The sequence below is a fragment of the Lycium barbarum genome, chromosome 12 (genome assembly GCF_019175385.1).
Source record: "Lycium barbarum isolate Lr01 chromosome 12, ASM1917538v2, whole genome shotgun sequence".
Lineage (NCBI taxonomy): Eukaryota > Viridiplantae > Streptophyta > Magnoliopsida > Solanales > Solanaceae > Lycium > Lycium barbarum.
This window is the reverse complement of record NC_083348.1, coordinates 87,331,422-87,403,510: the sequence shown is the minus strand read 5'-3', so window position 1 is coordinate 87,403,510 and position 72,089 is coordinate 87,331,422. Positions and strand designations below refer to the sequence as shown.

Here is a 72,089-nt window from a genome sequence, read left to right as displayed (position 1 = left end):
TTGTTTTGCAACATTAGCAGCATTACAAGTCCACTTCTTAAAATTTAAATGCTACATCTTTAACTTCAATTAATTAACCTAAGTTTGGCCGGATAATCGTAAGTTAACGGATTCTAAAGGATGCCTAACCCCTTCCCTTTAGGATAATATAGAGCCCTTACCTAGAATCACACTGGTTAAGCAGACTATTAATTGAGGTTTAGTTTTAACTTTGCCTTAATTAATCTCTAGGTGTCCTAATTCACCGTTAAATTAATTAGGTGGCGATTCCTTAAAACAAAATAAATAGGAATCACCAATACGTCATACTCCTAAATCTACCCGGTTAAAATGGGGTGTGACAGCTTGGAGACTCCGCTGGGGACTTTAGGTTCTTAACCATAACAACTTAGGTTAATAGTTAATTTGTTGGATATTTTGTTTGTTTTTCTTTTTTTTACCTTCATTATTGCTTTTTCTTATATGCTTTTGGTTGTTTTTATTTTATTCCTTATGTAAATTTTCTATGTAATATGTATGTTATTGCTTTCCTTAAATTGGCATTCCGCTCATATTTCTTCCACTCCTGGAAAACTCACACATATTCACACACTTAAAGCGGCTTCGCAGTTTGCGCCCGTGCACTACTAAATCACCCCTTTAGTTGGATTGGTCTTGTGGATTTAGTCGATCGGCGGTGCAGTCGACGGCCACGGACTTTCCACTTCCAAGTTGTCCGCTTGGGGGAGCCTTGTGTCATAGGAGAACCATTCTTAGTCTACCCAGGTAGAGCGAAAACCAAAACCTTGTAAGGACATGCATCATTTTAAACCTAGGAAGCTTAATACCCTTGGTGTATTAAGTTCATTAGTCAACCTTACCAAATGTCCAAATGAGTCTATGACTCTAAGTGACACTACTCACTATCTATGTGCATTATTTGAAGGACAAATATGTGGAATATGTGGACCTAATACTCTATAGATAAATATTTCAAGGAAACTGACATTTTGTTGCAGGTTGCCGTGGAGCATTAATTAATGCCGGAGGTTGAAGACAACCAAAGGAAATTAGTGAAGTTGAAGTATTAGATATCTTAGGTTGATTTTGAGATGTATTATTGGCATGTAATAATTTTTATTCTTGCAAATTACTTTTAGGAGGAGTTGTGGAATAATACATAAAAGACATGTTTGTCCTTCAAATATTCGTTAGGCCTACCTCTGGCATAAAGAGGTCCCTTACATTATAAAACGCGATGTATTATGTGCAATAATGTGTTTATATGCAATAATATGTCCTTACCGTATACTGACTCATTTTCTTTTTTTCTTTTTCTTGTTTTATCTTTTTTCTTTTTAAAATTTATTTTCAAAATAAAAGGTTGACTTGTGCTAAAGGGGAACTGGCGGAGCATCCATATTTCACACGGTCTAGAGCCAAGAAATCAGACTCTGACTCATCACTAATCGCCTGGTTAACTAAAAGACTCGTTCTAAAATGGAGCAAAGTTCGATCAATGCAACCACTTCATCTGAGCCATCTCTTAGTTTACCGATCACGAGTGATCCCACATCCTCCAAAGAATCAGAAACACATTTGGAGATCATTGCTCGTCTGGAGCGACGAGTTGCCGAACTAAGTCATATGGTACTTCACAACCGGTCATTTTCTCAAACACCGCCACATATGACTCCGTCCCAAGGAGTTCGTCAGACTTTGCCTGTGCCACCTCCATTCCCAAATTTGGACGAATTTAACCAAGCAAATTATTTTACCACTTCTCAGCCAGTTCGCTCCGAACACCTCACTCAAAATGCTCCCTTTTTATTTACAACCACCTCTTCAAAAGCTCAATTCATACCGCCGGCACATGATACACATCAAGGTCCGCCAGTGTATACTTATACCACAGCTCCACCCATGACACAAATCCAGGGACAATGTTGCACAGATGTTGATCATTATGTCGAAGTTGAAAATGAGGCACGGTCAATTAATGATGAAATGATAAATAGAAAGCTCAAAAGTTTGGAGGATGCCATGAGAAGTTTGCGTGGACTTGGTAGTAACCAAAGCGTAAGATATGAAGAATTATGTGCATTCCCCGAGGTAGAATTGCCACCAGGTTACAAGATTCCAAAATTTGAGAAGTTTGATGGGTCAGGAAATCCTTTCTTTCATTTGAAAGTCTATTGTGAAAAGTTGATTGGCGTAGGAAAGAATGAAGGGATAAGAGTCAAACTATTCAATCAAAGTTTGAGTGGGAAAGCCTTGGAGTGGTATTCCAAGCAAGATACAACCAAATGGCGTACTTGGGATGATTTGGCAAATGCTTTTGTGGATCACTACAAGTTTCATGTTGAGATCGCTCCTGACAGAATCTCAATTACAAAGTTGCAGAAAAAGTCGATCGAATCATTTCGAGAATATGCTATACGGTGGAGGGAAGAAGCATCTAGAGTACACCCACCCATGGAGGAGACAGAAATGGTTACTTTCTTCATTCAAGCACTAGAACCGGAATACTATGAACGTTTGGTGACAATGAGTGGAAAAACTTTTGCAGAAGTGATCAAAGCTGGGGACATGATCGAAGATGGCATTAAGACAGGGAGAATAACGAGTCTTGCGGCTTTGCAGTCTACTAGTAGGGCTATACAAACAGGTACTCTCGGAAACGGAAAGAAAAAAGAAAAGGAAGCAGCCTCGGTAATGGCTTTGGGAAACACCTCGTACCGCCATCAACAACCACCACGATACCAGCCTAACGCTCCTCACTCACAATATTTCCAATATTCTCCATATCCATACGACCAAACTTTGTCATCTTACCAACCTCAATCACCACAAATATCCTACCCCGTTTACAACACACAACCAGCATATCGAGCTCCACGACCACCAACATATCCAGCTCCTCCATCACAACCTCATCATCCAAACAATGCATCCGCACCTCGCCCAAATAAACCGTTTCGCAATTTCACACCATTGGGAGAACCACTGAGCGTTGTTTTCGAAAGACTGCAAGCTTCAGGCTTAGTATATCCTGTGGAAGGTAGAATTCCAGATCCATTACCCAGAAGCTTTGATCCCACTAAAACATGTGCATATCATTCGGGGGTAAAAGGCCATTCCACTGATCGTTGTTACGCATTGAAGCATAAGGTTGAGGATCTTATTGAAGCAAAACAGATCACGGTCAAACCACCAACACCAAATGTGGTTAACAATCCACTCCCGACCCATGATGGGGCCACGATAAATATGATTGGAATAGATGAAAATGTTGACGACCCAGCCGAATTTATAGTGCCTGTGGATCGTGTGGAGGAACATGATTTTGTAGCCGTTGCTTCTCCGGCTGTAGTGATAAGGGGTTGTGTGCCTGTCGAGATATTAGGAGCTTCATCAATACCTGTGGAAGTAGTTCGAGCACCAAATCAGTCGCCAGTGCTCGATACAAAAGCCGTACCATGGAATTATCAACAAACTGTGATGGAGTGTCGAGGAAAGGACACGATCACTGACAAGGTTAAGACGTCAGGAATGACAAGGTCTGGGAGGTGCTATTCTCCAGAAGAACTAGTTAGATTGGGGCAACTTAAGGAAACCAACGTACCTCCCAAAAGGGTCGTGACTGAATTCGAAGCAGAAGAATTTCTGAGGAAAATTAAAGCTAGTGAGTACTCAGTTGTGGATCAGTTGAAAAAGACCAATGCTCAAATTCCTATTCTCTTTTTGCTTTTGAGTTCAGACATGCACAGAAATGCACTGTTGAGGATTTTGAATGAAGCATATGTTCCAAGCGAAACAACTAGTGAGGCGTTAGCTGGGATGATTGAGCGCGTGCTTGACAGTCATCGAATCAGCTTCGATAATGAAGAATTGCCGCCGGAAGGATGCATGCATAACAAAGCACTCCATATAACTGTCAAGTGTCGTAACATGTTTGTGGCTAAGGTATTAGTTGATGGGGGTTCTGGACTCAACATCTGTCCATTAACAAGTCTGAAGAAGATCGGATATAATGTTAGCGAGCTCAAGACCAGTGATATGAATATTCGAGCATTTGATGGGGCTCCAAGGCGTCCTATTGGGGAAATAGAGTTGAAAGTGTTGATTGGCCCTGTTGAATTCATTATGGACTTTCAAGTACTTGATATTTCCACGTCATACAATATGCTGTTAGGTAGGCCGTGGATTCATCTGGCTGGGGCTGTACCATCTACTTTGCACCAAACTGTCAAATTCGAGTGGGATCAACAACAAATATGTATACATGGAGAAGGAGACACGTCTTTCTATATAGAGCAATCCACTCCATTCATCGAGGTAGAAGGAGGTTTCGACGGAGCAGCTTACCACGCTTGGGAGGTTGTGAATGTCACTAAGGAGAGTGAAGTATGTCAAACTCAAGAATTCAAAAGATCATGCGCCGCAATTATGGTTGCAAAAGAAATGGTGAGAAATGGGTACCTACCTGGCTTTGGGCTAGGGAAAACACTAAATGGGCGGGTTGAGTCAGTCGTTCTCCCTACGCAACAGTTTACATTCGGTTTGGGATATGAGCCAACTGAGGAAGAAGTGAAGAAAGCACGAAAGAATAAAAGGAAGGAGATTGCATTGCCAAAACCTATTCCTACCATTGATCAAAATTTCTCAAAACCTTCAGATCTGTTTGTTAAAGTTGCCTATGATGATATCGTGGAGGGAGTCAAGAACCTGTTCGTGGAAGATGAAGATGATCATGCTGCGATAATCAAAGACTTTGCTGAAATATTGACTTTATAGGCTGCTGAGCCAGGACCTGAGTTGCAAAATTGAACTTCTATCTTAGCCCCGGTTCGTCGGGAGTTTCAGTATTTTCAGTTTAAATTTCCTTTTGTAGTAGGCCGGTGGCATCAACTAGAACATTTAATTCCTTTTGTCATGTTGCCTCTATGTTTTGTCACGACCTTTTTAATTAAGATTCTGTCATTTTGTTTGTAACGAACTACGTTTGGCCTGACTTCCTGTTGGATACGTAGGCAGCCCATATCGGGTTCGGCCACTCTTTTTAAATCATTTCAGTATCTTTGTTTGTGGTTGGAACTACGTTTGGCCTGACTTCCTGTTGGATACGTAGGCAGCCCACATCGGGTTCGGCCACTTTTTCAAAATATTTCAGTGTTTTGTTGTATGAGTGGAACTACGTATGGCCTGATTTCCTTTTGGATACGTAGGCAACCCACATAGGGTTCGGCCCCTTTATTAAAAAACAAAACAAACTCAAAAATCTTTATGTTCATCACGAACTACGTCTGGCCTGATTCCTTTGGGGATACGTAGGCAACCCGAGGCGGGTTCGGCCCTTCTATTTTAAAATTTTTCAATTTGTCCAAACATTTTGGTTCCTATAAAATACATAAGGATTTTTATACAAAACTTGGTCTTCCCCACTACTTAAATTCATGTGTCTTAGTATCTTGAAACTGGGACAAATTTTTGAAATCGGTCAAATCACTTTCAAAAATTTTCATTACAATTTTCTCACTTTTCGATCGTTTAGAACCAAGCGTTTCCAGGACTTGAAACTGGGACAAATTTCGAAGTCGGTCAAATCACTTTCGAAAACTTTCATTATAAGTTCTTATTTTTCAATTGTCCAGAATCAAGCATCTCTAAGACTGAAACTGGGACAAATTTTTAGAAGTAGCATAAAAGTGGTCTTAAACAAAAGTCCATCCATATCTCTAAAATGTGAGTAAATTCAAAAATCGAGTCTTCTTAATCATGTTACATATTAGAGCCACTAAGTATTTCCTTTCAAAGTCATCCAAATCTCATTACTTTTATTTTCAAAATACATTTTTTTTTTATAACTGAAGCTCCCCGGCAAAGCAAGATATGTGGTGAGACATCAAAGAACGTGGACGTGACCGAGACAAAAGTCAATTCAAGGGCCAAGTTCCCCGACATGCACAAGTCAACCAATTTTCTTTTAAACTCACAATTTTTCTTTGTTGAGACAGGTCCAATTAACATGAACACGGTGCATGTATTAAATTATGGGTGTGATTAAAAAGTTAACTTTCTTCAAAATGCAAATACTCTTCAGCGTGGATGCAAAGGTAGCTTATGCCGAACGGTGGACGTCGTTCCACTCATCACGAAATTTCGATTGCAACAGTGGACACAAGTTCATCTTCTCAACCGAGGGCTGTAAGTATAATTCTTTTAGACCCAGCTATTGATTCTTATCACTAACGGTTGTTTTAGCTCGTGACATTCATCGATGGATCAAATACTTATAATCATGGACACTGACCTTGATCACCTGTTATTGGTTAGAATTCCTCAATTTCGTCATCACTTCATACATGTTCAAATCATTATCAAATTCTTTTAGAATGAAGTATGTTAATAAGATAACAAGATCGAAATATTGCATCGTATATCAAATTGTGGGGGTTAATTATAGATTTAACTCCCGTCACAATGGGACATCGAGTAAGATGTGGATATCTTTTTACAATATTATCTCTAAAGTGGACGTGGATTTACATTTATATTGTGGATACGAGTATGGGAGTGGGAGTAGAATTATATTACAAAAATATACATATAATTGTAGAAAGTGGATACAGATTTATGTTTCGAAAGTAAAAGTGAATTTATTTTTGCGCCGTATAATGCAGACGTGAAAGTAGATGTAAATTTACTGTTGTACCGTATAATACGGACGTCAAAGTCGACGTGGATTTATATTTTGTACCGTGAAATGCGGACGTAGATTTATATTTTTGAACTGTGAAAGTGGACTGGGATTTATTTTTCTGCACCCTGAAAGTGGATGTGGATTTACATTTTTGCACCATGGGAAGTGGACATGATATAGGCACCCACCTTAAAATGCGGGTATTTCAAAATTCAAATTAGGCACCCACCTTAGAATGCGGGTATGTCAATTTCAATCCAGGCACCCACCTTAGAATGCGGGTATTTCAATGTTCAATTCAGGCACCCACCTTAGAATGCGGGTATTTCAATGTTCAATTCAGGCACCCACCTTAGAATGCGGGTATTTCAATGTTCAAATTAGGCACCCACCTTAGAATGCGGGTATGCCAATGTTCAATTTAGGCACCCACCTTAGAATGCGGGTATTTCAATGTTCAATTCAGGCACCCACCTTAGAATGCGGGTATTTCAATGTTCAAATTAGGCACCCACCTTAGAATGCGGGTATGCCAATTTTCAATTTAGGCGCCCACCTTAGAATGCGGGTATTTCAATGTTCAGTTCAGGCACCCACCTCCGAATGCGGGTATCTTATATTTCAAGTTCAGGCACCCATCTCCGAATGCGGGTATCTTATATTTCAGTTCAGGCACCCACCTCCGAATGCGGGTATCTTATATTTCAAGTTCAGGCACCCACCTCCGAATGCGGGTATCTTATATTTCAGTTCAGGCGCCCACCTCCGAATGCGGGTATCTTATATTTTAAGTTCAGGCACCCACCTCCGAATGCGGGTATCTTATATTTCAAGTTCAGGCGCCCACCTCCGAATGCGGGTATCTTATATTTCAGTTCAGGCGCCCACCTCCGAATACGGGTATCTTATATTTCAGTTCAGGCACCCACCTCCGAATGCGGGTATCTTATATTTCAAGTTCAGGCACCCACCTCCGAATGCGGGTATCTTATATTTCAGTTCAGGCGCCCACCTCCGAATGCGGGCATCTTATATTTTAAGTTCAGGCACCCACCTCCGAATGCGGGTATCTTATATTTCAGTTCAGGCGCCCACCTCCGAATGCGGGTATCTTATATTTCAAGTTCAGGCACCCACCTCCGAATGCGGGTATCTTATATTTCAGTTCAGGCGCCACCTCCGAATGCGGGTATCTTATATTTCAAGTTCAGGCACCCACCTCCGAATGCAGGTATCTTATATTTCAGTTCAAGCATCCACCTCCGAATGTGGATATCTTACATTTCATTCAGGCACCCACCTCCGAATGTGGATTCAACTTTCGAAACAGAGGCTGCAAGTGTAACTTCTCCAACCCTGTCTTATTTACATATATTTCTTTATTGCTAACAATTGTTTTTAGCTGGTGGCTTTTGACAACATCAAAGTTGGCATCACACATCAAATCGTGGAACTATTTCTTCGGCAGCGAACTGGGGCAATTTGTCGGGAAGGATAATCCGACTTCCCGACACGGGTCAAAGATCTACCTCGAACACTCGTCTCTAATCACAAGTATTCTACCTGCATTCCAGCAATTCAATTTTCAGAATTCTCAAATTCTATCATAATACCCAGTGTCATCATAATTCAACACTAGGACAATATTTTGCAAGATTCGCGCCAATCGTTAGTCATAAGGTGTCGTAATTGTCCCAGAACTACACTCGACCTGATTCTCGTACAGCCCGAGATATGTAGGCAACTCAGAGACCGGAGTTTGGTCATAATCCTCTCAAATTTCCTTTAGCCGGGACAAAATAGGCTACTGAGTCAACGTCTTTGCCCGACAACTCTTTCATCATTACCGGGCAAAGAGGGACAAGTTGTTGACACCCAATTTTGTCCCGCCTCTCCTCCGAAATACCTATTTTGCGCTTCTAATATTTTTTGGAAAAAAATAAAAATATATATATATATATTATGTTTACTATAATTATTAGCCTCTTATCAATACCGACACTTTATTATTCTATTATAATAATAATAATAATTATTATTATTATTGTTATTATTATTTATTAATATTATTATAATTCACAATTCTTATCATTTCGGCATTTTTACCAGCTTACGCATTTATCTTTGCATAATTAAATAATAGTATTTATTTAGTGCGGATTTTCAAAGAAAAATAATATATATTATTACACGGCTATTATAACACCATATGATCTTATTATCCGAGTCTAACAATCACACATTTTTGGTATTAAGTAATATTTTGTCACCCTCGGTATATTCATTAATTAAAATGGGTCTTTTATTCAAATTTAAAGCCAAACTATTTCTTGCACTCGGTCCGCATTTTGACTTACCAGACTCCAAATTAAAGCCCGATTGACTCCTGACAATTTTGGACTAGTCCATATCCCTTATCTCAATTTTTAGAATAATCCGTGTTTTAATTTATTAGCCTATTCTTTTAATACCCAGTCTAAAATTGACCCGATCCACAAGTGGACCGGGTCCGATCCATTTTGTCATTCGAATAAGGGAACCCTTTTAGGGTTCCCCTTCATTTTCCCCATTTTCCGCCGCAGCTCAAACCTCCCCCTTTCCCTTTCTCGTTCGCCGCCTCTCGTCCCATCGCCACCGCCTTCACCCGCCACCCTTCATCGTCACCTACCATCGCACCCTCACCCCCACTGCTTCATCTGACACGCCCTATCACACCACGTGATCCCCATACCTCTGACACCTCCACTACCCCACGCCTCTCCCATACCGCTGCCATTTCCACTCACCTTGTCCCCCACCACATCACACCCCCACGCTCCTCTGTCACCCTCACGCCTCTGTCACCCCGCTCATCTCTTTCCTTCTTCAATACAAAAACCATAAGAACCCTATAAATAGTGGGGGAGTGGGATCGAAAAGGGGAGGATTTTTGGATTCAGGAAGCCCCCTAAGGATTGAAACCTTAAAATCGAGAAAACCCCCAAAAGAACGAAATCCTTGATTCTGAAAGTTTCCTAAATAACTGATTTTCGGTTCAAGGAATCCTTGGCAAAGTATATTTTTTTTAACTATCACAATATTACCTAATATCGATTCGAAAAAAAAAAAAAAAAAACGCTTTTGGTTTATTTTTTTGTTGGCTGTTTCGAATCCGAAAGGATATCGACTTAGAACTTGGTGGTGTTTCGAGGCAATTCGAAGACTCGGGGCCTCACTTCGCTGCACCCGAAGAAGGTAAATCCCATTCCTTTCCTTTTAATTTTGTATGTTTATGTGTTTGTATGGTTTAGTTAGATGTTCGGCTTAGCTGTAGTAGTAGATGAGTCATTATTACATTTTAGCTTAATTTATATATATTGTCGGATGTTGTTGTTCATTAGGTTCAAGATGTTCGGCTTATTTGAACATAGTTGGTTTGCATACTGAAAATTCAATCTGGTAAATCGTATGGGTTTATTTGGAGTCTCATTCCTAGTTAATCTGGTTAATGACCAGTCTGAGCGCATATAATCTTTCCGTTGTTTATAGTTGTGCATGTTAGCTTAATCAAGTTAAACCTAATCAAAATAAGACCTGGTCAATCTAATATAAATTGGCTAAATAGTCTTTAAAGGAATACAAATATTTAAAACCAATTCTGTCCCTTTTTCTTTTGGATTCTATATTTGAAAGAAAGAAGTTTCAATTTGGTTGAGGTTGCTGTTTCCCTACTATGATTTTGACACTCCCCTGCCTTGAATGAAATTTACTTGCCTGGTTCTTTTTCACGTATGATGCTATCTCCCTGTTATTTGTATGAAATCAATTAGGTGCTCTCTTCCCTTAGTATGTAAGTCACCTTCCCTTAGTTAAATTTAATAACTGCTCGAGTGTTTCAGACTACTTATGTGATCTGTTTGGCTAGTCATATCTTGTTTCCTGTCTGTAGCTGTATAGGTTGCATCATACATGTTTAAGTTTAGATTAATCCTGTTTATAGTCCTGCACTTGTTCAGCCCCATATTAGATATCAATTTGGGTAGTCATATGCTAGTTAGGTCTATATTGCTTCTATATTCTTCATTTGGTTAGTTCTACATATTAGTTAGTAGTTTGCTAATTATGTGCATATGTTTTCCTTTTGATTGTTCTGTAGTGGTTCATTTTGTTTTGTTTGGGGGTTAGCCATATGCTATTTAGCTTATGGCAGATCAAGTATGGTGTGCCTGCTCCACAATGATTGGTTATAGATTAGTTCAGTTGCTTAATTGTGTCATATTTGTCTAGCTCTGGCTAGCGGGGCATTAGATTATCCCCCCCTGTGGTTTTACTTGGACTGCATAAGACACCTCAGCCTGTTTGAGGGTCTTGTATGAATGATTCTGCATGATCTCCGCAAATGCCATACCTGTTGATCTCCTCTATTGTATTATGCTATGTCTTGAAGCTGGTTTACCTTATGTTTATGTGTCCTTATATTTTTCCATGTACACTTGATTTAATACTGTAAGGAATTGTGCTATTTCCAGCAGTCTTCATTTAGTTTTGAGCTGGAAACTGTTCTGAGTTTGTTTAGACTGAATGATAAGTCTTGATCCCTCAACAAACATTCCTTATTTGTTTTCTTATGCTAATTTGAAGATATATATGGAAGAAAGCTTAATCTTAAATGATCCTAATTTGCCAAGGATGTACTAGTGAACTTGTTTGAAATATGTGCTGGCCTGTAATATATTGGTATTGGCCGTAGCTGCTTAGTTTATATAGGTGTTTGTTTGAGCAGACCATATTGTTTGTTTGTTGTTGCTGTTGTGTTTTGGGTTTGTTCATTTTATTTTCCAACTGATCCAGCCTACCTAATTGTAAAGTATGGATCCTCATGTTTTAACTTTGTGTGAGAAAAGTTGGTGCTATACACTGCTGTTAATCATTTTTTTTGATGATTTGATCATGTTTTATGTGTTGTCTATGGTCTGATCTTCCCCAGTTGAATATAATTGTGTTGTAGAGTATGTGGGATCAAGCATACTCACTCAGGCTTATGTTTCAGATTTAATTCATCAATGTTTTAATATGTGCTGTGTGTGCATTACAATGTGTAATATGTGCTATGTGTGCTCACTCAGGTTGCATCTTTGAAACTAAAATGGCATGCTTAATAAGATGTAAAGCTATCTATGCCGTGAGGCTTAATTCATTTGGTTCATTGATTGGTTCCACAATAAGGATGCCAAAATGTGTTTAAGTATTGGGGTCTGTGCCAATATCATGCCCCGAACTATTATTAGGACTTTGTGTTATGGTTATGTCATCCTTATCTGTTATCCTATCTACTGAGTTCCTCATTAAGCTATGTTAGTCTTTTACATTGGCTATGCATCCTTCGCCCAGATGGTTTCATGTCACCTGTTTGTTATTTGCATGTTTGATTTCTCTATGCTACGTAGCTTAACGCCTTTGGCCATTGCATCATGACTGCCTCTTGTATGGGATCTTGTTTCAACAGCATAACATAACACTAGTGGCCGCTGGCTGTTTTTCTTCAGTTATTACCAATTCATGTCTTGTGGGAAGTCTACATCAGGTGCTTGTTTAAATCATATATATGTGCCTGAGCTGCAATTGCTTCTCCACAAATTACAATGTCTTGCCTGTAAGGATGTGTACACAAAGGGGCTTTGGTTCTGTATATGTAATAATTGATTTGCATTTGACATGGATACCCTATCTTGCATGCCCCATTTTGACTAGCCTGTTACTGTTTCTTTAGAATTTGCCATTTCATGACTTGTTCTGTTGCTGGGAAATCCTTGTTGGCATCACTTTGAATTCATAAGATTATCCCGGTGGTCTAACTAGCACCTGCAGTCATGTAAAAGTGTTAGGATCTGGGTATTAACGTTAATATATGGCTATATACCTTTATTTGGCTGGGTACCTTTTTTTATTATCCGAGCATGGCCCCTATAGAAATTTAGGAATAATTATAGTATAAAGGGAAAGGGCTTGACCAATTAGATTAAAAAAATAAGCCCTGGGACCTACCTAAAAGTTGAAACACATATAGGATGCATGTTAGGCTATCAAAAAGGGGAAGGTATACCTGAGATATACTTAAAATATACATAGAATATACACAATCTTACCAATTTGTTTTTGATTTTATATTCTACATGTTTAACTTTATCCATTGATTAGATACTAATCCTTTCCTTTTCATTTTATGCATGACCATCACATACGAGTCCGAGGGATTCGTTCCTCTTCCACATTCGGTGTCGGGCTAAGAGCCCAACGAAATCTCCTCCGTGTCCAGCCCATTCGCAGCAAAGAAAAATAGAAAAACATAAAATTTTCTGGGCCAAAGCCCACACAGCAGCAGTCCGAAAATGGGCTGAGCCCATTTAAAATATCTACTCCTCTATTTATTTTGTGCATTTAATTTGTATTATGTAACTAACTCTTTGTTTGTTTTGTTTTTATTAGTTTAGATAAATCATAATTAATCAGTAGGTTTAGTTCTAGTAATGGGTAGTTAGTTTAAGGAAGATTAACAATTAATCCCATAAGATTATTCTCTTCTTTTCTGGTTTCATTTCTTTGATTTGCAAAATGGCATGATTTTATATTTCGAGTTAAGAGAATCGTATTTTATTCTTACTATTCTAGAAATTTCAAAACATCATTAATATGCAAACATAAATTCAAACACATTTTTTATAACTCTTCAAGTTTTTGAGTCAAAATCACGCATATTCTTCATTAAGCATAGTTGATAAAGATAATAAAAAATGGATAAAGGAAATATATTAGCTATTTTGTATTTTTTTCACACTTCTAAAAACTCAAAGTCAATTAATACCTCATTGCTTAGTCTTTTAAATATTTATTAAAACATTGCATAAATCTGCATCTTCTTCTACTTATATGTAAGTTATCATACTTTGTAAACTTCATTTTTATTATGCTACTTCCTTTAAAACTATTAGCAACTATTATAAATTTTATTCAAATAGTATTTTAAAATTTTCTTTTATACAAAGTATTAGTCTTATTTTAATAACCTTCTTATTTAAAGCCTTAGCAATATGTATAAGTCTTATTTTAAGCAGTTCATATTTTTGTTTTGCAACATTAGCAGCATTACAAGTCCACTTCTTAAAATTTAAATGCTACATCTTTAACTTCAATTAATTAACCTAAGTTTGGCCGGATAATCGTAAGTTAACGGATTCTAAAGGATGCCTAACCCCTTCCCTTTAGGATAATATAGAGCCCTTACCTAGAATCACACTGGTTAAGCAGACTATTAATTGAGGTTTAGTTTTAACTTTGCCTTAATTAATCTCTAGGTGTTCTAATTCACCGTTAAATTAATTAGGTGGCGACTCCTTAAAACAAAATAAATAGGAATCACCAATACGTCATACTCCTAAATCTACCCGGTTAAAATGGGGCGTGACATTCATCAATTGGATATTTTCGTTATGTAGACTTTTCAAATATTTTGACTAGGGTGTTTGATTAGTTGGGGAACTTTGGTTGTTTATTGGTCGGAATGTTCAAAGACTGACCATTTTTCCTTCTTCGTCTCTGAGATGAACAGATAACCACATTGATATCAATTTATGGACTTGTCTATACTTTCTCAAAACAGGTATTTGGGAATGAAGATATTGTTGGTTGATTTAGTTCTCTTGCTTTCTTGTTTCCATTTAGTTAGCTGCAAGAATACTCATTCAGACACCTTGTTGCCTGGCCAATCCCTTTCCTTTTCTACAGGAGATACTTTAGTATCCAAACTAGGGAAGTTTGAATTGGGTTTCTTCAGTCCTGGTGCTTCTGATAAGCTCTTTATCGGTATATGGTATTCAAACATAAAGGATAAAGCCGTGGTCTGGATAGCAAATAGGGACAACCCCATTCGCCCTCCGTTCAATAATTCTCATCTAGAGCTGTCCAATGGAAATCTACAACTCTTTGATGCACTTAAACAAAGAGTTTGGGACACTAATTTATCCACAGCTTCAGCAGATATCAATAGGGCAGTACTTCTTGATTCTGGAAATCTCGTTTTGACAAACAGCGTTGAAATACAGTGGCAGAGCTTTGATTACCCTACAGACACGTGGCTTCCGGGTGCAAGGATTGGATATGATAAGACTAAAAACACAGTCCAGAAACTTACTTCTTGGAGGAATCTGAATGATACGGCTACAGGAAACTACTCTTTGCAATTAGACTCGAATCAAGATCGTGACTTAGTCATACGACGTAACCTCCGGGAAAGATGGTGGTCTGTGCGTTTGAAGGAAGAAGGGTCTATTCTAGGTCAACAACACTATTACAACTTCAGTTATAATCCAACTGAGCATGGTAAATATGTTACTTTCACTGTCTCTGGTGAATCTGTTATTTTTCGACTTTAACGGGAGTATGAAAGGATGGCGCTGGTCTAATTAGGGTTGGTTAATAATGTTTTCTGGACCTAGTGATGCTTGTGACGGAGTAAATCGTTGTGGTGCTTTTGGAATTTGTGACATAAATGTCGGTCCTCCATGTGGATGCTTACAAGGTTACGAACCAAAGTTTAAATTAGATTGGGATAATAATGACTATTCTGGTGGGTGTGTGAGAAAAACTCCACTGCAATGTGGAAGCAATAATGAAGGTTTTGCCCATATACAAAATGTAGAACTTCCTGCGTCGTCTGAATCAATGCAAGTGGGAAATGATCAGATTTGTGAATGTATATGTTTATCTAATTGCTCATGCAATGCGTATGCTTACAGCAGTGGTGGAGAGTGCTTATTATGGAATGACGATCTGTTAGAACTGAAAAGTTTACCTAATAATTCACGTCAAGTAGAGTTCAACATTAAACTTTTTGACGCTCCAACAGAGGTTAGGTGCTTCTAAAATACATCTTGTTCTAATGCGCTTTCTTAAAACTGAGACTATGTTCCTTTTCTCCTCTTCCCATATATCTTATTGCTTAGGGAATAAAAAGTCACCACTTGTAGCGCTAGTAGCATCCATCACTTCAGCAAGTTTTGTCTGTGCTACATGCTGTTACTTTTTATGGAGAAGAACGCTCAAGAAAAAAGGTACTTTTTTTTCCCAACAGCTATATCAGCGCTTTATGAATGTTAAAACTGTCCTACATTGGTTGGCGGAATAGGCTGTTTTCTCTTTATATGGTCTAGAGAAATTCTCACCTCATGATCTAGCTTTCAAGGTTGTCAATGCCTGTTAATGAACCTAGTCCTTCTGGATTCATTAATAAACTACTGGAGCCCGGGCAGTCTTCACGTGACATTCTAATTCTTACTAGTAGCAGATTGTCTGACATAAGTTTCAATTCTAACTAACAGGGCCAAAGTAGGTCATCAAATGATGATTCGTTTTAATTGGCACTGGAAAGGAAACTAACTATCTTCTCACTGTCAATACAATCATGGTCCATGGATAAGATAATAAGCTAAAATCACCGATGTTAAGCTTCATCTATAGACTTCCTGTTTATATTGCCTTTTCAGGGATTACGAGAAAGATAAAGTTCAGGGAAATGTTACTTTCTGAGTCAGCAACTAACTTGTCAAAACCTGGAACTTCCAGTGGAAAGGGAAAAGAAACGAGAAGTGACATCGAGCTGAAGTTCTTTGAATTATATGACTTGAAAGCTGCGACAGACAATTTTTCCACTGGCAATAAACTAGGAGAAGGTGGTTTTGGGCCTGTTTTTAAGGTATTGTTTAGTACATAAGAAAATATATTGACAACCTGAATAACTGCAACACTAAAATCTGCTCAAGCATAAAAAAAATGCAAATAAGTCCCTCTTGAAACGACCAGATAGCATACTGGTTTAAAATAATAACTTTGCCATACTTGTGTTTCGAAGGTGTGATAAAGCAACTTCTAGGGTCAATTGCCAGATTGGAAGCAAATAGCTCTGAAAAGGCTATCAACTCAATCACAGCAAGGTATTGGTGAATTCAAAACTGAGGCCCTTCTCATTGCTAAACTTCAACACAGAAATCTTGTTAGGTTCCTTGGATGCTGTGTAGAAGACGAGGAGAAAATGTTAATCTATGAATATATGCCAAACAAAAGTCTAGACTATTTTATATTCGGTATGATAACTTTTTATCTGATTTTGTGTTAACCCTTTCCTCCTAAATACTACTTACTTGATAAATTTGATATGAACAACTTAGACGAGAGCAGGAAGTCGTTGCTTGACTGGAAAAAGCGGCATGAAATCATTATTGGAATAGCTAGAGGGATACTCTATCTTCATCAAGACTCAAGATTAAGAATAATACATCGTGATCTGAAAGCCAGCAACATTCTTTTAGATGAAGATATGAACCCCAAGATATCTGATTTTGGTACTGCTAGAATATTTAGTGGAAACCAAAGTGAAGCTAAGACTCTTCGAGTTGTCGGAACATAGTAAGCAAGCAAATACTAAAAGAATTTTTCCATCACATCCTTACCATTTACCAATACTTTGTGTACTCATTATAGCCCCTTCTCTATGCAGTGCCTATATGTCACCTGAATATGCTCTAGCAGGTCTCTTCTCAGTAAAATCTGATGTCTTTAGCTTTGGAGTCATGTTATTGGAGGTCATTAGTGGAAAAAAGAACAGAGCCTCTTATAATAGTGATTCCCCTCCAAATTTGATACGACGGGTAAGTTATAAAATGCAAACATTCGAATATATCTTTGATTAGAATCAAACTTTTTCATTTCAATGAACTGTTTTTTTCAGGCCAGGGAGCTGTGGACTGATGGCAAGGCCTTTGAGCTGTGAGATCCATCAATAGTTGATTCTTGTCCCACTGAGGAAGCACTACGCTTTATTCAAGTAGGACTATTGTGTTTGCAAGTCAATGCGGCGGAGAGACCAACCATGTCGTCGATTCTGTTCATGCTAAGTAATGAAGCAACAATGCCCTCCCCGAAGCAGTCATTGATTACCCCTAACTCAGACTCGGGTACCACAGAAACAACAACATCTTCAATCAACGAGGTGACAATTACAGCACCTGATGTTCGTTAATTGTCTCATGAGTTTATGTATTTCTGTTATCCGGTGATCAAATATATCTAGTTGTCACTACTTCCTAAAGTATAGGTCGATTCTATGATTGAATGCATTAAATTATAATAGAATTCAGTAGACTAGTTGATCTTACTTTGACAACTACTCATCACAGAAAGATTGAGACAACAGTGTTCTTATCTCATGATCATAATATTATTCTTAATTATACGTATTTGATAGTACATATCTATCTAGTGATCTTATCATGAAACAGTAAAAATCTATAAGCAAATGCTTCAAAAGCATACTTGCATGTTTGTAATTTTGCATCCATAATTTTTCGGAAAACAACATAACAGACTAATAATAGTTAAATACCTCATTAAGTGACAAAACTCCACAACCAAATTACTATCCTCTAAATCAATAAAAATTTGAAAATTTGTTTGTTGTAGCTAGCAGGTTTAGTCTTTGTTGCTTTTAGAGTATTGATCAGCTGAGAGTAGACTCCGCTAAAGAAAACATGAACTGTGGCAAATATTAAACGCTTCAACGTCAATGAGCTTGCATTAACTGCTCAAACCAACACTATAATTTCTAAATGCGTAGTTGCGTGAACTTGTGTCTCCACATTTCTAGAAGTTATTTTCAGAAATGTTACGGGCAGGGAAGGAACACCGCTAGCAGAATGTTTCCACATCATTTTTTGGTAATTAAAACATTTTCATTAATCACCCAGTGAAGAAATTACAGCACATAGCACAGCTATACTCAGCTGGCTATTCACAATGCAAAAACATCTCTATGTCCTACATAAAGCTATTAACTTAGCTCCTGAATATGGCATCAAACAGTCAAAGTAAAGAGCTACCAAAACTAAATGTAAGCTTTTGTAACAGGTATCTCAGATCAATAGTGACTGTGATATTGAATATGCAAACAACTTCCCTGGCAGGGCTTGTATTGTCTCTTGCTACACCTTCAAAGACTCTGTAGTTTTTCTCACTCCATACTGCATACATAAATTCAGCATAAGTCAACTTAAGTAGTCCAAGAGGATATTTTAGCTACTATTTTCTCAATAAGGGGTTGCCACTGTATCATGTTTAACTTCTTTTTTTTTTTTTTTTTTGATAATGGTAACAGTTAACTATATATCCACAGGTATACTACATCAAAAAGAATGTAGTCCCCCTTTCAAAATGTTACACCTTACAGCTTGATCTCCTATCTATATTCTTCCTTACAAGTAATCTAAAACATCAAAAATATCTTTAGTTTGACCTAAAACTTCCTGTTTACACCAAAAATAGTATAGAGCTAAACAATTCATTTTAAACTTCTGTAGGTCACTTTGTTTGCCCTCAAAACATCTCTGATTTCTTTCTTTCCATATTGTCCACCAAATACATGCTGGGACAATTTTCTATCTCTCTTCCTGTCTTGCAGCATTGCCATCTCTGTTCCAGCAGCTGAGAACTCCTTTAATGCTCCCTGGTTTCAGCCACCTGATCTTCCTCAGACTGATGAATATCTTCCATAACTGATCTGCCCATTTGCAGTGTAAAAAAATATGGTTGATTGTCTCTGCTTGTTCCCCACATAAATAGCATCTAGAGCACAATTGGAACCCCCTCTTGTTTAAATTCTCATGAGTCAACACTACTTCCTTTGCCAATAGCCAGGAAAAACAATTTACCTTGTAAGATATTTTAGTTTTCCATATCATCTTCCATGGCCATCCTACCTCCTGGTTGTTTGATGTGTTCAGGTCTCTGTAAGCAGAATTTACAGTGAACAAACCTTTGTTGTCTATCTTCCAAACCATAGTATCTCTTTCTCCTGTTAAATTATTGAATTGATCAACTGTGGAGTAGAAGGCCGCTATTCTTTCCATTTCCCAGTCATTTAAATGTCTTCTGAGGTGTAAATTCCAACCTTGTCCTGTCCATAATTCAGCAACTGTAGCTTGTTGTTGAAGGCATAATGTGTATAGACCTGGATAGAGTAGCTTTAGAGGTTCATGACCAATCCACTTGTCATCCCAGAAGGAAACTTTCAGGCCATTGCCAACTTTGAAACTGGATCTGTTTATGACTAAAGGCCATAGATTTCTGATTGTTCTCCATACACTACAACCATATGGTATTGTCACCACATATGTCATCCAGCTATTCTCCATACCATACTTTGCAGAGATGACCTCCTTCCATAGTATCATGGTTAACTTCTTTGTATCTAAAGAGATCCGTAATTATTATAAAAGAAGCTCTCCATAAGAATAGCCAAGTATCTGCAAGATTTCAGTTCTGGAATTGACTTCTACTCCAAAATAAGCAGAACTTTTTGACAGATTACTTGGTAACCCAGATGCAGTAGAAAAAAGGAGGAAGCAATCATGCAACTTCTTAACAGAATCAACCTCACCCCTAGCAAGCAAGAGCAAATCATCTGAAAAGCTTAAAACCTAGTATTGCTGTGTTGTATGTCATCTCCTTAATTTTTTTCAAGTATTTGGTTATAAGATATATAATATGTGGTTGTTCTTAAACTTCAGGTAACACAGAATAGTATTATGTAAAATAAAAATCCAGATTGTGCAAACTACTATTGCACATATTTTGTCCTTGAATTTTTACAAATTTTGATGTATTTTTTCTATACTGATTGCATACATTTTATATTTTAATTATAAAGGAATAATGGCTCAGTTGGTTAAGCATGGGGCTTCCATAATGGAGGTCTTAAGTTCGAAATCCCCTGCCTACGATAACAGGAGATTTGCCTTCTAAGTCGAGCTCGTCGCACGGGGCTTGCCTAGTGCGGGTTATCTCTCCTGTGTGGTTTGTTAGCTATTGCACAGGAGCGGGGTTAAACTATGCGCACCCAAAGGGTAGTGGTTGTGGGTGCTCTTGTCATAAAAAAAGAATAATAATAAACTCGTACAGCTTACACCCTATGCGGCTAACGCTGTTCCATTGTAAAGTAAAATGCTCACCCTACGTTAGTTTTGATCATGCAAAACCTTGGCCATAAACCATGTCTGGTTTTATTAGTATCATCCATAAATGAGTAATGCTACACCATATTTCATTAACAGGCTTTATTAAAAAAAAAGCGCACATTTTTTCCGTTAAAGAGCCGAACTGCTTTATATGAAGGAAGATTAGTACAAAGGGCACCATTTCATTTACAGATAAAGTAGAAATCCTCTGCATTTATGGTTCTTCCCTACCAATCCTTTTCTACCCACCTAACGTTATGTCTGTAACATGGGGAATCAGAAGTCAAAGTTTTGGGTCCCAGTGCTATTAGAGCCCAACCCCACTAGTCTCAATCAAGAATGTACTAGCATGCTAAATGTTGTGTAATCACCAATGAATCTCAACTAATTGTAAATATGAAACTCAAAAAGAATAGCATAGTACAGACAAAGGAATACTGTATTTCTATTAAAATAGGTATTGAACACTTAGCATAAGCTCTAGCGACCATGAACTGTGCTAATAGACATTTCGTTAACAGATGTTCCTATACTTGCTGATGAAGAGTTTTTAACTGAACAGTGACTCTCTGATCTGAATACAAAGCCTGGTTCCTTAGGGAAAGGAAGATTTGTTTCGTTGCACAGCATGAAGACCAATTCTGACATAGTCGGTCTGTCGTTTGCAAATGATTGTACACACAAAAGGCCAATGTGGATGCATCTCAAAACTTCACAAGCTTCATATGAGTCAACTAACAATGGATCAACAACTTCTAAAGCTTTTTCATCCTTCCAAGAATCCCAAACCTGAAACAGAAACAACCCAATGCACCAAAATCAACATTTCCTGCTCTGTAAGAGAAACTATAACACCAAAAATATAAATTCTGAATTACTCAATCTTCTTTCTATTTGGCACTTTATGAACCAAAAAGTGAATTGTTTTGAAATTATCATTTACAGTACTTCCATCTCTGGCACAGTTTGATGTCTAAGGCAACTGTAACTGTAAGGTAATAAAGGTGATTTCTTGATTTTAACAGCATATATTTGTCTGTACTTACATATCCAACTAAATGTTGAGATTGCTCCTGATCATAACGACTGTTGTTCTTTTTGCCAGTGATAATCTCCAAACACAAAACCCCGAAACTGAAAACATCAGACTTTGCTGAAAAGTGCCCTACCATCGCATATTCAGGCGACATATAACCACTACAATAGATAAGAAATATCAAGATTTATAATTTAAAGATCACATGCACGTGTCTGACAGAATTCATATATATTTAACACAAAACTTGATACACTTACTATGTTCCAACAACTCGATTTGTGTTTGCTTCAATTTGGTCACCTCCAAAAATTCTGGCCATTCCAAAGTCTGATATTTTTGGTTGCATGGAGGCATCGAGTAAAACATTGCTTGCTTTTAGATCCCTATGAATAATTCTTAATCTAGAGTCTTGGTGAAGGTATAACATTCCTCGCGCAATCCCAAGGATGATTTCAAACCTTTTTCCCCAGTCCAACAAAGACCCCTTTGTTTTATCTGGACCACAGTTTGAAAGTTCGTGCATAAGCAATATAATCTATAAGGAACACACTTAGGTCTATTAAGGAAATCCTAATGTTTCTTACCAAAAATAAAACTGTCCAAGGATTTGTTTGGCAAGTATTCATAAACCAACATCTTCTCTCCTTGTTGAACGCAACAACCTAAAAGCCTCACAAGATTTCTGTGCTGAAGTTTTGCAATTAGTGTGACTTCATTCTTGAACTCTTCAGTTCCTTGCCCGGAAGTTTTTGAAAGTCTTTTGACAGCTATTACTTGTCCATCTTTCAGGTTACCCTGATAGTGAAACCAGATTATCATCTGATAAACTAATACTTTTTTTTTAATGAAATTTCGTAAACTTAGCTTGGTACAACAATTATTAGACCTAATTGCAGCCTCCTATAAAGACCGCGTTGATCGCAAGGAATTCAATTGAGTCTGGGAGTTGTTACCTTGTATACGCTACCAAATCCTCCTGTACCAAGTTTGTTAGCATCGGAAAAATTCTCAGTGGCATCAATTATTGCGCTTAGATCAAAGATTGAGATGTCTGCTGCTTCACTTTCATCCATGCCCTCAAAGGATGCTAAACTTTTACTTCTCTTCTTATCTGTACATCAGCAAACACCGGTCAGTTAGGATCAAATGAAATTTGTAGTTGTGTGGTTTTTGCAGCACAATATAGCAAGTTAGTAGAGAGATCTAAGTTCTCTCTAGGTGCTTCACCATTATACTGAAAATATTCGACGAAAGCATGATAAGGAATAGTTATATCCTTACCATTTCTCCTTTTTTTGATCACCAAACAACATGCCGATGAGAATGCAAGAATTATTGCTGCAGCAGACCCTACTAGAATCCCCATCTCTCTTTTCCTATGACGGCTATTTGAATTCCTGGAAAATTGAGCTGAGCAGAACAAAAATGAGCACCGAGTGAACACCAGGGTTAGATACTGTGTACAACTACTAACCAAAATGATCAACTTGCATATTTCTTCTTCGTGATTACCTAAATCCTTACACAAATATATAAGTTAAAGTCCTTACCTAAATCAGATGCAGAAACTCTGATATAGAAATCTTGGCCCCCATCAGTAAATTGCTTTATGTCTCTCAAGTCACCATACCAAGTGATGCATCCACTTCCTCCTGCACTAATATTGGCACTTGCATAGCCTGTGCAGGAGCAGTTATTCAGGCAGAACTGTTCGCATTCCTTGAGTCCCATGCTCTTGTTCATCTGAGCTGTGCCCATATCCGGGATTTTGACATGACTCAACTTGTAAAACCCTTCACCACTATTGCACACCTTTTCATCTTTCTTCCTCATGCATCCATGGGAGCCATCTCTCAAGTACCATTGTCGGCTTAGCTTCGGCTCGTACCCTGGAAGACAACTGCATTCAAATTCACCTAAATTGAACAGATTGCAGTTGCTAAATGTTCCACAATGTTCATAATTGTCACAAGGATCCTTAGGGGCAGACCAAAATTGCACCCACTTTTGCTCACCCTCTTGCCAGGTTACCCGGTTCACGATCCCAGATTCATTCAGGACCATTCTTGAGATTATTGAAGGGTCATGTATCCCATATGTCAAGGAAACCTCGGTATCATTGTCCACATAAGTGAGGCTGAAGATGAAATTTGGGCTCATTTCTGGTACACCACTCCAACCATGACCCGTCCAGGATCCAGTCCGCCATATCCTGCTAGAGTTCTTGTACAAGAAAACTTGAGGTGTCCCATTGAGCTCCATCGTGTAACGATACTCTCCAGTGCCTGGATCGTTCAGCGATTTCCATGATGTTAGAAACCGGTTCAAACCTGTTCTCTTGTCTATACCATATTTCATTGAAGGAAGCAGAGTATTGGTAGGATAATCAAAGCTCTGCCATCCAATAACATCCATTTTCGAGTCTTGAAACAACACGAAATTCCCTGAATTGAACAGCTTACCACTGTACGAGTCTGCTCGTTTCGTAGCTGAAGAAACATTTGTTCTCCAGGCTGAAACTTGTGTTTTCGCGTCGAGTATAACAAGATTTCCAGTTGAGTCGATGGTGAGAATTCCAGATGTGCCATTGATGGGGTTGTCTCTGTTGGCAACCCAAACAACAGTTAGTTCAGGAACATTGTTGTACCAAACTCCGACGTAACGTTTACCAGGAGAATTCCCAAAGAAACCCAAAGCAAAGGATTTACCAGAAGAGACTAACAAATCTCCATCTTTAAGAGAATGGTTGAAGGAAATGGTATCTATGGAACTGCAAAATGGGACAAGAAATGCAACAAATACTATCAAGAACTCTTTCTTCTGACACATAGCTTCTAACAGTGAATCTTCTCTGTTTAGTTTGTTCACAGTTTAAACTCTAGACCAAATAGAATTAAAGACATTAAATTTTGGCACTGCTGTTAGATGGATAGGGACCCCATATACTTAAGTCAAATTATTAGATTAAGATTATTACTCTCTTGAGTTCACTTTCATACTAACTTGTTGGACTTTGTGTGTGTATAATTAATTGCTAACTTGGGAGACTCGTGAATCCAAGTAGATATATTACACGGTTGAAGAGTTTTGATCCCCGTGTTATTACATTATTCTAGTTTTGTTTGTGTATAGTTAATCTCATGCACTTTTATCCTTTAAATTTTCGGAAAGATTTTAATTGAACCTTTTTTATACAAGTAAAACTTAGGCTAGAATAACTAAGGCGTACACCATTGGAGGAAAAATCTTCCTTTGCATCAAAACCAAAATGGGAAATGACAAAGATCTGATGTTTACGACGAAATTAAAATCAATACCTTATGTTTGGGCAGGTTAAAATAGTCCCTTAAATATACTCTTGAGCAATCCTTAAGTCTGCCAAAAATATGCATTTTTGATTTCCATCAAATAATTAACAAACCTTATCTTTTAAGTAACTTAAATTTAATGAGAACAGTGAAAAAACATTTAAAAAGAAATACTAGGAAAGTTCCATCATGTCCCAAAATCATAACAACAAAAGTTGCACTAGATGCCACTGAAAATAGCAAAAACTGCACCAAAGATGGATCTAAAATAACTGAAACTCTAAAATTGCACCTCCAAATTAAATGCGAGTCCATCAAATCATTTCTTTTTCACGGTTTATGTTAATCTAACAATTAAAGATTATTAATTATCGGACGTGACAAAAAAGAATGCTGACTTTTGATAAATTTAAGTTACCAAGTTACATAGGGGTATATTTGAAGGAGCATTATAGACCTATCCCAAACATAAGATATATACCGTTTGTATCATTTTCTGTGATATTTACTCATATCAATATTTATGCGGTCTTCATTTTTACAAGCATTATTAAATGAACCTAACAAAATTGTCATAGTATAATTAATGTATGGGATGAAAAAATGAATTGAATCAGTGGTTATGTGTTGTGAAGCTTTTGAAATTGAAAGTTCAAATCTTTTGACTAATGATTTAATACTTGCATCGCTATCAGTCTACCGACTACCAATATGTTATTTAATTTCTTTCTTCAATCGTACGTGTTACAAGCTGTACACGAGATATTATGCAAGTATATGATTATGGATGGATCTATATTACCAATAATCTTTGCCAGTACGATTACCATCTTCTACTTGAATTTAGAGGCGCATCAATGGTTTGAAGTTTATGAATTCTTACAACGACTTCAAGTAAATATAGGATAATAATTAATTGGATTTTGCAGGTAAATCTTTAGAGATATTTAGTGAATATTCCAATACATATATAGAGTTTAAGCAAAAGCTACTAAGTACCTCACACAATGTGTTGGATCCGTTCCTGCTTGAACTATAGTTATAGATGAAAAAGTTAAAAGATTTGGATAAATATGTTTGCTTTGAACTTATCGACTCTAACCCCCAGTTTGGATGGTGGTTTCCCGTGGTTCATTAATGTATGGTTTTCTAGGAAACCATGTTTGTTTCCATTGTTCCTAAAATTATGTGGTATGGTGTTGTAAACTCGTGGTTCATTCCATAGTTATATAACCATGAAAAGTCCTAATTTTTGAAACCACGGATTTGATGGTTTTTCCATGATTACGTATTTTATTTCTCAATTATACCCTCCATCATCCACCCCACCCCCACCCCCACCCCTGCCGCACGTTACCACTCACCCCCACCCACACCCCGCCACTCACCCGAACCCCACCCCCGCCCTACCACCCACCCCCACCCTCAACTACCCCACTCCTTTGCCACCCACCCCCACCACCCTAACCACCACCCACTACCCCTCACCACCGCCTAACCCCACCCCACAACAACTCACCCCCACCCTCATCCCACACTACCCACCCCTCCACCACCCCTACCCACTACCCCTCACCACCACCCAATCCCACCCCCACAACCACTCACCCCCACCCTACTACCCACTACCCCCACTCTCATCTCACAATCACCCACCTCACACCACCCACCCCTCCCCCACCCACTACTTACTTATTTTTTAAAGTTCCTATTTTATTCTTTACCTGAGTTATATATATATATATATATATATATATATATATATATATATATATATATATATATATATATATATTATTTCTAATTTCTTACCCAATTATATTTGACCAACAAAATATGATATGACATTTAATTTAGTCCACATGGACTTTTTTTTTCTCAATCCACATGACAATAAGCCAATAAAAGCCGACCCAACTCAAACCCTTAACCCTTATTAACTATATTCCCTCATAATTGAGTTTCACTCTCTCTGAAAATAATTAACCCATCATTTTATTAAAATCATGTCATCTTCTTTTTTCTTCTCTAAGGCGAAGTCCAATGAAGTTCATAACTTCTTGAAAACAAGAGCAGTAATAGGAAAAAACTTTTCTTTGAAAAGATATATTTACCAAAAAAATATTTTTTTCAAACTATTAGTTAATATAAAATATTTGTCCCTCAAGCTCTTTGCTTTGGTCCTATCTCACCTTTATTGTTCACTTAAATAAAATTAATAAAACTAAAAAATTAATTTATGTAAGTCATAATAAATATTTAAAGAAGACGACACAATTTTAACAAAACGATAGGCCAATTTTTTTTCTAAAGAGAGTGAAACTCTATTTTAATTAAGAGAGAATAGGGTTATTAAGGGTTAATTTGAGTTATGTGTTTGGATTGGTTCGAGTCCTATCGCCATGTGGACTGAGGAAAAAAATGAAAGATCAATAGTTGGGTGACCTTGAGATAATTTGATAACCAAGGTGGACCGTCACTTTGATGAATGTTACAAAGAATTATAACCCAATACCAACTAATATAAATTAAGACATACTAGTTGATTAAATTGACTGATCACATTTGAAATAATCAGGGGAATGGACTTTGAGATCTAAAATTTTCTTGTCAAGTGATGTTTTAATAAAACTAATTGTTGTGTTATTCCACAATGTAACTTAATTAGCTAATAGTAGCACAGTATCTGTTGTTTTTATCTTGAATTTTATGAATCCTAATTATATCATACAGTTACTTTTTTGTAGGTTGTTTGGGAAACCTATTGTTCTTGTAGGTTTGGAAAAAATATTGTCCTTGTAGGTCTGGGAGATCATTGCTCTTGTAGGATTGAGAACTAATTGGGATTCTTTGTACTATTGTGGAAAACTCTCTTTGCTTTTGCCTCAAGGATGTATAGGCTTGGCCACTCCTCGATAAATCCTGTGCTAGTTAACCCACACAATATCCACCATTTTTAGGCATGTAGTTTTATGCCAAGAGCTTCAGGAGTAAGTCATTCATTTTACTTCTTTCCCGTTTCATTTTACTCAAATCTCCCAAGAATTAATTATTAAAGTAGAGATATTTCAATTTAAGAATCAGTACAACATGTAAAATTCTGGACTAAGATCAATTTAGAAACAGGAACTCCTTTGGAATAGAGTAAAACAGAAGTTTTACAAGTCACTCTGTGCAGGAAATGCGAGACATGGATTTCCAGCTGTTTTGGACTTTCAATGCAGCGGCATCCAGTGGGAATGAGTGGATTATTAGTTCGTCAAAGTTACTATTTTTTAGTGGAAGGATTGCACTACTGCAGTTTGATGTCATTTTCATCAATTGCATATTTTCGTTATGTGTTGTTGCATATTTTCGTTATGTAGAATTTTCAAATATTTTGACTAGGGTGTTTGATTAGTTGAGAAACTTTGGTTGTATTACTGGTTTGGTAGAATTTTCAGAGACTATTTTTTGTTTCTTCTTCTTCTTTTCTGAGATTGATCAGATAAGCACATTGATATCAATTTATGGACACTTGAATGTTTGAGAATTCGTCTCTTCCCTTGACTTGTCAATACTTTTTCAAAACAGTATTCGGGAATGAATGGTTGATTTAGTTCTCTTGCTTTTTTGTTTACATTTAGTTAGCTAGCCTGCAATAATACTCGTTCAGACACCTTGTTGCCTGGACAAATTCTTTCCTTTTCTGCAGGAGATACTTTAGTATCCAAACACGGGAAGTTTGAATTGGGCTTCATCAGGCCAGGTGCTTCTGATAAGCTCTTAATTGGTATTTAGTATACAGACTTTTTTTTGTGCGGAGTGCCCTTCTTTTGGGCTGGTCTTTATATTTTGCCCCTCATTTATGCCTTCTTTAATTTTTGCTCCTGCCGCCTGTTTAATGAAAGTTTTTTGACGAAATTACCCTTACCCCATTAAAACCCTTTCTATTTCGTCATTTGTCCTTTTCTTTTCTTTTTTTGCTTCTTCGTTCCTCCTCTGTTTTGTGTCTGTCTTATCTGTTCTAAAATTTAGGTACGAATTTGGATCTTTTGCTCGTTTCAATATTTGTTTTTATGTTAAATTGTTGTTTGTTGAATTGATATCTTTGTCTTCGTCGTTTTTTTATATTTAATTGATCCTTTTTTATTTAAAATTATAGTGTTTTGTTAAAGTGTCTGTATGATTTTTTTCAACTTTAGTTTCGTTCCCCATGTATATATTTTGGTTTTTTGAATGTCGTAATATGTTTTAGTTGATTTTGATATGCATTTTGGTTTTCTCTTTGTTGAATCTTTGAAGTTTACTTACTGAATTTTCTAGTTCTTAACACTTGCGTAAATTTTTGTTTTGCTCATGAAAATAAAAGTTTGCCTCTAACAGCATACTTTGTTCTTTTGTAAAGTGAACTTCTGCCTCCTCCGGCAGACTTGTCTAATTCTTAACACTTGTGTACTTTTTTATTTTGCTTATGAAAATGAAAGTTGCCTCTAACAACATACTTTGTTCTTTTGTAAAGTGAACTTCTGCCTCCTCCGGCATACTTTTCTAGTTCTTAACACTTGCGTAAATTTTTGTTTTGCTCATGAAAATGAAAGTTTGCCTCTAACAGCATACTTTGTTTTTTTGTAAAGTGAACTTCTGCCTCCTCCGGCAGACTTGCCTAATTCTTAACACTTGTGTACTTTTTTATTTTGCTTATGAAAATGAAAGTTTGCCTCTAACAACATACTTTGTTCTTTTGTAAAGTGAACTTCTGCCTCCTCTGGCATACTGTTCTAGTTCTTAACACTTGCGTAAATTTTTATTTTGCTCATGAAAATGAAAGTTTGCCTCTAACAGCATACTTTGTTCTTTTGTAAAGTGAACTTCTGCCTCCTCCGGCAGACTTGTCTAATTCTTAACACTTGTGTACTTTTTTATTTTGCTTATGAAAATGAAAGTTGCCTCTAACAGCATACTTTGTTCTTTTGTAAAGTGAACTTCCACCTCCTTCGGCATACTTTTCTAGTTCTTCACACTTGTATACTTGATGTTTTGCTTATGAAAATGAAAGTTTGCCTCTAACAACATACTTTATTCTTTTGTAAAGTGAACTTCTGCCTCCTCCGGCAGACTTGTCTAATTCTTAACACTTGTGTACTTTTTTATTTTGCTTATGAAAATGAAAGTTTGCCTCTAACAGCATACTTTGTTCTTTTGTAAAGTGAACTTCTGCCTCCTCCGGCATACTTTTCTAGTTCTTAACACTTGTATACTTGATGTTTTGCTTATGAAAATGAAAGTTTGTCTCTAACAGCATACTTTGTTCTTTTGTAAAGTGAACTTCTGCCTCCTTCGGCAGACTTGTCTAATTCTTGACACTTTTGTACTTTTTTATTTTGCTTATGAAAATGAAAGTTGCCTCTAACAGCATAGTTTGTTCTTTTGTAAAGTAAACTTCTGCTCCTCCGGCATACTTTTCGAATTCTTAACACTTGTATACTTGATGTTTTGCTTATGAAAATGAAAGTTTGACTCTAACGGCATACTTTGTTCTTTTGCAAGGCGAACTTCTGCCTCCTCCGGTATACTTGTTCAGAACTTTGCCTGATTATTTTTTGTCAACTGAAGTTACTGTAATTTCAAGTATTGTACACTAATCAAATGGAACATATAAACTAATCAAAATCAGAACAAAGCAATAAATTTGATCAATTCTATGTTGTTGAGTAAAATTATGATTCGCAATGTTGAATCTCAACTGAATATCAGTTGTTTAGTTCATAGAAGATGATTTGTTGTTATTTTCAAATATTAACAAATCTAAACTTAATAAAGCATCAAATTGAGTTGAATTACGTTCAATTGAAACGCTATATATTATGTATTTACCTTTTCCGACGTTGTAGCAGCAAAATCAATGGAGATTTCTCCGGTGAAATGTTGGAACGATGGAACGATTGAAAGGTTTGTTGTTGGAATGATGGATAGGTTTAATTGGATGTTTGGGGTTCGTTACAGATTTTCAGGTTTTTATATGTTATGGGTAGGAGTAGTAACGTCTTTTTCTTATTATCTTTTAGCTCAGAAGGGCAAATATTAAAAACCACGCATTACAGGGGCAAAAATTAAAGACCAGCGCATTTGAAGGGCATTCGCGCCAATTGCCCGTATACAGACTAGATAATTTCACGGGCCCAATATTTTAAATTTCGTATAGAGAAAAAGCCTTACGTTATTAGTTTGCCTATTTAAGAAAAAATAAAATGAAGATATTAAAACTTTAAAAGCTATTCACAAAAAAATTATATAGCATTTTAATCAACATTCTATTGGCCCTAACCAAAACTTTAGCATAACTACGGTAATAAAATGACCAGGCCCAAAAATATTAGTATTGTTAGTATCAATTATGTGAACTATGTAAAAAATTAATCTAATATTCAATCTGCCTGGATATAATTTATTTATTAGATTGAATGTATCTTATATAATAATTGTGAGTCATTGTGTGTTATTCTTTTGACACAGTTCTATAATTTATTGCTCACAAGTTGAAATTAGGATTAGGAAGCGTACCTCACTATCACATCAAGCTTAACACATAGTTTATCTCAACGAATTTTAGCATGATAAAATATTTATTTTGATTCTTTTTTCATAGCAGATACACAGTTAATAAGTACTTATATATTTACATCAATATAATGAAAAGATCCATACAGTCTCAAGTAAGTGTATTTTTCTTTTAACTTTCTTAGAATTTCTTTTTTAATCGAAGTTTCCTAAGTCTACGATATAATTTACATATCAAATTAATTACTTGGCCAGGTTTTTTGTCTTCCAACATTGCTTTTATCAATGTTGATATGTTATATAATTTCTCAAATTACAATTATGATTTTGTTATTTTTGCCATCTTTTCTTTTAAAAGAGTTATCTGTGTAGCTTCTTTTACATCTCTAATTGCCAATAAATTGTATATCCCTTCATGTTCTGTATCCAAGAATTTATTTATTGACTTTTGCTATGCATATAGAGTTTGAAAACTCAAATACCTCCATATAATATTTTCATGGGATTTATTAATATTTTTTTAAAAAAGAGATAACTTGCTTAAAAGGAAACTATTTTCCTTTCTTATTTGAGTCAAAAGAATAGAAACATTTAACACTAATTAATATATTGAAATAAAATAAGCAATCTGCTATAATAAATTAAATTTTTAGTTAATTAATTTAAAAGCATAAAATATTCTCTTGTCAATACACATAAGTTGGATTAAAGAATACTTTTTCTAATCAAAATATGATTTGGCTAATTAAAAAATTAAATCAACTGTTCAAATATGTAAATCAGTTTCAGATGTTTAGAGTGAAACTAAACATAAATTTGATTTTATGTTTAACTGAAGAATTACTATCTTAAAATTTTAGTGAACACTCTTAATCTACTTTAATTTCAAGTGCTCCATGTGGTTATTTCGCTTGTTATGTTTGTCTTTTGAACTCTTTCAAAAAAAAATAAATTAAAAGAATAATTAATTAAATTAGTCTTATTTAATTTTAGATCTCAATTTATTAAATATTATTACTTTTTCTTTCATCATATTAATCTCTTTTCACATTTATGTAAGTGCATATGTGGAAAAATAATTAATTATATCTTTATTTTTTAAATAAAAATTTTAAATCGGTTATTTCTAATAAACTGTCACGCCCCGAACCATGGCCTGGGCGTAACACGGCACTCGATACCTGACTGCATGTGACCGAGCGAACCACATGGCTTGCTGAATCATCATGAGGCATACATGAGCGGAATTATAAACTGAAGTGCATGATGAGCTTTTGTAAAACATAATAAGTCATAATATTAAACACAAGTACTTGGTTAAGTCATGAATGCGGACAATACCATAAATGAGCCAAACCGGCTAACCAACTCTGAAGTCTAGCATGACACTTGTCTTGTCTATGAAACCTTTAACATGAGTCTGAAACACGTAACATACTTGTTGGGACAAGGCCCCAGCATACCTTTAGATGCAAAACTAAATAAAGAAAGACAATGCCTTAACCCCGAATGAGATGGGGCTCACCAATAAGCTGGTACGTGCAAATCCTACTGAGCAGATGTGGCGTCATGTAAATCCGTACCTGTATTGTGAAATGCAGGCCTCCGGGCAATAAAAGAGGACGTCAGCACATTCAATGTACTGGTATGTAAAGCAACTGAATGAAATAACATGGGACATGAAAATAACATAACAAAAACTGAGCTGAAACATGATTATGAACATGAGTACATATACATATATAACATGTGTAAAGTATCGTGAGTAGGGAGAGTAGTAAATATAACCAACAACATGGTCTGGTACTTGCGTCCTACCAGCAGAACACTCATACGTTGCCAAGGACATGAGATTTAATAATATTATGAAAGGATCCAGTCATTATGAGAGATTGTCCTAAGCATGGGTGGAGCGATCCTCATCCTACAGTGGCTACGTAGTTTTAGGCTGTTTGAAGCCTTCTCGGTAATTAAAGCAACTCCCAAAAAACATGAACATGTAAAAATAAGTGGCACTTGCTGCCCATGGTTTCATGAATCATAACTTGCTTGTACGTGGATATCATGAATTATAACTTGCTTGTATGAACTTGTAAAACATAGTATTTTCTTGAAAATAGCATAATATATCTTAAACTAGCATGCATGAACTCATGAAATGAGATATATGGGTTTTTCATAGATTACAGACAGATTCTTAATAATCATAAAGAAATATTAAGAACTCAATGATGGAATTATAACAATTCATACATAATATAATCATGGACATGGACCTAGGGTTATCATGAGCATGGTATAGAAACCCTAGTTTTCGTAAAGAATCATAATCGATGGATTATGAGGCGTGGGGAAGAACAATGATATTCCCACACGTAGATAGTAACTCTACATATCTGGTAATGCTCCAAACATGAATTAAAGACTTTAACTTTGAAGAAGATTTCTAAAATCTTGAATTTTGAACCCTTGAGATGGGTTTTCTTGAAAACCCTAGGTTAGGAATGATGATTTCTTGTTTAGATTACAAGGATATATATTAGAATTGACTTGGAATGATTAGAAGGCTTACCTTGGTGTTCTTGATGATGGGAGAGAATAGAAGGTCGTTCTAGGGCTTGGGGGTGTGAAGAATGAAGTGAAAAAGCCTTAAAACGAAGTTTTAAAATTGCTGTCGGACCCATTTTACGCCCTACTTTACGGCCCATAAAAGTTTTAGGGACCATATATCCCACCGTAAATCAATTACAGTGATTTGGACTTTCTGGACTAATTTTACGGTCTAAATATACGGCCCGTATAATTTTCACGGCCCGTATATTCCACCGTAAATCGGCAGAACACGGTTTTAGTAAAACGGGCATAACTTTTTGTACAGATGTCTGTTTGACCTCCATAATATACCGTTGGAAATGTATTTCAAATATCTACAACTTTCAAGAATGAAATTTTCCCAAATTACTTACAGATTTTTTCGTATACTCATTTTAATTGAGATGTGGTGCAAACTCACTTGAAAACACGCTCCGTAGGGTAACTTCCGACTTTCCTTTGCTCAAGGACTCTTCTCATGTCTTGATTGGGTTTCAAACTCCATTTATACACTACTCAAATTGGGTTCATTATATCCCTGTCTTATGAGTCAAATCTTAGTCCGAATGCACGAGGTGTTACATAAACATAATAAATAAAATGGGGCAAAGGTGCAAATATGCCCCTCAACTTTGCGATTTAGAGCAGATATACCTCTCGTTACAAAAGTGATGTATATATACCCCTGCCGTAACAAAGTGGTGCAAATATACCCTTTTTGCTGATCGGATTTAAAAAAAAAATTATTTAGGTTACTTTTTAATTAAAAAAATTACCACGTGACTTTAAAAAAAGTTTATCTATTTTTTTGAGTAAACATATTTTTCTAAAGTCATGATAATTTTTTTTTCTTGTGTGTCGGGTATGGTTCGTTTGAAATATCTCCGTGACTTTAAATAAAAAAAGAAATCTACCCATCTTTTTAAACGAACCAGACCCGACCCATCAAAAAAAATTACTATGTGGCTTTAGAAAATTATGTCTACTAAAAAAAATGGGTAGACTTTTTTTTTAAAGTCACGTGGCATTTTGTTAATTAAAAAATGACCTAAATGATTTTTTTTTTAAATCCCGTCAGTGAAAAGGGTATATTTGCACAATTTTATAACGGCAGGGCTATATTTGCACCATTTTGTAACGGCAGGGGTATATATACATCACTTTTATAATGAGGAATATATCTGCTCTAAATCACAAAGTTGAGGACTATATTTGCACCTTTGCCCAATAAGATGATACTTCAAGGAAACAGCAATATAGAACAATTAATTTATATCTGACGCTAGTTTAAGAAAAGAAAAGTAATTGTATGGTCTGTGTGCTACTTTTACAACTTTACTTTTTTGATAACCTTTGGAAAATTTTGCCCCAAAAAATAAAAATTGGAAGGTGAGCTAGAAACCGGGGTCCACTTTTTTAGATTTATTGTACCCCTCCCAATGTGTTGATACACGCGTGTAGCAATTAGATTTTTTATAAGCGTACGAAATTGACGTTGGACAGGTGAGGCAGAATACTTTTATGATTGAGTGAAATTACAATTTTGCCCCTGGTCAGCCCTCTTATGGCTCTTCTATATAGTAATAACTAGATGACGTATGCCCGTGCGCACTTTGAATTATAGTGTATTTATGTATATGTAGTTGTGTTTGGGTAGTAATAATATATATATATATATATATTGTTCAAAACACGATTAATATAACATTGTAGTTTATGCTCCGTATCCAAAACTTTATTATATTAATGTTTGCTATAAATACAAAGTTTGCAAAAAATTATTAATACTTTTTAAAAGAGAAAACTTGTTTAAAAGGAAACTATTTTCCTCTCTTTGAGATAAAACAATAGTAATATTTAAGCATCAGTTGATACTTTGAATTTTAATTCGATTAATTTAAAAGTGTAAAATATTCTATTGTTAATGTATGTAGATTGGACCTAAACGATACTTATTATTTTTTATCAAATTTTGATTTGGATAATTCTAAATCAAATTATTAAATTAATTTTACATGTTTAAAATGAAACAAAGTAGAAATTTGATTTTCTATTTAAACGAAGAACTACTATTTTTTAATTTTTGGTAAATATTCTTGGTTTAGCTCGTTTTACTTGTCATGTTGTCTTTTGCACGACTTTTTAAGGAAATGTCAATTAGAATTATAATTTGACTAATTTACCTTATTGACTATTTGATCTCCATTTAATATTATTTTTTCTTTTACGACATTAATCTCTTTTCACATTTATTAGAGTAAGAAAAAATGAAAAAGTAATTAAATTCTATCTTATTTTAAAATATAAATGTTTTAAGTATATTTATTTTAGTAAACATAACAAATAAATGACATGGCGGAATAGCAAATACAACAGTTAAATATCTAGATTAGATCTCAAGCTAATATAAGAAAAGAAAGGAAATTGTATGGTTTGACTACTTAACCTTTTGAAGAAAAACAATAATATGGGATCCATTTTTTTTATTTTTTTTTTTATATTGCTTGTTTTTTTAATATGAGGTCCACTTTTTATTTTTATTTTTTATACATGAGTTTGGAGATGGTGGAGTCTACTTTTTTTCCTTTTTTTTTTTTTTAAATATTGCTTAGTGTTTTTGTTATGGGGCCCATCTTATTTTTTTTTTATTTTTTTTAAAGAGTGACTGACGACGAAGCATGGGTAAACCCATGCTTATGTCCGTGCTGCTCACGGGCCCAACACTTTGGATTACAATGTATTATCACTTTGGGTAGTGATAATATATATATTTTTTATATTACTAACAAATATACATAAGTTTGCACTGTTTTTATGCATATATATATATATACACACACATAGAACTATCAATATGGGCTTGACCCGCAAGGTCGGCCCAACCCAACCCTTTATTTAAGTAGGGTTGGGCTAAGATTTCCTTGGCCCATATAGAAGTGAGGCTCAAAAGCTCAGCCTCTCTTGGCCAGCCGACCTCAGGGGTTGGGCTGAGGCCAGCCCTTGAGGCCAGAAAAAAATAACAAATTAATTAATTTTAAAAAAATATATAAATAAATTAAACATAAAGATACAAAGTAATGAGAAAAAAGAATATACTTTCTACTGAGTAGTAATTAGAAGCTAGAGTAATACTTTTTAGTCTTAGAATTTATATTATGTTTAGTTTCTTTCGAACACGATCTGAATTAGTGATTAAAAATAATAATTATATTTGTTCTCTTGAATTTTTTCTTCTATGATTTGGATTTGCGCAAGAATGGGTGGTAGAAGATTCTATTTCATATTGCAAAAGTTTCATGTTCAAATTATACCAAAAATTACTTAGAAAATGTTATTTCGGAAGACGAAAAAACTTAAAGGGCTGGCCCGTCCTAGCTCGCGGCCCGCTTAGAGCTGGTTTGGGCTGCTATTTTGCAGGCCCTTCAATTAAAAGGGCCAGCCTGTCCTAGCCCATTTAATTCTTTGGCCCTTTAGGGCTGGGTGGGGTTGGGCTGGACCAGCCCATTTTGACACCTCTACACACACACTATGTTCAAAACACGGTTAACATAAGAAAAGAAAGGAAATTGTATGGTTTGACTACTTAATCTTTTGAAGAAAAACAATAATATGGGGTCATATATATATATATATATATATACACACACACTATGTTCAAAACACAATTAATATAAGAAAAGAAAGGAAATTGTATGGTTTGACTACTTAACCTTTTGAAGAAAATAAATAATATGGAGTCCATGTTTTTTGCTGTACAATAATTTCATTTGCTCCTACTAATGGGTTGATACGCATGTGACAATGAATCCACCATTATTGACTTAATGGGGATATTTTGGGAATTACATGAATATTGGTTGATTTTTAAATATGGGGTGCACGTTTTTTTTTACATTACTTGTTTTTTTAATATGAGATTCACCTTTTTTATTTATTTTTTATTTTTTATATTGCTTAATTTTTTTAATATGGAGTTCACATTTATTTTTATGAGTTTGGAGATGGTGGGTCCACTTTTTTTTCATTAATTGGTGTTTTTAGAGACAGCCCCATTCGCCCTCCGTTCAATAATTCTCATCTAGACAATAGAGCTTCAATGGAAATCTACAACTCTTTGATGCACTTAAACAAAGAGTTTGGGACGCTAATTTATCCACAGCTTCAGCAGATATCAATAGGGCAGTACTTCTTGATTCTGGAAATCTCGTTTTGACAAACGACATTGAAATACAGTGGCAGATCTTTGATTATCCTACAGATACGTGGCTTCCTGGTGCGAGGATTGGATATGATAAGACTACAAACACAGTCAAGAAACTTACTTCTTGAAGGAATCTGAATGATCCGGCTACAGGAAACTACTCTTTGCAATTAGATCCGAATCAAAATGGTGAGTTAGTCGTACGACGTAACCTCTTGGAAAGTTGGAGTTCTGGGCGTTGGAAGGAAGGAGGGTTTGCTATTCTAGCTCAACAAAAATTATTACCAGGATTTATCCAACTTCAGTTATAATCCAACTGAGCATAGTAAATATATTACTTACAATGTCTTTGGTGAATCTGTTATTTCTCGAATTGTCCTAGACTTTAACGGGTTGATGAAGGGATGGTTCTGGTCTAAACAGTGACGGATTCAAAATTTTCATTCAAGGTATTCGGAAAAAAGAAAGCTAAATATAATTTATTCAGGGTGTTCAAAAGTTAATATATACACATAAACATAAAAAATTTACCCTATATATACACTGTAATTTTTTGCCGAGAGTGTTTCCGCCCCTGGGTCTAAAGACCATCAGAATTGGCAGTTAGTGTTTTATGGAACTACTGATAATTGTGACGTAGTAAATGTTTGTGGTGCTTTTGGAATTTGTGACATAAGTGCCAGTCCACTCTGTGAATGCTTACAAGGTTATGAACCAAAGTTTAAATTAGATTGGGATATTGATGACTATTCTGGTGGGTGTGTGAGAAAAACTCCACCGCAGTGTGGAAGCAATAATGAAGGTTTTGTCCATATACAAAATGTAGAACTTCCTGCGTCATCTGAATCAATGCAAGTGGGGAATGATCAGATCTGTGAATATATATGTTTATCTAATTGCTCATGCAACGCTTATGCTTACAGCAGTGGTGGAGAGTGCTTATTATGGAATGACGATCTGATTGATCTGAAAAGATTACCCAATAATTCACGTCAAGTAGAGTTCAATATTAAACTTTTTGAAAGCTCCAACAGAGATTAGGTTCTTCTAAACTACATCTTGTTCTAATGTGCTTCTTTGAAATTGAGATTACGTTCCTTTTCTCCTCATCCCATCTATCTTATTGCTTATGGAATAAAAAGTCACCACTTGTAGCGCTAGCGGCATTCTTTACTTCAGCAAGTTTTGTCTGTGCTACATGCTGTTACTTTTTATAAAGAAGGAAGCTCAAGAAAAAAGGTACTTTTTATTTCCAACAGCTATATCAGCGCTTTATGAATGTTAAAGTGTCCTACATTGGTTGAGGGAATAGGCTGTTTTCTCCTTATATGGTCTAGAGAAATTCTCACCTCATGATCTAGCTTTCAAGGTTGTCATTTTCTTCACAATGAACTTATTTCAATGCCTGCTAACAAACCTGCTAACATGACTGAAGTAGGTCATCAAATGGCGATTTGATTTAATTGGCCATGGAAAGGAAACTAACTATTTTCTCACTGTCAACACAATCATGGTCCAGGATAAGATAATAAGCTAAAATCACCGATGTTAAGCTTCATCTATAGACTTCGTGTTTATATTGCCTTTTCAGGGATTTTGAGAAAGATAAAGTTCAGGGAAATGTTACTTTCTGAGTCCGCAACTAACTTGTCAAAACCTGAACTTCCAGAGGAAAGGGACAAGAAACGAAAAGTGACATCTAACAGAAGTTCTTTGAGTCATATGACTTGAAAGCTGCGACAGACAGTTTTTCCACTGACAATAAACTAGGAGAAGGAGGTTTTGGGCCTGTTTTTAAGGTATTCTTTACTACATAAATAAATATATTGACAATCTAAATAACTGCAACACTAAAATCTGCTCACGCCTAAAGAAAATGGAAATAAGTCCCTCTTGAAATGACCAGATAGCATACTGGTTTAAATTAATATCTTTTCCATACTTGTGTTTCGAAGGTGTGATTTATTGCTTTGCAATGTCTAGGATCAATTGCCAGATGGGAAGCAAATAGCTGTGAAAAGGCTATCAACTCAATCACAGCAAGGTATTGGTGAATTCAAAACTGAGGCCCTTCTCATTGCTAAACTTCAGCACAGAAATCTTGTTATGTTCCTTGGATGCTGCTTAGAAGACGAGGAGAAAATGTTAATCATACTATACTAAAAGTGGGAAGCTCCTATCTCCAAAGTTGGATTACGATTTTACCCCTGATGTAAATCACAAAGACCTTTCCGTAAAACATAATTTAAAAAAAAGAAGTTAAATTAGAAAAACATAATTGTGGACCCGTTGAGATGCTCAGCTTTTATTAAGTCCTTTGGCCTTTCTTGGCAGATGATGCATGTATGGCCATTTAATTTTTCTACATTTAAAATTGTAACCGTTCAAAGTGTAATGAATTAGCTATTATAATGGAGCAAAACGTTTATAACTGATCAGTAGATTAACCAAGATTTAGTTAGCATTCCATTTACGTTGCTGGAATCTAAAGTGTTGCATATTCAAATATTTGAATCCAGGGGCGAATTTAAGTGCTAAAATTGGGGCACGTGAACATATGGTCTCTCCGTAAAACTAGGTATTTTATGTATATATTTTCTAAAGTTTGTCACGCCCCGAACCATGACCTGGACGTAACACGGCACTCGGTGCCTGACTGCATGTGACCGAGCGAACCACATGGCTTGCTGAACTATCATGAGGCATACATGAGCGGAAATATAACGTGAATGCATGATGAGCCTTTATAAAACGTAGTAAGTCATAATACTTAATAAAAACACTTGTTTAAACATGAGTGCGGAAATAACATGAATGAGCCAAAAATGGCTATACGACTCCGAATGTCTGACATAACATAACTGACTTGTCTAGTCTATGAAACCTCTATCATGAGTCTGACTGGAAAACATACTTACTGGGACAAGACCCCTAGCATACCTTTATATGCATAATTAATCATAAAACAAAAGTTGACTAAACCCCGAATGAGATGGGGCTCACCAATAAGCTGATACGAATGTTGTCCTACTGAGCAGTTGTGTTATCCTGTATATCAGTACCTGCATCGTGAAATGCAGGCCCCCGGGCAATAAAAGGGGACGTCAGCACATTGAATGTACTGGTATGTAAAGCAACCGAAAGAAACAACATGGAACATGGAATAACACGATAAGAACTGAAACTGAAAACTTGGACATGAACATGAGCATGAGTACGTATGTATATATAACATGAGTAAAACATGATAAGTAGGGAGAGCATTTCATAAACCGACACATGATATCACCACGTGGATACGTGGAGTCTGGTACCTCGCCGGACCAGCAGAGCCCCTATACCTTGCCAGGGTATAAGGTAATAACGTACCTGATGGAACCATTCAGTGTGAAATTAAGGTATCGTCCTAACTGGGCGGAGCGATCCTTGTCCTATGGTGGCTACATAGTTTCAGGCTATCTGAGCCTTCTCGGTAATTCGTGCAACTCCCAAAAACATGAACATAATATAGTTGGCTAAGAAGCCCATGACTTTCGTGAATTTACTTGTACTTGTCTTGTAATCATGATTTCACGAAATAACTTGTAAACATGGTTTCATGAAATAACTTGTAAACATGGTTTCATGAAATAATCTTGTAAACATAGTTTCATGAAATAACTTGTAAAATAGTTTCATAAGATGACTTGTCATAGTCTTGCAAACATGTTCTTGATTCATGAGTAATACAATAGTTCATAATCATATATTTGTAGTTGACTTGAAAACATGTTTATAACTTGCAAAATAACTCATGCAGTTTCATATGAACATAATGAGAACACATGAGGAAGAATTCATGATTCATGGATTAAGCTAGGATCCCTAATGTCCGTAATGGAAGATTAGGAAATACAATAACGAACATAGATACGGAATTCGTGTACATACATACATAATTACGGGCTACCAATATGTTGAGTTTAATGCCCTAGGATTTGAACTTCATAGATTTTACGAAACGGATCATGGGGAAGAACGTAGAGATTCCCACATGTGGATGGAAGTTCTACATACCTTACTTCCCGCTTTTGAGCGTATCACAATGTCCTTCAATCCCTTCAACTTCAATCTATAGCAATTGTCATACCCCTTTTTAATCGGGTTAAAATTAGAAGTACAACATATTGGTGATTCCTATGTTTTGTTTATTTTAAGGAGTCGCCACCTAATTATTTATGGTGAATTAGGACACCTAAAGTTTATTAAAGTTATGTTTAAAGTTAACTCTGTTTAAGGTCTGCGAAACTTAAGATTCTAGGTAAGGGTTCAATTAGTCTAAAGGGAAGGTATTAGGCATCCTTTAAAACCCATTAACAATGGTTGACCGACCGGACTTGCAATTAGTTAGGCTAAGTGTAAATATAGTATTAGAAAATGTTTAAGAAAATATCTTAAAAGTATTGCTACAGTTTTAGATAGAAGTAAAATGTTGTTTAAAGTAAAAACTTGTAGAAAAATAGTGATTTAATAAAAAAGAGTTTAATTACAAATAAACCAAAGAAATGGAATGAGCAATGTTCATACGTATTCTGAATACGAATTACTCCAACTAGCAAATTAAAATGTATTTGTAAAGTTATTGCAAGATTAATATTAATGTTTTAACAAATGTGTATTTCAAGTGTTGTAAGATAAAAGAGTAAATCTTATTCTTTTAGCTCGATGTGGTCGTGCTAATTTTGAAAAAATCAATTATTCCAAATAAATGTTATAGATACTATATAAGTAGTTTAGAACATAAATAGAAGTGAATGTAATTTTGTGGAATTAACTACCCATTATTAAACTAAACTCTTAATGTCTAGAATTTATCTAAATTACCTAAAAGATAAAATGTTAGTCATACAAAGCAAATAAGAATACACAACAATAGAAATAAGGGAGAGAGTAAACGGGTAAATGGGTTTGGCCTATTTATTAGGGCCCAGCTGAACTGTTCACGTTTATTGGGCTTAGGCCCAATAAATTCCTCTATATTGCTGCTGTGGGCTGTCTTGTCTATTGGGCTTGGGCCCAGATTTTTATTTCCTTGTTTGGTTGCAGATTGGCTGCTACTATATGGGGCTGACTCGAGAGGAGTTGTGTTGGGCTTTAGCCCAACGCCAAATGCGGAAGGAGACGAGTCCGAGGGACTCGTATGCGATAGTCATGCATAAAAAATGAAAAGAAAAGGATTAGTATGCAATCGATAAACAAGGCTAAACGTGTATATTATACTGGTCATACATATATATACACATAATCAACATGGTATACTTGGCAATATAAGAATCACAAAATTGAATATGCAGTAACGCGACGGATCTGATCAAAGTGGCAACTACACAACTTGAATATGCAATGACGGATCCTCAAAATGCAGCAATAAAGATAACAAAATGCAACAACAGCTTCAGTCCAAAACATATGATAACAAAGATTAGAAATGAGGAAAACTAAGAGGTCACCACCATCCCGTTTCAAATGCCGCGATTTAGTTTATATTTAGAAAGAACACAAGGAAACAACAACAGTTTGGAATTATAAGTCAGTTCCATTTACAGTGGGTAACACAAAATCAACTCATCAGTGGTTTTTTTAGATTCATAAAGAAGGCAAGAACAACAACTAACAGAGGAAACAATTCTATGGCAACACTATGTAGTTTGGAAAGCAGCAAATAACAGTGATCTGCCCTAAATTTCCAGCAACAAAATAACTGATTTTAAAGGCCGAAATAATTGGTTCACACCCTAACACAGTAGTCTAAATTTAGCAACAATGCAGCAGTCATTCCTCTCAAGAAAACACACCAGCTAATCTCTCAAAATGCATGAGTTATTATGTTCAAACAACAACTAAGCAACAAGCCAAATAAAGCAGTTTGAAGCTTTAAACAAAGCAGCAAATGTGGCAAAAAAAATTGTCTTACCAGTAGCTAATAAAGTTTTTGCTCCAGATTCATTCTAGGACTATAAGAAATAAAATTAATATCTTAAACAGCCTTAGTCACATACAAGCAACACACTTTACAATAAGATATTTAACAACATTAATAAGCGAGAGTTTGACAAAAATAGGATTTTGAAACTATTTCTACTGTATATTTTTTTTGTCATAACAAGAGCTGACTCCTGTTATACCTCATTCAGTTAAGCCAAATATAGGTATATTTAGGCGGATATGTCAAGTGTGCTTACTAGAATGAAAGAGGTATGTTTAACTTATTTAGAGGAGTATGAACATCGACCATGATCACAGACTTAAACAAATTAAAGGGAATCAAATGAATACTACAAAGGCAAATCAGGTTGACACCAACTTAAAACATTGATGCAGAGCTAAGTGGAATGTTTCCATACAGTAAAGACACAGAGGGAATATTTCAAAGTGGGAAGGCACAGCAACAGACTTATCAAGGAGTTAACACCAATAATGACATTGCATCCATGGATGTAAGTTCAAGAGGAGCATGAAACTAGTTTAAATAGACTAATGTGGTAACTGAAGCCAATTTGTATAAAACTATCACATAATGAAATTAGGCCTAGAAAATAAACAAGCAGACATAATATGATGTTACCATTAGGATACACTAAGCAAACACATGCTAGGTCACAATAAAACTGAACAGATTCAATTAAGCAGGTACAACAGAGTTATTTAAGAAAATAAATCTTTGTAACCAAGGTATGCCAGCAGATTTTAACAATACACTCACTGAGCAGAATTTGAATTCACAAACTATCAACAAATGACTAACATGGAACTTTCTGTGTCTATGAACCAAAAAGGTGCTAATAGAACTGATCATAGAACATAAACCATAGACCAAATCAAATCAGTAACCAACATCGACATACCATATAACCATTTCATCGTATCTAACCAAGCAAATTACATTCGTGACAGGGTATATTGTTGAACAAATAGAGTAAAAGAGAGACAGTGCTGGCCTGTTTTAATCATATACACAATATACTTAAGGTATACACACCACGGTGTGTATATCATATGTATATCGAATGTATACCTTCTTATTACCTTGATCACCCACTGTATATCCTATGTATATTCGACTTTCAATAGATTCTAAGTCCTGGAAATTCAGTCTAAGCATCCAAACTACAATATAAGTCTTTCCAATTCATTTTTAGCAATTAATATCCTATCCTAACAGCTCCCAAACACCAAACAAATAACATGACGACAAAGAAACTACATAACTAGAAAATAGCAGAATCAGCTAAAAATTTAACTAGAAGCAGAAACTAAAGATTATAAGTAATAAATGTATCGAGTTTTACCTCTTGCGAGTGCAGTGAAGTGAGGCGTCGATGGCGTCGAATCTACTCTCTCGTTATGAATAGACCCGAACCTTGAGCCAAACGAGTTCGAATGAAAGTATTGCGGATTTTTTTTTGTGAACTAAAGTTTTGTATTCACTTTTGGGCGAATTAAATGAAAATGCTAGAAAGTAGAAAGTAAGGATCACTATCAACAGTGTTGTTTTTTTTTTGTTTGTAACCAAAAAAATCCCCCCTTTTCACCGTTCAACTTCGGATCACATTTATAGGGTTTCGTTTGTGTTAAAGTGAAGAGAGGGGCGTGGGGAACAAGAGGGAGTAGGGAGCAGAGGCATGGGTGAGTGGAGAGGAAGAGGAAATAGAGGAGTGATGTCGGGTGAGTGGAGGGGAGCGTGTGTGGGGAAAAGGGAAGAGGAGCGGCGGTAGTGGTGGGAGGTGGGAGCGGCGGTGAAAGGGAGAGAGGGAGAGAGGAGGGAGGCGGAAAAAGAAGAAGAGGAAAAGAAAGAGGCGGAAATGGGATTAGGGTTAAAAGGGGAGGGGAAATGGATGGGCTGGACCGGGTCGGGTAATGGGCTGGCTAATAATTCGTTTGGGCCGGTCTATTAATTTAAATATGGGCTGATATAAATGTGGGTTGGGTATTAAAATGTGGGTTGTTTATTTGGGTAGGGAAATAATATTGCATTTGTATTTTAAGCCATTAATTGGCTGAAAATTGTTGACCGTTCCTCCGCTAAAATATTTTGCGATTCTAATTTAATAACTGGTATAATATATATTATGTAAAGACAATTAATATGTAGAAGAATAAATATTTTGAAAAAATGTGGTCTTGTAATAAATTTAACGAGTCCAAACCCGAAAAAACGAAACGATGACTAACCGTTTAAAATTTGTGATAGAGTAATACTTATAATGTTGAAAAATAAAAGTAGCGATATTAATAGTGGTGAAAATAAAGTATTTAGCTCGTCAGCAAATTTAGAAGCCCGAGTAAATAAAATTAAATAAATGAGGGACAAAATTGGGTGTCAACAGCAATACAAGCCATAGGGATTTTATATTAGCAACAATGTCCATGTTTTGTTCATCTAAGCATTTTATCAAACACTTAGTGGGCATGAAGCTCTATAACCCTCATTAATGGTGATTTCTTCACCCAATTCCCATTCTATTACTTCTAGGTGATTCGACAATCTTAATTAGATGTAATTAACATCATTCTTCATCACCCATATGATTACAACAATCCCAAGTCAACAATCCAAAAACCTTAGCATAGTTCATATAATTCTCTTTATCAAACCCACTTACTATTCTCCCAAGAATTCATCAATTCACAACTACAAATGATTAGGGAGTAGAAACATTACCTTTTTGAAGTCCAATCCTCTTGAATTCGGGTTCTAGGGTTTCCACATCCAACAATAATGTTCCAATCACAACTCTATGGATTAGAAGGGTTTACTCAAGTTAGAAAGGGATTAGGGACTTGGATTCAATCTAGAATCATGATAAAAACTTACCTTGGAAGATCTTGAGGTTTGGGACTTGTTCTCTATGAGTTTAGAGAGAACTTTCGTGAATGGAGTGTGAAGAAATGAAGTGAAAAGTGTTAAATGAAGTTTTAAACTTGTTTTCAGACCCATTTTACGCCCTATTTTACGTCCCGTATAATTTGTACGGACCGTATATCATACCGTATAATCATTCCAGTGATTTGGACATTCTGGACCAATTATACGGCTGGAATATACGGCCCGTATAATTTTTACGGTCCGTATGTTCCACCGTATAATTTTTACGGTCCGTATGTTTCCACCGTAAACTGACAGAACACTGTTTAGTAAAGCGGGCATAACTCTTTGTACACAGCTCCGTGCAAGACCCATAATATACCGTTGGAAAGCTATTTCAAAGGGCTACAACTTTCATCAAGGAAGTTTTCCCAAATTCCAAATTAATAAAGGGGTTATGGTCGTTGGAAGTAAGACCTTTTATAAACTCACTTGCAAACATGCCCCGTAGAGTGGCTTTCAACTTTGCTTTGCCCAAAGACTCTTCTCATGTCTTGATTGGGTTTCAAACACCATTTATACACTACTCAAATTGGTTTCATTATACCCCCATCTTATAAGACAAATCTTAATCCGAATGCACGAGGTGTTACAATATCTTCCCCTTGGGATCATTCGTCCTCGAATGATGGGTCTTGGTTAAGGATATGGCTAGACATAACTTGAATATATGAACGTGAAGAAACATGACATGGAACATGGAAAACTGACATGACATAGTTTCATGAAAACATCAGTGCCTAAACATGGACATGAATAGTGAATACATGAACTTGAGCGTGAAACGTGAGGCATGAATACATAAGGGACATTATAACTCTTCTCCAAAATGTCATTAAGCCATCATTATGTCGATACTCGTAATTCTTGCCCGACACGCAACATATACCTTGCTTTCCTTAACAACTTTCGTCTCCTACCTCAAATGTCTTTGAAATCTCATTTGGAATCATTAAATATTACTTCTTACTCGTCAACATGTCGTATACGTAATACCCTTCGTGGGTCTATTCGCGGTACGCTAACGGAGAAATTTCCTGGGTGTAACATTCTCCCCCTCTGTTGGAACATTCGTCCTCAAATGTTAATATTCGGGATTCTACAAAAATTTCGCCAGAGTTTCCCCTGTAATATGGCACTACCAACCTGTCACAACAGCCCATAATATCATTGCCTCACAGGGCTACATCACAATAGCACTATAATGGCCACACACGACCAAAAACATGAAAAGAAAGCTGACATACCTCAAAATCTTGGGCTTCATCATAAATCTCTTCTGCGGGCTGAAACAAGTATGGTACATGGATTTCATATCCTCCTCGGCTTCCCATGTGGCTTCCTCAACCTTTTGACTCCTCCACAGGACTTTCACTGGCTACTTCCTTAGTTCTCAACTTGCGAACTTGACGGTCAAGAATGGCTACGGGGATCTCCTCATACGTCAAACCATCCTTAACTCTTATAGTATTAGCAGGAACAACCAACGACGGGTCTCCTACACACTTCCTCAACATGGACACATAAAACACGGGATGTACAGCAGTCAAACCTTGTGGCAACTCAAGTTCATGAGCTACTAGTCCGACCTTTCGTAGAATTCTGTAAGGTCTAGTATATTTGGGGCTGAGTTTGCCTTTCTTGCCAAATCTCATGACACCCTCCATGGGTGAGACTTTAAGGAACACCCAATCATATACTGAAAATTTTAAGTCCCTTTGCCTCAAATCTGTGTAAGACTTCTGGTGACTCTGAGCCATTTTCAAACGCTCCTGTATTAACTTAATTTTCTCTATAACCTGGTAAACCAAATCTGATCTTAACAACTCTGCTTCACCAACTTCGAATCAACCAATTGGTAATCTACACCTTTGCTCAAAAGGGTTTCAAACAGTGTTATCCCAATACTAGCATGATAGTTATTTTTGTAAGTAAACTCAATAAGAGGCAGGTGGTCATCCCAATTACCATTGAAATCAAGGACACATGGTTACTGAACTGAAGGAATACATGACTACTAAACTGCTGAGATGCTAAATTGAATGTCTATTGAACTGACTGAAGACTGGTTGACTGAATACTGAGCTAACTGAATACTGGATTAGCTGAACACTGAGCTGGCATGAATACGTGAGTACTGGACTGATATCTGAGTACTAAGCTGACATAAATATCTGAGTATTGAACTAACATGAATATCATAACATGAGATCTGAATAACGTATCTGTCTGACCATTTGTCTGAGGATGAAAAGCTGTGCTAAGGTTCACCTTCGTACCCAATCCTTTTTGAACGGATTTTCAGAAGTTCGCTGTGAACTGAGCACCAAAATCTGAAATAATGGACACTAGGGTCCCATACAATCCGGAAATTTCATTAACATATGACTTGGCATAATCTTCTTGTTCAATCTGTGGTCTTAACTGGCAAGAAGTGCGCTGACTTCGTAAGTCTGTCCACAATCACCGAAATTAAATCATGCCTCCTAGCTGAACGAGGTGGACCTGATACAAAGCCCATATTGATCACTTCCCATTTCCAGACAGGAATATCAGCATTCTGAGTCAAGCCACCAGGCCTCTGGTGTTCGGCTTTCACCTGCTGACAATTCGGGCACTTAGTTACAAAATCTGCCACATCCTTCTTCATATCGTTCCACCAGTAAATCTCCTTGATATCATGATACACCTTAGTGGAACCTGGGTAAATGGAATACCTGGAATTGTGAGCTTCTGACATAATTCGCTCTCTGAGTCCATCAATATCTGGAACGCATAATCTGCCTCGATATCTCAAGGTACCATTATCTCCCTCCTGTTCAAAAGTTAAGGCTTTCTATTCGTGAATCCCCTCTTTCATCTGTAGCAAGTAGGAATCACCAAACTGCTTCTCTCTAACTTAAATGACCAAGCAGGAATGCCATGTTTTGGGCAATAACTCCACCCACTTCGGAGTCTGAAAGTCGAATTCCTAGCTTGGAGAAGTAGTGAAATTCTTTCACCTTAGTTCTCTTGTCTGCCTAAATCATGAGTTGTACTTCCCATACTTGATTTTTTTTTTTTTTTGAGATACTTCCTAAAATACTCATAGTACGGTTGTACGCTAAGTCTTTTACGAGCACCTTAGAGATTAGAGTCTTGTGCAATGGCACTACCCTTATGACACATAACTGGGCATGATCTCATAGCTTTTCTGTGATCGCCTAATCGATAGTAATTGAACTTGACACGATTCGTTCGATGATCAGTCTACTCACTTCGGGTTTCCTCTAAGATGAGGCATATTTCTCATGGAGACTATCTCATTATGCCAACTTAACTGAACTGAGGTTCTTCATATCGCATACTAACCGTTCGGGTCTTCAATTATCTCGCTGGACTTACTAGCGATTTATGCATCTCTCCCTTAGACCAAGGCTAACATCTTATACTTATAAATTCTTCTCTTCTGATGGGATTGCAATTAACATTCCTTATCTTCTGTAATTTCTTTGTACTCTACAACACTGACGATTTTTTTTTTGACTCATATCTGAGCAATTCCTCATGGGGAAAACTAAATTTACTTACATGAACAGGTTGCTACTGTATTCGTAACTAGCATACTCCATCTTAACGACTTAACTCTGCTCACACTGTAAATATTAGGACAACCCCTTTTTGACAACTCTTAAAGGCTATTCTTCTGTAGTTTGCTCTTTTACGGCTTAGCTGATTTCTTCTTCCACTAATCACTCTACTATGAACTTAACTTAAGCCCTTGGTTTCTAACACACATTCGGATGTATCTGAACTGCCACCCACTCAAGGTGTTCATCTGAATAGGAAATCAAATTATATTTCTCAAGGTCAGCCGAACTCGTAACTTAGTCAAATCTTATCATTACTGTTGACATGGCTTTTCCGGACATATTACGAACTTATATCTTATTCTCCTTCTATTTCTAGGAAAAATTTGGCAGAGTTTCCTCTGTATTTCTTACTATCCCAAAACCTGCACGTAGGAAATACCAACAATGCCTCACAAGGCCAACATATATACATATATCATATCATATCGTCGCCACACAGGGCTCCCGATTTCGACAACAGTATAAAATGATGAACTTACCTCATATGTCCAACTCAAACTGTACCTGTTACACTTTCCTGTTTATTTTCCCCTTTCAATCTTTAACTGCAGATGGAGCGGGTCCTGATGACCTCCGGTAGAAAACTGTCTACCACCACTCCCTTGAGATCCTCCATGATTTACCTTTTTCCTGTTGACTTAGCTCCTTTTCTAATTTCTCTGATATGCTCTCCCTGTTGTATTTCATTCTCCTTTCTCAAGAACATCATTATCATTCAATATACCATTCATTCCACTACACCCCTTCTCGGGCAACTTACATTGTATTCCACTTTCAATAGCACTTGAAGTCTCATTCGTTACCAGTAAGTACTGCACAATTGTACCCCCTATGGGTAAACATCCTTACTTGGACCTTGAATTTTCTGTTCACCTCCTGCGCATTCGAAAAGTACGAAATTCGAGAGGAAGAGAAGTTTCTTATTGCTCTAAGCTTCATGGCACGATCTAGAGTAGAAAAAAATGAGACAATCCTGAATGTCTTGGTGGTCAACTGTTTATATGTGTGGCGCGCACACACATATAAAAGAGACCCCACTGGACACGGTTTCATAGACTCCCTAAGACACTTGAACCTAGGCTCTGATACCAAGCTTTGTCACGCCCCGAACCATGGCCTGGACGTAACACGACACTCGGTGCCTGACTGCATGTGACCGAGCGAACCACATGGCTTGCTGAACTATCATGAGGCATACATGAGCGGAAATATAACGTGAATGCATGATGAGCCTTTATAAAATGTAGTAAGTCATAATACTTAATAAAAACACTTGTTTAAACATGAGTGCGGAAATAACATGAATGAGCCAAAAATGGCTATACGACTCCGAATGTCTGACATAACATAACTGACTTGTCTAGTCTATGAAACCTCTATCATGAGTCTGACTGGAAAACATACTTACTGGGACAAGGCCCCCAGCATACCTTTATATGCATAATTAATCATAAAACAAAAGTTGACTAAACCCCGAATAAGATGGGGCTCACCAATAAGCTGATACGAATGTTGTCCTACTGAGCAGTTGTGTTATCCTGTATATCAGTACCTGCATCGTGAAATGCAGGCCCCCGGGCAATAAAAGGGGACGTCAACACATTGAATGTACTGGTATGTAAAGCAACCGAAAGAAACAACATGGAACATGGAATAACACGATAAGAACTGAAACTGAAAACTTGGACATGAACATGAGCATGAGTACGTATATATATATAACATGAGTAAAACATGATAAGTAGGGAGAGCATTTCATAAACCGACACATGATATCACCACGTGGATACGTGGAGTCTGTGTGAGGACCCACAGAAGGTGTTACCCATTCATACAACTGTGAACCCCCTGGGTATCTGACCCTATGAACATGATCTGCATGACATGACATACTCAGGTATTGTATGGGCAAGAGACACAGACAATTCGATATACGCTGCAGCGGCTGGTATCGAACCCGTGACCTCTCCCCTTTTGTCCTCCTGAAGGAGACGACTCTCACCAGTTGAGCTGCAGCTCAATTGGTAAGAGGCGTCTCCTTAGGGAGGACAAAAGTGACTGCAAGGTCGCGGGTTCGAAGCTCTGCAGAGTGTGCGAACTGGCTAAGCACCCTTTCACATACAATGGCTGAGTGTTACATGTCATGTACGCATGTTTATGGAGGGCAACCCGCAGCATGCATGGGTAACACCTGCGGATCCTCAAACATAAGTCGCCTTTTTTGTGAGGACCCACAGCTGGGCGCTGACCATACTGTGAAACCCCTGAGTATCTGACCCCATGAACATGCGTACATGGGGTCAGATACTCAAGGGTTTCACAGTATGGTCAGCGCCCAGCTGTGGGTCCTCACAGTCTGGTACCTTGCCGGACCAGCAGAGCCCCTATACCTTGCCAGGGTATAAGGTAATAACGTACCTGATGGAACCATTCAGTGTGAAATTAAGGTATCGTCCTAACTGGCGGAGCGATCCTTGTCCTATGGTGGCTACATAGTTTCAGGCTATCTGAGCCTTTTCGGTAATTCGTGCAACTCCCAAAAACATGAACATAATATAGTTGGCTAAGAAGCCCATGACTTTCGTGAATTTACTTGTACTTGTCTTGTAATCATGATTTCACGAAATAACTTGTAAACATGGTTTCATGAAATAACTTGTAAACATGGTTTCATGAAATAATCTTGTAAACATGGTTTTATGAAATAATCTTGTAAACATAGTTTCATGAAATAACTTGTAAAATAGTTTCATAAAATGACTTGTCATAGTCTTGCAAACATGTTCTTGATTCATGAGTAATACAATAGTTCATAATCATATATTTGTAGTTGACTTGAAAACATGTTTATAACTTGCAGAATAACTCATGCAGTTTCATATGAACATAATGAGAACACATGAGGAAGAATTTATGATTCATGGATTAAGCTAGCATCCCTAATGTCCGTAATGGAATATTAGGAAATACAATAACGAACATAGATACGGAATTCGTGTACATACATACATAATTACGGGCTACCAATATGTTGGGTTTAATGCCCTAGGATTTGAACTTCATAGATTTTACGAAACGGATCATGGGGAAGAACGTAGAGATTCCCACATGTGGATGGAAGTTCTACATACCTTACTTCCCGCTTTTGAGCGTATCACAATGTCCTTCAATCCCTTCAACTTCAATCTATAGCAATACAAGCCATAGGGATTCTATATTAGCAACAATGTCCATGTTTTGTTCATCTAAGCATTTTATCAAACACTTAGTGGGCATGAAGCTTTATAACCCTCATTAATGGTGATTTCTTCACCCAATTCCCATTCTATTACTTCTAGGTGATTCGACAATCTTAATTAGATGTAATTAACATCATTCTTCATCACCCATATGAATACAACAATCCCAAGTCAACAATCCAAAAACCTTAGCATAGTTCATATAATTCTCTTTATCAAACCCACTTACTATTCTCCCAAGAATTCATCAATTCACAACTACAAATGATTAGGGAGTAGAAACATTACCTTTTTGAAGTCCAATCCTCTTGAATTCGGGTTCTAGGGTTTCCACATCCAACAATAATGTTCCAATCACAACTCTATGGATTAGAAGGGTTTACTCAAGTTAGAAAGGGATTAGGGACTTGGATTCAATCTAGAATCATGATAAAAACTTACCTTGGAAGATCTTGAGGTTTGGGACTTGTTCTCTATGAGTTTAGAGAGAACTTTCGTGAATGGGGTGTGAAGTAATGAAGTGAAAAGTGTTAAATGAAGTTTTAAACTTGTTTTCAGACCCATTTTACGCCCTATTTTACGTCCCGTATAATTTGTACGGACCGTATATCATACCGTATAATCATTCCAGTGATTTGGACATTCTGGACCAATTATACGGCTGGAATATATGGCCCGTATAATTTTTACGGTCCGTATGTTCCACCGTATAATTTTTACGGTCCGTATGTTTCCACCGTAAACTGACAGAACACTGTTTAGTAAAGCGGGCATAACTTTTTGTACACAGCTCTGTTCAAGACCAATAATATACCGTTGGAAAGCTATTTCAAAGGGCTACAACTTTCATCAAGGAAGTTTTCCCAAATTCCAAATTAATAAAGGGGTTATGGTCGTTGGAAGTAAGACCTTTTATAAACTCACTTGCAAACATGCCCCGTAGAGTGGCTTTCAACTTTGCTTTGCCCAAAGACTCTTCTCATGTCTTGATTGGGTTTCAAACACCATTTATACACTACTCAAATTGGTTTCATTATACCCCCATCTTATAAGACAAATCTTAATCCGAATGCACGAGGTGTTACAAAGTTAGTATAATACTATCTACTGGAACACATGCTACAAAAAAGCTAAATGGTGCACTTGGTTGAAGGTTGAGTTATTTACCTAGAGGTCATAGAGATCAAGTCCCACTTAATTCATTTTTTTCCTTCTTTTTTTTTAGTGGTGAACCCGTGTTTCAGAAATTCTGGATTCGCCTCCGATTGAATCTCATTTTTGGTCCTTTACAAACTCATTTTAGTTTTGTGACCTTTTACAAGAGATTTTTATTTTTTCATATAAGAGATCTGAAAAGAATACATAAGTGAAAAGAACACATAAGAGATTAGAAAAAAACATTTTCTTCTATTCAAATTGTAAAAGGCCAAGAGATCTTATTTCCTCGTAAATGTATGATTTCCCGTTGATAAATGTGTGAAAAGAAGCCCAAGAGACACTAATCATGAAAATATTATATAAAGCCAAGAAAGAGTTTTCATTTCCCTCAAGTCTTCCTCTCCATTTTTATGGGCTCTAAAGTTTCATAGGTTTTCAAATATTCTCTACTCCTAAGCAGTTTTTTTCTCAACGTCAAAGTTAAGGCTATTGAAATACGCTATGATTTTTTCTGGATTCGTAAGAGGATCTTCTTCTTAGTAATCTGCTTAAAGAGAAGGGGAAGCTGCAATGTAGCTATTTATTTTGTTTTTTCTTTTAATTGTTTTTAGTCTTTTACCCCCATGTAATATATTTGTACATCATACTCTAGGAAGATTCGCTTTTTGTTAGATGTATAAAAAGGGTGTTGTTCGTACTGTTGAAATAATTTTCATCTCCTACCAACTTCAATCCATGAAATTGCATTCACAATGAGTCAAAAATATCATTAAATAACTCAACAAGATAAACACATGCAAAACACGTGCTCAGAAACTAGTCTATAAATATATGCCAAGCAAAAGTCTAGACTATTTTATATTCGGTATGATAACTTATTATCTGATTTTGTGTTAACCCTTTCCTCTTAAATACTGCTTACTGGATAAATTTGATATGAACAACTTAAACTAGAGCAGGAAGTCGTTGCTTGACTGGAAAAAGCGGCATGAAATCATTATTGGAATAGCTAGAGGGATACTCTATCTTCATCAGGACTAAAGATTAAGGATAATACATCGTGATCTGAAAGCCAGCAACATTCTTTTAGATGAAGATATGAACCCCAAGATATCTGATTTTGGTACTGCAAGAATATTTAATAGAAACCAGAATGAAACTAAGACTCTTCGAGTTGTCGGAACATAGTAAGCAAGCAAATATTGAAAGACTTTTTCCATCACATCCTTACCATTTACCAATACTTTGTGTACCCATTATCGCCCCTTCTCTATGTAGTGCCTAAATGTCACCTGAATATGCTCTAGCTGGTCTCTTCTCCGTAAAATCCAATGTCTTTAGCTTTGGCGCCATATTATTGGAGGTCATAAGTGGAAAAAGGAACAGAGCCTCTTATAATAATGATTCTCCTCCAAATTTGGTACGACAGGTAAGTCATAAAATGCAAACATTTGAATATATCTTTGATTAGAATCAAACTTTTTCATTTCAATGAACTGTTTTTTCAGGCCTGGTAGCTGTGGACTGATGGAAAGGCCTTTGAGCTGATAGATCCATCAACAGTTGATTCTTGTCCCAGTGAGGAAGCACTACGCTTTATTCAAGCAGGACTATTGTGTTTGCAAGTCAATGCGGTGGAGAGAAGAACCATGTCATGGATTCTGTTCATGCTAAGTAATGAAGCAACGATTTCCTTCCTGAAGCAGCCATTGATTTCCCCTAACTCGGACTAGGGTACTACAGAAACAACATCATCTTCGATCAACGAGGTGACAATTATAGCACCCGATGTTCGTTAATTGTCTCATGCGTTTATGTATTTCTGTCCTTTGGTGATCAAATATATCTAGTTGTCACTACTTCCTAAAGTACGATTCAATGCATTAAATTATAATAGAATTCAGTAGATTAGTTGATTTTACTTTGACAACTACTCATCACAGAAAGAGTGAGACAACAGTGCTCTTATCTCAAGATCAGAATATTATTGTCGTATTTGATACATGTCTATCTCATGATCTTATTATGAAACAAAAGTTAATTCAAAAGATCACGTACATGTTTATATATTTTTATCCATAATTTAAAAAAAAACAACATAACCAACTAATAATAGTTAAATACCTCATTAATTGACAAAACTCCACAACCAAATTACTATCCTCTAAATCAATAAAAAATTGAAAATTTGTTTGTTGTTGCTAGCAGGGTTAGCCTTTGTTGCTTTTAGAGCATTGATGTGCACAGAGTAGACTGCTAAAGGAAACATGCACTGTAATATCAAGAGACAAGACATCATTTCACCCTTGAACTTGAACTTGACACGAAAACTCACTTTAGCAACTAAACTTAAGTTGTATTTATATATCCCCTTAACAACTTTCATTTCAATTATTTTCCAAAAAAGAAAACAGAAAAAGTAACTTAGGCAAGTAAATGACATAAAAAGATGGGTCCGCTAATATATATATTATTATTATAAAATAAAATAAAAACGGGCCTTTTCTCTTTCTTCTAAACCACCCGGGTCCTCTTCCCCCACCCACTTAAATCAACCCCCCACCCGCTCCTCTTCCCCACAACTGCCACCTCCACCACCACCACCTCCTCCATATCCACCTCCACCACGGCTACCACTATCGTATCCACCACCACCACTACCATACCCACTGATTCGACCACCCCCACCTCCATAACCACCACCATCAAAGTCATAAAGTTTTTAAATTTAATCCCAATTCTTAATTCGGAAAAAGTTACCAGAATGTTATGAGCTGATTAATTAGGCATTTGAATTTCATCATCTGGGTGAATATTGTAACACCTCGTGTATTCGGGCTAAGATTTGTCTCATAAGATGGGGGTATAATAAACCCAATTTAAGTAGTGTATAAATGGTGTTTGAAACCCAATCAAGACATGAGGAGAGTCTTTGGGCAAAGCAAAGTTGAAAACCACTCTACGGGGCATGTTTGCAAGTGAGTTTGTAGAAGGTCTTACTTCCAACGACCATAACCCCTTTATTAATTTGGAATTTGGGAAAACTTCCTTGATGAAAGTTGTAGACCTTTGAAATATCTTTTCAACGGTATATTATGGGTCTTGAACGGAGCTGTGTACAAGAAGTTATGCCTATTTTACCGAACGCTGTTCAGAACCGATACCCGTCGCTTGAACAGGCGCGTGCGGGCGCGTGCGATGGCCCCGCGCCGCACGCCGATCGCACAAAAACCCATACTCTGAATATTGATCTGAGTATGGTCGTGCGCTTCCTGTGCGTCGCGCGACTGTCGCATGACTGGGTCAGTTTCGGGTCAAAAGTCGGGTTTACGCGTTTTAAGCTATATTTAGGACTTGGGGTTTATTTCCCCAACCTCCCCATTCACGAAAAATCTCTCTAAACTCAGAGACAACAAATCCCAAATCTCAAGAACCTTCCAAGTTAAGTTTTATCATGATTCTAGGTTGAATCTAAGTCCCCAAAGCCCTTCAAATCCATAGGGTTATGATTGGAATATTATTGTTGGATGTGGAAACCCTAGAACCCGAATTCAAGAGGATTGAACTTCAAAAAGGTAATGTTTCTACTCCCTAATCATTTATAGTTGTGAATTGATGAATTCTTGGGAGAATAGTAAATGGGTTTGATAAAGAGGATTATATGAACTATGCTAGAATTTTGGATTGTTGACTTGGGATTGTTGTATTCATATGGTTGATGAAGAATGATGTTAATTACATCTAATTGAGATTGTAGAATTAGCTAGAAGTAATAGAATGGGGATTGGGTGAAGAAAACACCATTAATGAGGGTTATAGAGCTTCATGCCCACTAAGTGTTTGATAAAATGCTTAGATGAACAAAACATGGATATTGTTGCTAATATAGAATCCCTATGGCTTATATTGCTATAGATGGAAGTTGAAGGGATTGAAGGACATTGTGATACGCTCAAAAGCAGGAAGTAAGGTATGTAGAACTTCCATCCACATGTGGGAATCTCTACGTTCTTCCCCATGATCCGTTTCGTAAAATCTATAAAGTTCAAATCCTAGGGCATTAAACCCAACATATTGGTAGCCCGTAATTATGTATGTATGTACATGAATTCCGTATCTATGTTCGTTATTGTATTTCCTAATCTTCCATTACGGACATTAAGGATCCTAGCTTAATCCATGAATTATGAATTCTTCCTCATGTGTTCTCATTATGTTCATATGAAATTGTATGGTTTTATATTACAAATCACAAGCATGTTTTCAAGTCAATTACAAATATATGATTATGAACTATTGTATTTCTCATGATCAAGAACATGTTTGCAAGACTATGACAAGTTATCTTATGAAACTATTTTACAAGATATTTCATGAAACCATGTTTACAAGATTATTTCATGAAACCATGTTTACAAGTTATTTCGTGAAATCATGATTTCAAGACAAGTACAAGTTAATTCACGAAAGCATGTTATAAGTTATTTCGTGGAATCATGATTACAAGTTAATCCACGAAAATCATGGGCTTTTTAGCCAACTATATTATGTTCATGTTTTTGGGAGTTGCACGAATTACCGAGAAGGCTCAGATAGCCTGAAACTATGTAGCCACCATAGGACAAGGATCGCTCCGCCCAGTTAGGACGATACCTTAATTTCACACTGAATGGTTCCATCAGGTACGTTATTACCTTATACCCTGGCAAGGTATAGGGGCTCTACTGGTCCGGCGAGGTACCAGACTCCACGTATCCACGTGGTGATATCATGTTGTCGGTTTATGAAATGCTCTCCCTACTTATCATGTTTTACTCATGTTATATATATATGTACTCATGCTCATGTTCATGTCCAAGTTTTCAGTTTCAGTTCTTATCATGTTATTCCATGTCCCATGTTGTTTCTTCCGGTTGCTTTACATACCAGTACATTCAATGTGCTGACGTCCCCTTTTTATTGCCCGGGGGCCTGCATTTCACGATGCAGGTACTGATATACAAGACGACACATCTGCTCAGTAGGACAACATTCGTATCAGCTTATTGGTGAGCCCCATCTCATTCGGGGTTTAGTCAACTTTTATCTTATGATTAATTATGCATCTAAAGGTATGCTGGGGTCCCAGTAAGCATGTTTTCCAGTCAGACTCATGATAGAGGTTTCATAGACTAGACAAGTCAACTATGTTATGTCAGACATTCAGAGTCGTATAGCCATTTTGGCTCACTTATGTTTAAATAAGTATTTTATTAAGTATTATGACTTACCATGTTTTATAAAGGTTCATCATGCATTCACGTTATATTCCGCTTATGTTATGCATCATGATGATTCAGCAAGTCATGTGGTTCGCTCGGTCACATGCAGTCAGGCACCGAGTGCCGTGTTACGTCCAGGCCATGGTTCGGGGCGTGACAAATATATTACTGAAACATAGTCGTCTTCATCATTGTCGTCGATCAATTTCATCAGGAAAAATGGCATCGGCGATTACTTTCCGGCCAACCAAACCCACATTAATTAATCTATCTAAGAAATGAATTTCATATTCCTTTTATTATGTAATAAAACACATTAACCAAATTTGTTTACAAAGAAATAGAAAAGAAAGGGAGAATGACATGGAGAAGGGGAAACAATATTGACGGAAATGGCAGATGATGGGTGGAAATGGCAGAAAAGAAAAGGAGAATGACATGGAAAATGGAGGTTGGAATTCTTATATATATTTTTATATGGAAAATGGAGGTTGGAATTCTTATGGAAAATGACATGGAAAACTGAAATGGCAGATGATCTGTTTTGCCCGAGCTTAACACATATCTGAGCCTCAATTTTTCTCTGTTCAGCTTGGAATTTTTATATATATTTTGTTGATGATAATGGAGGTTTGAATGACAAAGATGGGATTTTGTGGTGGTGGCGGCGGCGGTGGTGGTGGTCGGAAAAAGAAAGAGAAAAGGGAGAAGAAGAAGAAAGAGAAAAAGAAAAAATAATAAAAGAAAACTAAAAAATGAAGGGTTGGTAATTTTTGAAGTGGCAATGACGTGGCAACGAAGTGGCAATGACATGGCGCGAGTGTAATACACCTCACAATGTGAGAGTGGTATTATTTTTTTAGGATGGAAAATAATTGAAATGAAAGTTGTTAAGGGGGTATATAAATACAACTTAAGTTTAGTTGATAAAGTGAATTTTCGTGCCAAGTTCAAGGGTGAAATGATGTCTTTTCTCTTACACTTCTGAATGTCAGTGAGATTCCATTAACTGCCCTAACACTACTGACAACACTATAGTTTCTAAGTGTATAGTTGCATGAACTTGTGTCTCCACATTTCTAGAAGTTATTTTCAGAAGTGTTGAGGGCAGGGAACGAACACAGCTAGCAGCCGATGTATACAAATCAATTTTTTTGGTAATCAAACATTTTCATTAATCACCAAATGAAGAAAATACAGCACATAGCATGGCTATCCTCAGCTAGCTATTCGCAATGCAAAACATCTCTGTGTCCTACATAAAGCTATTAACTTAGCTCCTGACTATGGCATCAAACAATCAAAGTAAGGAGCTACCAAAACTAAAAGTAAAGCTTCTGTAACAGGTACCTCAGATCACCAGTGGCTCTGATATTGCATATGCAAACAACTTCCCTAGCAGGGCTTGTATTGTCTGTTGCCACACTAGACTCTGTAGTTTCTCTTTCTCCATACTGCATAGATAAATTCAGCATAAATCAACTTAAGTGGTTTAGCCAGTCTTGCTTTCCCCTTATGCCCTTTTAGAGATTTTATGTACTTGACTGATTATGGCTCTAGCTCGGATATTCGAAATTGATTTGGTTTGTTTCAAATGAAATTAAGGAGTTGACGCATATCTTTCTCATCATCCAACTTGATTGCTGAGGTATGGTCATGCTATCTATCCTATGACCTTTGATGTAGTATGCATAAGTCCATCTTATCCACATTTTATCCTTTTTATGAGCCAAAGTCCCAGTATATCTTTGCAATAGCTGCTTTGTTTCATATTTGTATATTAGTAAGATTGAGACCTCCAACATATTAGGTAGACAAATCCCATCCCAAGCAACCAGAGCCTTCTTTGTAATTGTTCATCCCAGAGCACATGTAGCTTCTGCAATAGGCTTCAATCAATTTCATAACTTTCCATCAATAATTGGCCCAATTTGCTTGAATCCCAAACAGCACTCTCTATACCAGTTGAAATCTTCAAGCATAGTAAAGCTTTTTTGCAGTCCAGGAGGATATTTTAGCTACTATCTTTTCAATGAGGGGTTTCCATTGTAACATGCTAGAGTCTTTCAACAGACACAGAACTAATGAGGCATCGGTGAAACAAGTGACCCAAAATATCAATTGCTGAGGAGCTATGAAAAGTAGACTACGGAGGAAATTGGAGAACATGAATTTTTATCCTTAAAGAGTAGTAGTTGATGATTGAGGAAATAGAAGGATCTTTGTAACAGAAGGCTGAAGCTACTGCTTAGTCTCTGATTAGCTGTCTATGCTTTTTCTATCCTGAGCTGTACACTTGACTCGTGTTAAATAAAACGTTCCAATTATTTTCCAAAAAAGGGACCCCTAAATATTTAAAAGGAAGCTCTCCATAAGAATAGCCAAGTATCTACAAGATTTCAGTTCTGATATTGGCTTCTACTCCTCCAAAATAAGCAGCACTTTCGGATAGATAACTTGTAGATGCAGTATAAAGAAGGAGTTAGCAATCATGCAACTTCTTAACAGAATCAACATCACCCCTAGCAAACAAGAGCAAATCATCTGCAAAGCTTAAAACCTAGTATGTGAAGAATTGGACATTTTCAGTTTGCAAGCACTTAGTAATTCTATTTAAAGTAAGCCTGTGACTGATTGACTAGGACAGCCACTACGCAACCCAATACAACCATAAGGGGATAATGTTTCATGAAGCTAACAACACCTCATCTCACCCAGGGTTCTGCACTGTACTCCCTAAGAATCTTCTGTGCACGTGTTACACCTTTGATTGTCTGTGTTGTACGTCATTTCCTTGATTCTTTTCAAGTATTTGGTTATAAGATGTATTTAGTTCTAAAACTTCAGGTACCATAGAATAATAATGTACATATATTATAATCTAGATTGTGAAGTCTGTTATTGCACATATTGTCCTTGAATTTGTACAAATTTTGATTTTTTTTTCTATACTGTTTCCATATATTTTATTTTTTGATTATTAAAAATTACTAAATATATGTGGCTTACACCCTGTGAGATGGGCTAACTCCCTACGCTGTTCCATTATAAAGTAAAATTCTCACCCTACGTTAATTTTTATCATGCAAAACCTTTCTTAAACCATGTCTGATGGTATTAGTATTCGTATCATCCATAAATGAGTAAAGCTACACCATATTGTATTAGCAGGCTTTACAAAAAAAGCGCATAGTTTTTCCATTAAAGAGCCTAACTGCTCTATATGAAGGAAGATAGTACAAAGGGCAGCCTTTAATTTACAGATAAAGTAGAGACCCTCTGCACTTATGGTTCTTTCCTACCGATCCTTTTCCACCCACCTAGCTTTATGTCTGTAACATGGGGAATCAGAGGTCAAAGTTTTGGGTCCAGTGCTATTACAGCCCAACCCCACTAGTTTCAATCAAGAATGTACTAGCACGTTAAATGCAGTGTAACCACCTATAAATCTCTACTAATTGTAAATATGAAAAAAAGAATAGAATAGTACAGACAAAGGAATACTGTATTTCTATCAAAATAGGTATTGAATACTTAGCATAAGCTCTAGCGACCATGAACTGTAGTAATAGACATTTCGTTAACAGATGTTCCTATACTTGCTGATGAAGAGTTTTTAACTGAGCCATGACTCTCTGATCTGAATACAAAGCCTGGTTCCTTAGGGAAAGGAAGATTTGTTTCGTTGCACAGCATGAAGACCAATTCTGACATAGTCGGTCTGTCGTTTGCAAATGATTGTACACACAAAAGGCCAATGTGGATGCATCTCAAAACTTCACAAGCTTCACATGAGTCAACTAACAATGGATCAACAACATCTAAAGCTTTTTCATCCTTCCAAGAATCCCAAATCTGAAACAGAAACACCATAATGCACCAAAATCAACATTTCCAGCAATTCGTGCTCTATAAGAGAGACTATAACACCTTAAAGACGAAACTCAAGCAAAAAATAGAAATGCTTCATCTTTGGTCTATTCAACACTTTAAGAACCAAAAAGGAAATTGTTCTGAAATTATCATTTGCAGTACTTCCTCTGTGACATAGCTTATATGGCTAAGGCAACTGTAAGGTAATAAAGGTGATTTCTTGATTTTAACAGCACCTATATGTTTGTACTTACATATCCAACTAAATGTTGAGATTGCTCCTGATCGTAATGACTGTTGTTCTTTCTGCCAGTGATAATCTCCAAACACAAAACCCCGAAACTGAAAACATCAGACTTTGCTGAAAAGTGCCCTACCATCGCATATTCAGGTGACATATAACCACTGCAATGGATAAGCAGTATCAAGATTTATCATTTTAAAGATCACATGCACGTGTCTAACAGAATTTATATATATTTATACACAAAACTTGACATACTTACTATGTTCCAACAACTCAATTTGTGTTTGCTTCAATTTGGTCACCTCCAAAAATTCTGGCCATTCCAAAGTCTGATATTTTTGGTTGCATGGAGGCATCGAGTAAAACATTGCTTGCTTTTAGATCCCTATGAATAATTCTTAATCTAGAGTCTTGGTGAAGGTATAACATCCCTCGCGCAATCCCAAGGATGATTTCAAACCTTTTTCCCCAGTCCAACAAAGACCGTTTTGTTTTATCTGGACCATAGTTTGAAAGTTCGTGCATCAGCAGTATAATCTATTAGGAACACACATAGGTTTAAGCAGTACTGATGAATCATCGGTAAGTGTAGAAAAGCATGTAAAAATTGGAGGTTGATTTAAGAAATCCTAATGTTTCTTACCAAAAATAAAACTGTCCAAGGATTTGTTTGGCAAGTATTCATAAACCAACATCTTCTCTCCTCGTTGAACACAACAACCTAAAAGCCTCACAAGATTTCTGTGCTGAAGTTTTGCAATTAGTGTGACTTCATTCTTGAACTCCTCCGTTCCTTGCCCTGAAGTTTCTGAAAGTCTTTTGACAGCTATTACTTTTCCATCTTTCAGGTGACCCTGAAATTGAATCCAGATTATCATCTGGTAAACTAATACTTTTTTTTATGGAATTTGGTAAACTTTGCTTGGTACAACAATTATTAAACCTAATTGCAGCCTCCTATAAAGATCGTGTAGATCGCAAGGAATTCAATTGAGTTTGGGAGTTGTTACCTTGTATACGCTACCAAATCCTCCTTTACCAAGTTTGTTAGCATCGGAGAAATTCTCAGTGGCATTAATTATTGCGCTTAGATCAAAGATTGAGATTTCTGCAGCTTCACTTTCATCCATGCCCTCATAGGATGCTAAACTTTTACTTCTCTTCTTAGCTGTACATCAGCAAACACCGGTTAGGATCAAATGAAATTTGCAGTTATGTCATAGTCTTTGCAGCACGATATAGCAAGGTAGTAGTGAGAACTAAGTTCGCTATGGGTGCTTCACCATTATTGCTGCTGTCCAGATACTGAAAATATTCGACCAAAGCATGATAAAGAATAATATCCTTACCATTTCTCCTTTTCTTGATCACCAAACAGCATGCCACTGAGAGTGCAAAAATTATTGCTGCAGCAGACCCTACTAGAATCTCTATCACTCTTTTCCTATAATGGCTATTTGAATTCTTGGAGAGTTGAGCTGAACAGAACAAAAATGAGAGCTTTCAGTGAACACCCGTGTTATATACTTTGTACTACAACTTCCCAAAAATTATCAACTTGCACATTTCTATTCTACATTACTACATAATGCTGAATTACCTAAATCCTTACACAATATATAAGTTACCTCCTTACCAAAATCAGATGCAGATACTCTAATATAGAAATCTTGGCCCCCATCTGTAAATTGTTTTATGTCTCTCAACTCACCATACCAAGTGATGCATCCACTTCCTCCTGCACTAATATTAGCACTTGCATAGGCTGTGCAGGAGCAGTTCTTCAGACAGAACTCTTCACATTCCTTCAATCTCATGCTCTTGTTCATCTGAGCTGTACCCGTGTCTGGGATTTTGACATGACTCAACTTGAAAAAACCCTCGCCACTATTGCACACCTTCTCATCCTTCTTCCTCAAGCATCCATGATAGCCATCTCTCAAGTACCATTGTCGGCTTAGCTTTGGCTCGTACCCTGGAAGACAACTGCATTCAAATTCCCCCAAATTGAACAGATTGCAATTGCTAAATGCTCCACAATGTTCATAATTGTCACAAGGGTCCTTCGGAGAAGACCACATTTGCACCCATTTTTGCTCACTCTCTTGCCAGTTTACCCGGTTCCAGATCCCAGATTCATTCAGGACCATTCTTGAGATTAGTGAAGTGTCGGGTATGCCATATGTCAAGGAAACCTCGGTATCATTGTCCACATAACTGATGCTGATGATGGATCTTCGGTTCATTTCTGGTACACCACTCCAACCATGACCAGTCCAGGATCCAGCCCGCCATATCCTGCTAGAACTCTTGTACATGAAAAGTTGAGGTGTCCCATTGAGCTCCATCGTGTAACGATACTCTCCGGTGCCTGGATCGTTCAGCGATTTCCATGATGTTAGAAACCGGTTCAAACCCGTTCTCTTGTCTATCCCATATTTCATTGAAGGAAGTAGAGTATTGGTAGGATAATCAAAGCTTTGCCATTCAACAACATCCATTTTTGAGTCTTGAAACAACACGAAATTCCCTGAATCGAACAGCTTACCAGTGTACGAGTCTGCTCGTTTCGTAGCTGAAGAAACATTTGTTCTCCAGGCTGAAACTTGTGGTTTCATGTCGAGTATAACGAGATCTCCAGTAGAATCGATGGTGAGAATCCCAGATGTGCCATTGATGGGGTTGTCTCTGTTGGCAACCCAAACAACAGTTAGTTCAGGAACATTGTTGTACCAAATTCCGACGTAGCGTTTTCCAGGGGAATTCCCAAAGAAACCCAAAGCAAAGGATTTACCAGAAGAGATTAACAACTCTCCATCTTTGAGAGATTGGTTGAAGGAAATGGTATCCATGGAACTGCAAAATGGGACAATAAACGCAACAAATACAATCAAGAACTCTTTCTTCTGACACATAGCTTCTAACAGTGAATCTTCAATGTTTAGTTTGTTCACAGTTTAAACTCTAGCCCAAAGTGAATTAAAGACATTAAATTTTGGCACATGCAGTTAGATGGATAGGGACCCCATATAGTACTTAAGTCAAATTATTAGATCAAGATTATTACTCTCTTGAGTTCACTTTCACACTTATAACTTGTTGGACTTTGTGTGTGTATAATTAATTGCTAACTTGGGAGACTCGTCAATCCAAGTTGATATATTACACGGTTGTAGAAAGTTTGATGTATAACCAAGGGAAAGTAATGATTTTGATCGTCGTGTTTTTGCATTATTCTAGTTTTGTTTGTGTATAATTAATTTCATACATTTTTTATCCTTTAAATTTTCGGAAGTATTTTAATTGAACGTTTTTTATACAACTAAAACTTATGCTAGAATAATTAAGGCATACATCATTTGGAGGACAAATCTCCTTGAGCAGAGACAACTTAGGTGTGTGTTGAATCCTTTTAATTCTTATGGATTTTTGAGAATTTAAAACACGCGAAATAATATTTTTGAAGGATTTGAGCAATATAGGTTACATCCATAGTAATTTTAACACTTCAACTCACTTCCATTGTAAGAAGCCAGCCTCTACTGGATCCAGAACCGGTTGGGGGTCTGATGATATTGGTACTAAAGAAATATATTCAAGAATTGAATATAATATATTATTGTACATTAATAATAAAATCTGTTTAATACTAATTTATATGGCATTTAATTTTATAAAAAAAATGATAGTAATATTTAGAAGTACTAGAAAAATCAACCTAGATGGATGTATAATGTATTTACTACCATATTTTCTTTCTAGATAAAGGAATCTCGAGACAATATAACTATTGTCATATGCTACTAGACTGAAGAGTAACTAAATTGTTAAAATACGTCAAATTTTCTTTGATTTGATGATTTGATCTATACTTTTCATAACCATACAATAAATATTTCTTCCTTCTCATATCAAAATATAGAAAATGACAAAGATATGATGCTTACGACGAAATGAAAAACAATTCCTTATGTTTGGGCAAGTTAAAATAGTCCCTTTATAAATATTATCTTGAGCATTTTTGGTCCTTTTAAGTCTGTCAAAAATATGCACTTTTGAATTCCGTCAAATAATTAACAAACCCTACCTGTTATGTTTAATGAGAAAAGTAAAAAAAAAAAACAATTAAAAAGAAATACTAGAAAAGTTCCTTCAAATTCAAACACCGTAACAACAAAAATTTCACCAAATACCAGCAATAATTGATTGAAAATAGCAAAAACTGCAGCAACATAGATCTAAAATAACTGAAACTGTAAGATTGCATCTCCAAATGTGAGTCCATCAAATGTTTTCATTTTCACAGTTTATGTTAAATCTAACAATTAGAGTTTATTAATTATTCGGAAAAGGTCCAAAAATACCCTTAAACTATTGAAAAAGGCTCATAAATACCCTCCTTCCATCTTTTGGTCTAAAAATACCCTTCCATCCACCTTTTAGGTCTAAAAATACCCTTAAGGTTTGTTTTTGGCTCAAATATACTCTTTAAACTAACAGAATATGTTTTTTTGTTTTTTTTATCGGAAAAGGTCCAAAAATACCCTTAATCTATTGAAAAAGGCTCATAAATACCCTCCTTCCACCTTTTGGTCTAAAAAAATATGAACGAAATATGTTTTTTTTGCATTTCATGAATAAAAAAATGAAATAGGAAATTATAATTTTTTTTTTTGCATTTCGTGTATTAAAAAACAAAATAGGAAATTATAAGTTTTTTTTCATTTCGTGTATTAAAAAACGAAATAGGATAAAAAAAATTAATTTCGTTCATATAAAAACGAACTTGGAAAATATATATACCAACGAAATAAATAAAAAAAAAAAATATATATATATATATATATATTTTTTCCAATTTCGTTTTTATATGAACGAAATTAATTTTTTTTTATCCTATTTCGTTTTTTAATACACGAAATGAAAAAAAACTTATAATTTCCTATTTTGTTTTTTAATACACGAAATGCAAAAAAAAAATTATAATTTCCTATTTCATTTTTTTATTCATGAAATGCAAAAAAAACATATTTCGTTCATATTTTTTTAGACCAAAAGGTGGAAGGAGGGTATTTATGAGCCTTTTTCAATAGATTAAGGGTATTTTTGGACCTTTTCCGATAAAAAAAAACAAAAAAACATATTCTGTTAGTTTAAAGGGTATATTTGAGCCAAAAACAAACCTTAAGGGTATTTTTAGACCTAAAAGGTGGATGGAAGGGTATTTTTAGACCAAAAGATGGAAGGAGGGTATTTATGAGCCTTTTTCAATAGTTTAAGGGTATTTTTGGACCTTTTCCGTTAATTATTTGACAGGAGAAAAAAGAATGCTCACTTTTGATAGATTTAAATGACTAATTGCTTAGTGGTATATTTAAAGCAGCATTATAGACCTATCCCAAACATAAGATATATCCATTTGTATCATTTTCTGTGATAGTTACTCATATCAATATTTATGTGGTCGTCATTATTACAAGCATTATTTTCTGAACCTAACAAAATTGTGATGGTACAATTAATGTATGGGATGAAAAAATTAATTGAATCAGTGGTTATGTGTCGTGAAGCTTATGAAATTGAAAGTTCAAATCTTTTGACTAATTTAAACTATTTAATCCTTGCACTAGGATGTTGGTCATGTGAAGGTTCGTGTTGTTTTGAGCCACATCACTATCAGTCTTCCGACTACCAATGTGTTATTTAATTTCTTTCTTCAATCGTACGTGTTATAAGCTGTACACAAGATCTTTTGCAAGTGTAGGATTATGGATGGATCTAAATTACTAATAATCTTTGCCAGTGCGATTACTATCTTCTACTTGAACTTACGTGGATCAAACAATTTGAAATTTATGGATTCTTTCAATGACTTTAAGTAAATATAGGATAATAATTAATTGGATTTTGGGGTTCAAAGCTTTAGAGATATTTAGTGAATATTTCAATATATATATATATATATATAGGGTTTTAAGCAAAAGTTACTAAGTATCCCACACAATGTATTGGATCTTAGTAACGGACTCAGGAATCTGACTAAGGGTGTTCAAACTTATAAAGTAAATATTTTTTTAATAAGTGGATCCACCAAAAAAAAAAATCCCACACATTTTGAACATTTAGTATTATTTAATTTATTTTACAAATTAACCAAGATCATAAATATCCTCGTACTGTCACTATTATCCTCATGTATGCATTTGTTTACTATAATATTTTTAGTTAGTTTTTGTATTTAGTGTTTTACCTATAACTCAAATAATAATTTTGAACTACTTATATTTAGTTTTCAATATCACATATTGAATTGTATTTTAATTATTAATATTACCCACATATGAATTTAAATTATATTTGTTTTTATGCAATACTATTACGATTTCATTTAAGTGACCTTATCTATAGAGTGCGATTTATAATCATAATTCAAAGACTTTCTCATCTCAAATATGTCTAATCCTTCTATCTAGATATATATTTCTACACTATAAATTTTTCGTTATATACATTTTTCTCTTTCTTGTTCCATATTTATTATGTTTGCGTTTTTAAGTATTTTATCATATGATTGTTTATAGTTTTCCGCTTATGTCCTTGCCTAACAATCCTCTTTTTAATATAATATAAATAAATATTTTATACTCCTTAAATCTAATTTATTTTAATACTCTTATTTTATTACTAAAAATTGCTTCATTATATAAAATTATCAAAGAAATATTATTTTCGGCTGTTATAAATAACGTAAATCAATCCAAATTTGAGATAGACCTAAGAATATTGATAGCATCTCAATGTTATAATTTAACAATCTTTTAGCAAGACTTTACATAGTTGCTTGAACTTTTTGTAACTTATAAACTAAGATTTTAATTTATTATTATTTTTTAAAATATAAGTATTTTAAAGTATTGATATTAAAATCGTATACAACATGAAATAAAATTTTCCTTCTAACTTCCCCCTAATAAATTTGAGATTGCCAATGATCTTAAAAAATAGTTGGTAAATTGTTTCAAATTTTAGCCTCTAAACACATGCTTATTTCCTTGATCGTGCAAATGAGGTCAAGCTGCAATAATCCATTCACACTGGCTCTACTTAGCTGTTAGATACAATTACTTTCTCTCTTTTAATCGATAACTCATCAACCTGCACATTGTATAAATTATTAAATGTTAAAAGGTCCAAAAATGCAATCACAAAAGCTGATACGGTATATCTACAGTTCTCATAACAACATTTTCACAGAGGCATTATAGGAAATAAAGAGTAAATATCCATATTTAATACTGCTAGGCACAATTAGTGTAGAAATGCTTCTACTTCAAGTTTAAATTGAAATGGTCAACTTTTCAAATTCTCTTTTC

General features: G+C 36.0%; 5 protein-coding genes, 1 long non-coding RNA gene and 1 pseudogene across 6 annotated transcripts; 5 read left to right on the top strand and 2 right to left on the bottom strand.

Annotated features, from left to right (window-relative positions):
* The first annotated feature begins 15,136 nt into the window (after positions 1-15,136).
* LOC132622148 (G-type lectin S-receptor-like serine/threonine-protein kinase At1g11330) lies at positions 15,137-15,580 on the top strand. Its single transcript, XM_060336693.1, has one exon. It carries the CDS (start codon positions 15,137-15,139, stop codon positions 15,578-15,580), a length of 444 nt encoding a protein of 147 aa, XP_060192676.1.
* A 16-nt stretch (positions 15,581-15,596) lies between these two features.
* LOC132622147 (G-type lectin S-receptor-like serine/threonine-protein kinase B120) lies at positions 15,597-17,867 on the top strand. The gene is made up of 6 exons (XM_060336692.1): positions 15,597-15,768; positions 16,201-16,409; positions 16,587-16,797; positions 16,882-17,119; positions 17,211-17,361; positions 17,442-17,867. The coding sequence occupies exons 1-6, from the start codon at positions 15,597-15,599 to the stop codon at positions 17,481-17,483; spliced, it is 1,023 nt and encodes a 340-aa protein (XP_060192675.1). The 3' UTR covers positions 17,484-17,867.
* A 3,016-nt stretch (positions 17,868-20,883) lies between these two features.
* On the bottom strand, positions 20,884-24,688 carry LOC132622145 (G-type lectin S-receptor-like serine/threonine-protein kinase At1g11410). Its single transcript, XM_060336690.1, has 7 exons — positions 23,311-24,688; positions 23,042-23,170; positions 22,714-22,871; positions 22,345-22,555; positions 22,018-22,255; positions 21,768-21,918; positions 20,884-21,510 (listed from the first exon to the last, which is right to left on the bottom strand). The coding sequence occupies exons 1-7, from the start codon at positions 24,587-24,589 to the stop codon at positions 21,202-21,204; spliced, it is 2,475 nt and encodes an 824-aa protein (XP_060192673.1). The 5' UTR covers positions 24,590-24,688; the 3' UTR covers positions 20,884-21,201.
* A 3,570-nt stretch (positions 24,689-28,258) lies between these two features.
* On the top strand, positions 28,259-39,442 carry LOC132624605 (G-type lectin S-receptor-like serine/threonine-protein kinase At2g19130). Its single transcript, XM_060339359.1, has 3 exons — positions 28,259-28,322; positions 28,763-28,840; positions 39,042-39,442. Exons 1-3 carry the CDS (start codon positions 28,259-28,261, stop codon positions 39,440-39,442), a joined length of 543 nt encoding a protein of 180 aa, XP_060195342.1.
* A 157-nt stretch (positions 39,443-39,599) lies between these two features.
* On the top strand, positions 39,600-57,124 carry LOC132624604 (cysteine-rich receptor-like protein kinase 10; annotated as a pseudogene).
* Positions 57,125-58,666: 1,542 nt separating this feature from the next.
* On the top strand, positions 58,667-60,506 carry LOC132622149 (uncharacterized). Its single transcript, XR_009575826.1, has 3 exons — positions 58,667-58,910; positions 59,251-59,305; positions 60,325-60,506. It is a non-coding gene; the product is annotated as an uncharacterized LOC132622149 (long non-coding RNA).
* Positions 60,507-64,734: 4,228 nt separating this feature from the next.
* Positions 64,735-67,715, bottom strand: LOC132622146 (G-type lectin S-receptor-like serine/threonine-protein kinase At1g11410). The gene is made up of 6 exons (XM_060336691.1): positions 66,353-67,715; positions 66,066-66,194; positions 65,727-65,884; positions 65,360-65,570; positions 64,976-65,213; positions 64,735-64,874 (listed from the first exon to the last, which is right to left on the bottom strand). Exons 1-5 carry the CDS (start codon positions 67,629-67,631, stop codon positions 64,990-64,992), a joined length of 2,001 nt encoding a protein of 666 aa, XP_060192674.1. The 5' UTR covers positions 67,632-67,715; the 3' UTR covers positions 64,735-64,874; positions 64,976-64,989.
* Positions 67,716-72,089: the final 4,374 nt, after the last annotated feature.

Bases quoted from the DNA above. Each gene is read 5' to 3' on its own strand.
- LOC132622146 (XM_060336691.1), bottom strand. From the start codon at position 67,631: ATGTGTCAGAAGAAAGAGTTCTTGATTGTATTTGTTGCGTTTATTGTC. The intron at 66,195-66,352 runs GTAAGGAGGTAA...TGTTCTGTTCAG, and splicing joins AGTATCTGCATCTGATTTTG to CTCAACTCTCCAAGAATTCA. The intron at 65,214-65,359 runs GTAAGAAACATT...ACTATGGTCCAG, and splicing joins CTTGGACAGTTTTATTTTTG to ATAAAACAAAACGGTCTTTG.
- LOC132622148 (XM_060336693.1), top strand. From the start codon at position 15,137: ATGTTTTCTGGACCTAGTGATGCTTGTGACGGAGTAAATCGTTGTGGT.
- LOC132624605 (XM_060339359.1), top strand. From the start codon at position 28,259: ATGGATTTCCAGCTGTTTTGGACTTTCAATGCAGCGGCATCCAGTGGG. The intron at 28,323-28,762 runs GTTCGTCAAAGT...CCTTTTCTGCAG, and splicing joins TGGGAATGAGTGGATTATTA to GAGATACTTTAGTATCCAAA. The intron at 28,841-39,041 runs GTATTTAGTATA...ATTGTGACGTAG, and splicing joins TTCTGATAAGCTCTTAATTG to TAAATGTTTGTGGTGCTTTT.
- LOC132622145 (XM_060336690.1), bottom strand. From the start codon at position 24,589: ATGTGTCAGAAGAAAGAGTTCTTGATAGTATTTGTTGCATTTCTTGTC. The intron at 22,556-22,713 runs GTAACAACTCCC...TTTCACTATCAG, and splicing joins GATTTGGTAGCGTATACAAG to GGTAACCTGAAAGATGGACA. The intron at 22,256-22,344 runs GTAAGAAACATT...ACTGTGGTCCAG, and splicing joins CTTGGACAGTTTTATTTTTG to ATAAAACAAAGGGGTCTTTG.
- LOC132622147 (XM_060336692.1), top strand. From the start codon at position 15,597: ATGCGCTTTCTTAAAACTGAGACTATGTTCCTTTTCTCCTCTTCCCAT. The intron at 15,769-16,200 runs GTACTTTTTTTT...TTGCCTTTTCAG, and splicing joins AAGAACGCTCAAGAAAAAAG to GGATTACGAGAAAGATAAAG. The intron at 17,120-17,210 runs GTAAGCAAGCAA...TTCTCTATGCAG, and splicing joins CTTCGAGTTGTCGGAACATA to TGCCTATATGTCACCTGAAT.